General features: G+C 43.4%; 1 protein-coding gene across 4 annotated transcripts; it reads left to right on the plus strand.

Annotated features, from left to right (window-relative positions):
* Nucleotides 1–43712: 43712 nt before the first annotated feature.
* CLBA1 (clathrin binding box of aftiphilin containing 1) lies at nucleotides 43713–56164 on the plus strand. 4 transcript variants are annotated; one of them, XM_084520145.1, is made up of 7 exons: nucleotides 43713–44358; nucleotides 46473–46553; nucleotides 46875–47576; nucleotides 50865–51013; nucleotides 52555–52684; nucleotides 53950–54063; nucleotides 55379–56164. In XM_084520145.1, exons 3-7 carry the CDS (start codon nucleotides 47121–47123, stop codon nucleotides 55541–55543), a joined length of 1014 nt encoding a protein of 337 aa, XP_084376271.1. In that variant the 5' UTR covers nucleotides 43713–44358; nucleotides 46473–46553; nucleotides 46875–47120; the 3' UTR covers nucleotides 55544–56164. The 4 variants fall into 4 exon arrangements, with proteins under 4 accessions (XP_084376271.1, XP_084376269.1, XP_084376270.1 ...); XM_084520143.1 differs by lacking the exon at nucleotides 43713–44358 and adding an exon at nucleotides 45409–45769; XM_084520144.1 differs by lacking the exon at nucleotides 43713–44358 and adding an exon at nucleotides 45805–46112.
* The last annotated feature ends 4372 nt before the right edge of the window (nucleotides 56165–60536 follow it).

Genomic DNA, 60536 nt, shown 5'->3' on the forward strand with positions numbered 1-60536 from the left:
TGACCGAGACTTTTAGAGACTGTCCGTCTGTGGTTATTATTTGTAAAGACCTTGGCTTTTACTGCTAACAAAGATGGGCTGTCTGTGCCTCAATTTGGGGGAGATTTTCTATTATTGCATTCAATGGATTTGCAGGAGTTCTCTTTATGGTTTTAGCCTTAGCCTCCTGATAAGCCTCTAAGCAGAGATCAAGGCTTAGACAGAAAATATTTCACTGCCTTAAACCATGGAAAAAACCTAGGCCAAGTTTACTCTCCTGGACTGTCATCAAACTATAGTAACACAAATGTGCAATACTGATATTCTTTATAAAATATATTCATTTTCAGGCCTCTTTTTTATTTATTTATTTATTTATTTTTATTTTTTAGGCAACCCAGAAAGAGTCTTTTAGTTAGTATTCTAAGGTTCATTAAGATATATCTGAATGTTTCTGAGTGAAATCTATCAACCTCAAATATATGAAACCTTTCATTTTTATAAGAATATACGAGCACACTCTGACTTGTCCAGTTTTGAGCACAGCTCATTTTTCTCCTTCTGTCTCAGGTGTTTGAGTCCCAGAAAATCAATTACAGAAAATTCTTCCACACAGAGACATTTTTCATCATTATTTTCCTTGGGCTATGATGAGGTATTGTAAGCTTGAGAAAATGCCCATGGTAATCTAAAGCCTGCCAGTTTTCTCTAGATCTATTTCCCAATCTCCTCTTCCTAGCTGAAGAGAAAACATCAGTGCAGAAAGACCTCTTCCTCCAGAGTGGTTGAATCAATGCTGCTCCATTAGCCAGCCAAAAAGTAATGATCTGCTAGCTACCTGGGTGACATGCATTACCCTTACAGATAAAAAAGGTAGTAATGAAAAAGGATTTAGATGCTGCAGGGCTGAGTATTTCAGGGGTTTACCCCATGTGTTTCCCTATCCAGATCTGATCTGAGTCCTGTGCAGTGCCTAGGAAGAGCAAGACATGGAGAGTTGGATTCACCAAATCAAACAAGGTTCAGTCACGTAAGTTATGCTGCAGAAAACGGCAAAGGATTAACAGGGACCTGCAAAGAGATACAGGCACTTAGCTCTGAGCTGCAGAGGTACCGGCTTACACCTTAGTTTTGTAGACATTGAAAGTTCAACATGCAACCATGGGTGACATGGACATGAAACCCATGGAGATTGTGTCCAAGTCACCCTTTTGTCACAAAACACAGCTAGGGAGGTGCCCTTTTCTCTTTGCATGCAATGGCTCAGTGTTTGGAGGACTCTTCAGGTAGGCAAGAAGCTGAAGAGCAATTCCCTCCATTTCCTAGAAGAGGGCACCTGAAGGTGGCTTCTCCCACTGTACAAAAGCCTTTTGTAAGCGTTGGCTATGCCACAGAGAACTGCTACAGTAGAGAAGAGATGCATTGCCCTACATAAAACTGTTCAAACTAATCTCTTGCATATCTGGGAAAATTCATTAACTCGTGGGTGCCTCTTATTCTGTGTGTTGCCAGAGGCCCTGCTCCAGTGCTTGCTGGCTTGGAGGATGCTTGCTTTGTAAAACCCATCGTGACTCATCTCTGCAAACTCATCTGCCACATGAGAAAAGCCTTTTAACCCCAGGGTCTCGTGTGTTGCTGAAATCTGCCCAGTACATCTTTGCTAACAGGTCTTCTCTGTCTACTGCAGATTTATGTGTAACACTTGGCCTTTGTTGCATCTGCTCTTTCTTTCTCTCAGCCTCATCCATGCCAAGATCATTCCCCCAATTTCCTGAGGTTGGCTTTGTGGATAAAAGCCTTTTACTTTTATGGAGATGACTTCATAACAAGTGGCTGACAATCCTTCTGGCCATCTCCTTCCCCCATCATTTGGGTTCCCAAGGGGGCCACTCAGGAGGTGACAACGAATTAAGAGCCTTTGGAGTGTTAGCAGACTGATGTGCTCTGGTACTGGCTTGGCAAATGCACGTTTTGTGCAGCTGCAGACATTCCCCAGTAACCGGGCAGGGAAGGATGATGGCTTTGTTTGGCCATGTTTGCACTTTATGCTCAACCTGGACTATCAGGTGGCAAGAAGCACCCAGCAGGCCAGATAAAAAGTTCCCTAGTGAACAAAATGCTGTTGAAAGTTCATATTTGAGTTGGGCTGACACTAAATCCCCACTGGTGGCTGTACTGGGAGGGGACCTCGGGCAGGGCTGGGACCTTTACTTGTTGCTCTCTCTGCCAGCACCTAATATGTGGCATGGGCTAGGAGCTGCTCATGATTTCCACTCTTTGCCTCTGGACGGGAGTCTCACAGCTCTCCAGATGACGCTGCTTCATAAACAAAAACATTCGCTCAGTTCCTCTATCACTTCCTGAGCAGGCGCATTCGCCTCCATCCCACTTGTGGCTGACAGCCAGTGCCTGGATCCATGCAGGAAATCTGCCTTGAACAATACGTGAGAGCTGCCAAGAATGCATTGCTGTTCCCCACAGGCACCAGCAGACAACATTATAATTACTTATCCTCGGGAGATCGGCTTGCGCATGGTGTTTCTTCTCAAAAAAAGCCCAGCACTTTCATATTGCACAGTAGCTCTGGAAGAGAGGAGGAACAGTGTCTGGGGCTGTTATTAGACCCAGATAGCAGAGAGGTGCTGTGGGATTGTTTCGGTGTTGCAACCCTCATAGTGCCCAGCACTATGTTGTCCCATACCACCGGGGTGGGCACTGGCTGTGGGATTCTTGCCCCTCTTGGCCATAAGGAGTGAGGAGCAGAGAAAAAGTGATCCTGCTGCCTACCAGAGTTTTGCCTGGTCCCCAGTAATTTGGGAGCCTTTCATCAGGGCTGCTGTTGTTTATTTGTCTCCTACGTGCTTACCTCTGTGAAAGGAAAGCATGACAGTGACTCAGCCACCACAGCAAAGGCTCCAGGAGCTGCCGTGCTGCCAGCACACACACACACATCACCCGCTGCAGGCACTGCTCGTCACTGCTGTAAGAGCCTGGGACTGGATCCTGCACTGCTGGTAGCAGGAGCCATCACCCCCGCCCTGCACAGCACCGCCTCCAGGCACAAGCCAGCCAGGAAGGCTCGCAGAGATGGCTCGTTGCCTCCTTGGTTGGCCCGATGCTGTTTTCCAGAGAATAGAGACAAAAAATCGGACGTGATGCTCTTGTGCTGATCTCCCTGGGAGATCACTGTGTGTGTAAGCAAAACGGTGATCCCAAACACTAAAGTGGTCACGTAGCTGAAATATGTATGTGGCTGGAGGAGGGAGAGGGAAGGTAACTCCTGTACCCCAGGAGGTAACGGGGGATTTTCTGCCTTCCTAATTGTCTCTGCCCTATGCCCAGTACAGAACCATGGAATCATGGAATATCCTGAGCTGGACAGGACCCACAGGGATCATTGAGTCCAGTTTCTGAAGGCACAGGACTGTGCTTTGCAGAGATTTCTGAGTCTTTAGGACAGACTGTTGTCAACTGTGTGCTTGAGCAGAGCCATCTCCAGCAGCTGGCAAGATGATGCTGGCCACCTGCTCTTTGCCCTTCTGGCGTCCATCTGCAGTGTCCCATTAAGCACATTGGTTTCTTCACGTTGATCATCACTGGCTGACATTGCCATAATACTACCATCCAGCTTGAGTTTTGGGGTAGCTTGAGCTACCCCAAAACGTGCCCCTCTCTGGGACCAGCATCCTTCTCAGGATTGCAAGGAGACGCCTACACCCATCTGGGACACCTATACCACCCAGAAGGCTTGCTGAAGACGTGTAGACACAACATCTTTCACAGATCTCCTCAAATCTTCTTTTCTTTACAAGTGAAATCCCAGGACGCAGGTTGGGTGAGTGAAGAGACTCAAATCCCTGCTCGCTAACCAGTTAGCCCAGTGGGGGCTGGTGGGACTTCCCATCACTCCTGCTGAAGACAGGTCTGCTGTGCAGCAAAGAACTCAAACTCTGATCAGATAGAGCAAACATGACTATGACTTAGTGGTCGGGGTATGTGGATGGCTGCCAAACCTTGTTGTGCATTTTACATTAAATATTTAGCAGATAAAATAAAGAAATGGTTTTCTAGAGCAGGTTGCCCCTTCTCCTGGGTAAGCAATTTGACTGCTAAACCATCAAAGTCATCATTTTTTTCCCCTGCTGCAGATGCTCTGAGATTTCTTTGCATTCTGGAGTCAGAAGGAAACAGGAAAGTTGGGGGTGTCCTGACAGAGGCAACCTGCAAAATATTTCACTGGGGGACAACAGAATAGCAGGATTGTATCACTGCTGTCAGCGGGTTTACAGGACTCAGTCTGGCTCCAGCTTGCTGGCTGTCGAGTTATTTTACGACGCAAGTCTACTCTAAGACAAATGAGTGAAATGCTCTTTTTTCTAGGCTGCCCCACCCATGCGGAGAATGAAGGCGATAACGTGGCTTTTTTCCACTCCGCCTTTCTGCGTGGTTCCATGGTGACCTCTGAGCAGACAGCGGCACAAAGACACCCCGCGGCTCGATGCGAGAGGTGGGCACAGCCAGCAGCACAGGGCACTGTTCGACCATGGCTATAATTACCCAGAGGGGTCTTCTGAGAGAGACTGCGAAGGCTTCTTTGCTGCCTTAGACCTTTTAATGAAGACTGATGTCCTTAGGGATTCAGAAGATCGCCCTGCAGTTATCGCAGGGTAAGAGTCAACGCGTGGCCAAGGAGGCAGAGGACACAGGGAAGGTGGAGAGAAGGAGGGGTCACAGCAGTGAAGCCGTAGTTCAAGGAGGCAAGTGTACAGCCAACAGGAGGGGCTAGGGACAGGCTGCTCAGAAGGAACACTGCTTGGAAAATAACATAATTTGGCTTTTTTGTTGTTGTTTCAAAGAAAAATACAGCGTCCTCTGTGTAAGCCCGTGCTGGGGACGCCCTGTCCGACCCTGCTCTGAACCTGGGTGTGTGGCAGCCTTGGAGCCACTTGTTTTAGGTATTGTCTGCAGCAGCTGTTCCCACCCGAGAAGGAAGAGCTGTGCCGGGAGCAGGGGTGGGGACAAGGCCCCGGTGACAGTGGGACACAGCTGGGCAGCAGCAGGACCATGGCCACCCAGCTCCCGCACCTTCCCAGCCCGCTGCTGGCGGTTCTGCCATCCATCCGTCCTGCAGGGTTTGTTTGCCGTGATGCAAGCCTGTCCTTATGACTCAGCATGCCGAATATAAGCATCAAATGACCACGGAGTCATCTGATTTACAGGAGTCTCTCTTATAACAGCTCGTTACGGAGCCAGCCAAGTATCTGTGAGCCAGCCAGCGGAGGGCAGATTGGAGAGCTTAGAAAAGCAGATTTTGGGAAGATTTTCCTAAGCGGGCCAGTGAAACCATTGACTTTATGCTGATAAGCAAAACCATCCTGCCTTACTTTTTGTTTTTCCTTTCCAGTTGTCCAGGGAAAAGAGCTACCCTGATCCAGGCAGCTCAGGAAGCCAAGCTGCAGCAACCGAAGCCACCTAAGGAACGGTCTGGTGGCTGTTTAAAACCAAGTCAAAAAGAGAAATCTGGCTGAGAACTTGGCACCAGAAATAATTCTTTCCACCAACATAGTGTAAGAGCAAAGGATCTCCCAGAGCTTATGGCTCTGCCAAAAGCAGGATTTGTGTGCAGCATCCCTGCATCTGCTAGCTTGCCCTTTCAAAAGTCAGTTGGTGGCCAGAAGCTCCTGTTGGGTGTGAAGTGTATTGTTCACTCACAGGCTCTCAGTATTTGTTTTATTACATAAATAGAGACAGACCCAAACTTTTTTTTTTTTCTTAAAACATGCTACTGTACTTTACAGTTTACTCTTAAAAATGCTAGATATGGTCAGTGTCATGGTAAGGGCTGTGGGAAGTTCAGCCTAAGATACATTCCCTGAATTACAACAGCTAAAGCTACTCTCCTGGCAATATCCCACGCACTAGGCTTGTGTTATCTGGCTGCAAGGCACCTGTTTGGTATCACCTGTCTCTAAGCTAGAGTAATTAAGGAAATGGAGAATCTAACATTCAAAAGCACAATGCCACTGACATTCATCTGTCACCTAACCTGATCCCCATGGTCACATGCATTTCTTTTTGCAGTTGTGCAGGACTACTTGTGCTCAGAAAACAAGAAGTTAGGGTGATGGGTCCCCAGCTTGGAGTACATGCTTGGAGAGCATGTACTACTCATGGATATGGAGGGCACATGCCCAAATCCCTTCTCCTCATGGCACAACACAAACATCTCTAGCAGCGCATTTCCCTAACCCCCAGGCTACAAGATAGTTGGGATAAGGGTTTTCCAGGAGCAGAGAAGGGCATCCAGTCTCCCCACATCTAGCTGGATCTCACACCAGTCCCTTGGATCCACGGAGGAAAGGAACAGCAACAGGGTTTTATTCTAAGTGCTTGGCTGGGTCAGCACCAGAAACCCCACAGGCTCCATCCCTCATGATCTGGCACATTGTTCCCTAAATTAATTGATGCTGGTCCTTCTCTCTTGGTGGGTCAGGTAATAGCTGGGCTCTGCTTGCCTGAGTCACAGCCACTCCCACATAGTGGCTGCACTCCCCACCTGCACATCTCTTGCTAGTCGACAGCAGGTTGCCACAACTTAGAAAATGCATGTAAGGGACTGAATTTTTAAGGAAAATCAACACTGTCTGGGTGTATGGAAATCCATGGGTGTTATTCATAGCCTCTTACCATCTTTATGCAAATGTTGCATGGAAAACATGACAGCCAGAACCTCTTGGGGTTTCTCCATGTACGACAGTCATTTAAATTAAAAAAAAAAAAAAAAAAAATCTGTAAAAACTGGGCCCAGTTCCCTCAGCTTATTGCTTCAGGATCAGACTTTCTGGAATTCTGTGAGATCTTTCAGGATCAAAACAGCCTAGCAAAGGTAGGGTGCTGTTATCATCATGTCTTCAGTTGTCTTATTTTCCCCATAGGGAGAAGTAATTAGAGATGCAGTTTGTGTCTGGGGGCAGCATATTCTGCAGAAATGCTGCTTATTACTGCGTTGCATTTCATCTGCAGAGGGGAAAAGCGATGAGAATATGCCTGGAGGAGCAGAAAAGTGGTAATACGAATCTAATTCTACTCTGCCTAGGAGAACCTCATGCAGACAAGGACTTGATAAAAGAGTCAACACTGAATAAAAATTCCCAATTACAGCCCAATCAAAAGCAGCACTTATGCAGCAAGATGTGTTAGCTCTCGCTGTTTTTAGAGAAGCCTGTGTTACTGTGTGCTTACTTGGCTTTTTTATAATGTCTGTACGTCTCCTCTCCTGAAGTCATTGATTTCTTTCCACCAGCACACGGCTTTGAATAGCTGGGTGGCCTAAAGTGCTGGGCAGTTGGGTAAAGGTGCTGCAAAGTCATTTTGGAAATGGCTTTTTTTGGAAATTCCCAACCCCCTAATTAATGACTTACTGGGTGTGTCTCTGCTAAGAAATTACTCATTTTCATTCAGGGGAAAAGAAGCGATACTTTTTCCTCATTCTTTCAAATTTTATCACAGCATCATCAAATAAAAAAGGGCCAAAAGGGACATCTGAAAGTCATCCAGCCCTGGGACAGAGCCAGGACAGACCGAGCGTCTAAAATCCCTTTGGACTTTACTTGGCCCGGCTGTAGGGGCAGAGCCACACACAGCACTGTGGTGTAACAGCTGCTCTGTAGTAGGCGATTTGCAGGATCCTCCTCACCTAACATTCAAGCAGCCCCAGCACAGACCTCTTTCCCTCTGCACCCATGGAAGTTTAATTTTGAGGCTGAGGTGTGCCCGAGAGCAGATGCACCTCCCTCAAACATACTCCTAGTGGGGCTTTCACAAGAAATCAGTGTGTTGGCACCAGGCAGCACAAAGGAAACCACCAAAGCAACCACTTGGAACTGATGCAGAGCCCCGGCAGTCTCAGTGGTGAGGGACAGTGGGTGCAGCCAGCACAGAGGCTGCTGGAGGAGCAGAGGTGGTGCAGGGGAGGTCTCTCTGTGGATGTTCTCACCCCTTCATCACCATCAGCCCAGCAGGACTGCTGACTTTTTAGTATTGGAGATGCTGCTGCAAGGTTATACCACCAGCAAGAGGTACCAAGCAAGTCCATCAGGCAAAACTACAGGTCTTTGCAAAGGGTGTCAGCCTGCTGTGGGCAGCCAGGTCCTTGTGTCACCATTGGTGACCTCTCCAGAGAATTTGGGGTCCATGATGCCATGCTTCTGTGGCCAAAGCATAACCACTCCTTCCCAAAGTAGGGTAAAGGTGTTTAGAGCTGTGCTCTGATCAGATACCTATCTTCTTTACAGCCATCAGATTTCCAAGCAGATGTGTTTTGTAGTTTCTAAATCATCTGGGTGGGAAGCCATGCGCTGCTAGCATTACTGCTGCATGAACCCATGAAGAACCCATTTTTCATCTCTCTCTCTCTCTCTTTTTTTTTTTTTTTTTTTTTTGGTAGTGTCCTTAATGCATCCTTGCTATGGGCACAGCATGGTGCCAAAGAAAAATAAAATCAATAAATTTCATTGAGGGCATATGACCCTGTACTAGCTTCCAGGAAGAGTGAGCATTTTTCATCTGGTATTTGAATTTAAAAAGTACTCATGATTGACTCTTGTTTTTTTCTCTCTACAGCCCCACAGGCCTGCCCCACCAGCCCTGTATCTTTCCTCCTTCTTGAGGAGCTCTGGACCTGGGCTTTGAGAGGACAAGTGCTCTCACCAGGAGAGGGAACGTTGCCTTCCTCCAGCCACAGCCACTAGTTGGTGAGCCCAGGGACTGCTCCTTGGGCAGGACTTCCCCGAGCAGGGATCCACCCTTCTCTGAAGTCACACCTTACAAAGAAGTGGAGTCATAGGGAAGGTTGTGACAAGTGGGCACAGGGCGATCTGAAGCAGGTCAGCTGCTGAAGGCTGTTTGGTCTTCGCTTAATGCATGAAGCGAGCAGTTCAGCCACAGGCAAAAGGTGTTGTTAGTCTCACTTCTGCAGTTTCAGGATCCAGGACATTTGTTTTTCTGCAATTTGATATCAACACAGAGCACTCAGATCACATCGATCGATGTAGTTAGTGCTGGTAACATGCAGCTAAGAGAGGAATCTATGCAGTCCAAAGCAAATTTAGCAAAATATATAAATGTGGGGGGGGGGGAAAAACCTCTAAAGAGATCACTTGTGTAAATATGTACATAAAAATTTAAGCCACTTCAATACAGTACACACAAATAGTTTGCAGCCTGTCTTGAGCCCTAGCTGTTCTACTGTGATTTCTAAATAGAGTATGATTAATGTTCAAAATAATCCAATAGATGAATTCTGCCTTTTGGATTGTTTTACCAGGTCAAAGGCCATTATTGCAGTAATTGAATAATCCCACGGACCTTTGCTCCAGACATTCACTATGGAAACTAAGCAATGAGGATTGGCTATTCTATTTTCCGATCATCTAGACAGCATTTTAATGGGAGAGAAAAGTCTGATGCAGTTAAAAGCCCCTCTAAAAGCAGATTATGGGGAAAAAATAGATGCTGAGATGAGATGTAGGCTGGTGATTCACTTCAGAGTGCTGTAAATGTTAAAGACTCTGATAATCACTTTGGCAGGAATGCAAAGACATGTAAATGCTTTTTTCCCTTCCTTCTCTACCCCGAGAGGCAAGGGGGAGGGGTGTTTGCTCTCCACCAGACCAGAGAAAAGCTCAGATTTTTAAAGGAGAAATCAGTGTTGCTCTGAGAACACTTTGAGACTATCAGATGAAAAATACACTGTTGTTAGAAGCGTTGCGTGTCATATTAGATAACAATGAACACAGTGTTGCTTATTAATTATAGGGTAGGATCGTCTAATGACCCCAGCTGAGACTGTAACATGGTGTGCCAAGTGTTGTACACACATCACACAGGGAGCTGCAAGCACAGCCAGGGACACCTTACCTCAAAATGGACTCGTAAAAAAACACTGCTTGTTTCATCTGCTTTTACATTCTTGCAAATCCATTGACTCCTGTTAAGATGCTCCTGACTTTCCTCAACTTTGAATGCAGATAAGCCAGAGGAAAATGCTATTGTTGTCCTCACTTTATATGAGAATGGAGCAAGGAAAAGATAAGCTATTTGTCTAAAGCCACAGGAGTAATCTATGGAAAGATGGCATTGACTCCAGCTGCAATGTATTAATTGCATAGGCCTTTTTTCCTTCTGTCAGAAACTGTCTAAGCTCACTTCAGGATGAGTGAGAGTTTGCCAGAAACACTCAACTGTTGTTCGGTGTGGGGTCTCCAGCCCTTCTCCTCCCCACCCCTGGAGATTTTCCTGGCGTCCTGGTGGGTTCACATCCACAGCAGTCCTTTCGCAACCACCAAGAACGATGCTGTAGAACTTGGGAGATCCAGGGAAAGCAATTGCAAATTGAAATGCAGATGTGAGGCATGATCCAAGCCCTTGACCATGCACGGCTGCCAACACAGCGCTTCTCAGGCCGGTAACTGAGCCAGCCAGATTCAGATGATGTTGCTAAAATCTTAATGGAATTTGGTTGCAGGATTTAACCATGAGAAGTCCAGCAGCTTCCCCACAGGTCCTCCAAGAGGCTACGTAGTCAGCTTTGAAACATTGCAGATCCATTTCTTTATACATCTTCAATAGCCTAAAAAAAGCTAGGTCTGCTGAATAGGTATTGCTGCATTACCGGGAGGGAGCCATTTAAGATCTGGCACGGTGAAGAGCAAATGTTTAAAAGACATTAAAAGACAAAGACATAAAAGACCTATCAGTCTTTAATGAGGTTATGTGAGGACTGAGTGGTCATCGCATTATTGAGTAATCCTTAATGCAATGTGCACTGAATCTATAATTAAAGCAGCTTCCACCTTTATCTCGCATGCTGAATCTCTATTTCTTCCAGTTCTTTCAAAACCCCTTTCCATTTTAGAGGCGCACCTGATGTATCCATGTGCCTTGAAAGTATTCATTCCGATGAGCCTACTGGAACCATGAAGGGCTCACTCAGAGTTGTACAGGAAAAAGAGAAGCTCAGACCCACAGTCACATTTCCTAACTCTATTTTAACTAAATAAATTGGGTTTCAACAGAGTGAGGTGCCTTTCCCAACTCTTGTTACCCACCGTGTCTCGATGCAGTATGGCTCCTGGCTGCTCATGCTCTTTCCCTATGGAGAAAGTCTTCTCTGTACCTTCTTTAAAAGCTGCTCTTTCAGCCCAGAGGCCCTCAGGTCTCCCAGGAATCTTCTTGCCTTCTTTCTCCTCAGTCAAAAACTCTCCCAGCTGAGCCATTGTGAAACACTCCAACAGCACCTGTTGCTGACAAAAGCAACTCAGGGCAAAAATAATTACCTATATTTCTAGAAATTACAGCTGGGAAATGCTTACTCAGGCTTAATGGCTGCCAAGATACCCGCAGAGATAAGAAAATGAAAGAAGCTTATAGGTCCTAGAGGGCAAATTCTCACAAAGCAAAACCAGTGAGAGTGGAGTTATGCCTGACTGAGCCCTCTGCCTGTTTTTCTTGGGCAAATGTGTAATTGTTCTGAAAGCACAATGAAGAAGTATTTCTTTGTAGCCCAAGATATCAGATAAAGTCTTCATAGTCCAAGCACTGACCAACAATTTGGGGATTTCTTCCAGTTTGTAACTGTTCCTCAGCTTCCCTCTGTGACCACCAACAAGTCCCTTAGACCCAGCTCCCCCTCAAATACTGAGGTTCCCAGTTCCCACTGAGTTAAGCCAGCGTGCATGAAGGACCTCTACAGTGGTCAAGCTCTTCCTCAGAGCCTCACCAGTACAACTTTTCCTTTCTCCTGATGACACTTGCTGACTTAGACATGCTGGTTCCGGGTGGCAGAGCCTGTCTCCTCTGCAGCATCCACCATACGAGAGCTCCGGTTTCGATTTAGGCCTCCAATTACTCTTCAGCACCACAGCACGGTAGTCATAAAGTACAGATGGTGGCAATGCTTTCATGTCTAAGCAAGAAGTGCACAGAGCACTTTATCTTCCCGTAGCAGATAACCTAAATAAAGCCTGAGTTTTCCTCCAGATATTGAGCTAGAAGCGTGCGCCAGGCGTAGTTTCCACAAAACAGTAATTTATCTAATCATGTAGCCGTAGAGGAGAGCCATGTTGATAGCTGTTTCAGCACAAAGAGATAAACATGTCAAGAGTTTCTCCTCAAGTAGGAGCAACGTCTGGGCTGTGACTGTGGGAACCACGTTGCCATCCCCAAGAATTCAGAAGAACTGGCGCGATTTCACAGCACCACTTGTGTGTAAAACGAGAGGCTTTTGAAGGCAGGCGAGCAGAGGCCAGCTTTCTAAACACCCCAAGTGTGTTACAAACAGCTCCCAAGAGCTGCAGCCAAGTCCTGCTGAGCTCTTTCTGCTGCCTGCCGTCCGAGAGGGCTCTGCGTGCGCCGTGCCTGCTGCCCAGATCATTTGGGTAACACCCAACTGATGGGATGGGGTCGGCCCTGGGCTTTGGGTGGGCTGTGGCATACAGCATGGACTTCTCTTCCAAACCAAGACCTGTATGTGGTCATTCTTCTCCCATCTACTGTGCCCATTTTCCACAAACATCCCAGGCCTGTAAGATGGAGGGTACCTTGTTATGGCCTGACCAGCAGGGATGCTGGGGGACACCTCAGGGAGTCTCCCTGTCCCATGTAGGACATCTCTTTGGGGACAGATTTTCCTACCGGCCCTGATCCTCATCCCTGCCCTGCTGCTTGGTAAAAATCTGGGGAGCAGGAGGGCTGAAGGGAAGTTGCCCACCCTAGAGGACTGCAGGGGAGGGGATCAGGTGAATTTGCCTGAGCAATGCCGCAGAAGTGGAATTGAGCACTTTGAGCAAACGGTCACATTTTGTTCCCTGCTCCTCTAACATATAAAGCCACTGCAGCTAACTGCAAAGGGATCTATCTACAGAGATATTTTTGCAATTCACTTTTACCGAAATTAATGAGAATTAGGCATTAAGCAGCTAATGCATTTCTGGCTCTGGCCCTAATTCTGTAATGCGTCCAGTGCCCCATTAAGAAGACAAACTCTTTAAATGCCACGGAGCCTCTGAAGCAAAGGTGACTGATGAGTTGGTAAATTGGAAAAGCAATTCATTCCGTCTTCAGTTAGAGAACTGCGTCCTGCATCTGACATTGGTTGCATTATATCAATGTTTTTCTGTTTTTGGACGTTGTGCTCTTGGGGAATTTGAGCCATGTATAAATCAACCAGGTTTACATTTCAAATTTTTTATTGTTATTATTAAATTGAACAACTACTGGAAGTCAGAGTTTTAGAAGAGTGCTTTCAAATTAATGTGAAGCTTGAATTATTCTTCTTCTGCAAACCAGTGGGAAGGAGTAAAGTTCTTTCTGACTGGCAGCCAAAAGCCACTTAAATTAAGGAAGAATCAAACCTTTTGCCAGCTTTGAAAAAGTCAACACATCTGTCTGAGTTATGAATTAGGGATGCAAAGTTTAGACCAAAAATATGGACAGAACTATATCTGGATCTTAACTTGTGATGCAGAAGACTGGTATCTGTTACTCCTACTTTTATGTTCATCAAAACAATGTTGAAAATCACCTCTACCTAAGTAACTTAAATAATTAGTGGAATACTAACAGTCCTGGAATCCCTTGATACTTTTCTTTCATTTAGGCTTTCTTTTGTTGGTTTACTTATACTAAAACTCTGGTTTAAAATTAAGGGCAATTTTGCTCTGTACTGAAAGAACTTGGGATCTTCTGTTTCTTGGGGATCTGTTGTGTATGTTGTCTCAAGCTGTGCAAAAATTAAATTTTAATAGGAGTTTTAATTATAATTTCATGATGATGTATATACAAATTATATATATAATTTGATTATAATTTCATTATAATAGCCATTACCAGCCCTGTAGGTAACATTTACTATGAGTAGGCTTCAAAGCATTTCACAAAGGGAGTAAACATGTAATTAGCACCATTTTACAAATGGGGAAACTGAGTCAGGAGCTGACTTGTCCAGAAGAAGACAAACTGTTAGCACCAGGTACCAACCACATCTTAGTCCTCTGAGTGCAGCTCCTTGCTCAGAGCCAAGGGATGTTTGGATGCTCTTGCACCCTTCTGACAGGATAAGCTAGGTTGTGGATTTGGAACCTGCAGCCTTATTTTCCAAACGTTCTCCTCTGTGCTTCTACAATGGAAAGTCCTAAATATCACTCACCCTAAAATAAATAAATAAATAAATAAATAAATACAACTTTGGCGATGCGTGCTAATTATTATTGTGGCAAAACTTTCTATCTTCAGCAATCAGTCATGCAAGACATTGTAATGGAAGCCTTTAGTTACCTGCCTAGATGTTAAAAAACAACATCTTTGAAGTGACTAACCCTGTTTAGACATCTTGAGGCTTCCTCTGTACAAACCACTGTCCCACCTGTAAGCATTTTGCTACTGGGCCACCTCCCGTGCTCCCTGCAGCTACAGCAGCTGCTTATCCATGCAGACATGCCGAGAGCTGATGGTATTTTTTGCCAGGTCATCATACCAAAGAGATAAGCAGGTCTGTATTGGTGCAAGAAATGCATGGGCGAAGAATTCATCCTGGCTTAATTTGCTGTTGATAACCCACTTGCTGTGACATGGCTCTATGCCAAGCATTTGACTGAATACATTTTCAGATATTATGAAAGCAGAGCTACATAACTGATCCACAGTGGGATCCAAAAGGTATAAAAAGGTGTTTATTAAAGAAAATAAAGCTATAAAAGGATGTACAAGAACAGATAAGGATATATATATATATATATATAAAAAAAAAAAAAAGAGAAAAAGCAGAAATGAAGGGTTTGACTGTGGCAGTAACTGACCTTCATGACATCTGAGTGATTAATGATGATTTCTGTCAGCTCAATACTAGCAAAAGATTGAGCTATGATTCTTTTTCATTACTTTTTAACAATTTCTCTTTTTTTTCCTCTGCTCTGGTGAAATGACAGCACATTCTCTGGAAAAGAGAAGATAAAAACAGAGTTCAAATAAATTGAAAAGGAACAGGAAAAGTATGGAGTAAAAATATATCTGAATGAATCATGCATGCACTGCTGGGAAAGATGAATTTATACGGGAAGGTTGGCATGTTTTTAAATTTTCCTGCCTAGATTTTGACAGCAAAGCTCAAACGTGGCTTTTGCACCAACCCTTGTGTGTCCATGCTGGAGGCTTCTGTCCATGCAATATTCTCCTCTGCTGCTTTGAACAATCCTCCGGGTTCCAGCCCAGAGGGGAAGGCGAACACAGTCGTCACAGCAGGCAATGTGTGCAACATGACCTGTGTCCTCACAGTAACTTCCATTAGCCCCGGGAGGTGAGAAGGGAGGGAAAGGTGTTTTGTGCCATTTTGCTTGAAGACCTTCAACACAGAGCATTGCACTGAAGTGTAGGATCCCCTGCTCTCAATCCTGGCTCTTTATCAGCTTGCGGGGTGGCTTTGGACAATAAATAAATAAATAAATGGAATAATTAATTAATTAACCACTTGGTATCTCTGCTTCCTTCTCATAAAGAAGAGACTGTCCGGATGTTGTTTGTGGATCATTCCAAGATTTCTGTGTGTGCAACGGGTGGATAAAGTCCAGCAGATGTCAAGCTCTTATCCAAGAGGAATATATTTAAGTTATGACGTGGTAGCATAGCATGAGTAGTATGGGATGGGATGGGATAGGATGGGATGGGATGGGATGGGATGGGATAGGATAGGATAGGATAGGATAGCATAGGATAGGATAGGATAGGATAGGGAAAGAGGGGGAAAGGTGTGGGAGAAACAGAGCATAAAACATAGGACTGAGGAACAACAGGGGAACCTGTCATGGTGATGCTGCATTGAGGAGAAAGAAAGAGAAAGAGAGAGGGGGGGGGGAAGAGAGAGAGAAAGAGAGGGAGAAAGTGAGAGAGAAAGAAAGAAAACAACAACAAAGCCACCCAGTATTTCCCAGGTGTGACTTTCAGGGTCAGGACATGAGGTCAGGAACTCCTTGCCCAGCTCTTTCTCAGCTCTCTGCCCGTCCCCAGACCTGAATAGCAAATCTCCCAAGGGGTGTTCCACAGGTGTAAATGCCTTAATCCCCTGGTCTTGGGAGTGAAGGGGATCACTGATCTAAGCCATCTGAGGATCTGGCATCTACATGTATGAGCCCAGAATGGCTTGACCTGAGAAGGAAATGCCATCCCAAACTGGGTGTGCCAGGATGGTCAAAAAGAAACGAGCAGCCCAACAGGTGAAAGCTGTCTCAGAAAAGCTGATACTTCTGCAGAAGTTACATCATTTGCATTTGTTATTCTTCATTCATTCCTAAAATCTAGGTTCCGGGATGTCTCTGTGCTTTTGCTAGCTAATGGGAAGCCTGCGCATCTCGCTCAGACGTTATTAATTCCAAGCGAATACACTTGTTAGCTTTCCCTGCTTACCCTCCTCATGTTCTCACATAAAAATGACTCAAAAAAAAAAAAAAAAAAGTATTTCCTGGAACAGTCCTTGACAGCCTGTTTACCATCTCAAATTGATCACCCATCACAGATTCTTGCTCTGCCACTCAGTATTTCAGGGCTGGGCCAAGAGCTCCCATTAAGCAGGGAAGATTTGCACACCATGTCTCTAAGCCAGAGGAGCCCTTTGAAAGGTTAAATGCCGGGGTCTGTGGCTCTCTGCCTTGGCTGGAGGCTGACACGCTGCAGGCAGGAGCGAAAGGCAAAAACACTCTTCAGCAGGCGGATGCAGGCACAGGGACTGCACGCTCAGAGCTGAACGCTGGTGGAAACGGGAGCAGCTCTACTTCTGAAGGTGAACTGAGCAATTTCTGCTTCCCTTTTTTTATTTCCCCCCAATGGAATTTTTCAAAACTGCAATAAAAGTGCGATTTTCATTTTGCCTTGATGTGAATAAAAACACAAAATGGGTCACAGTTGTCATTCTTTTTTTTTTCCCTCCTTTTCCTTTCCCCCCCAGTTCCATTATTGCCAGATAGGAGAATGCGGGATGGAAGAGCAGAAAGGAAGGAGAAACAGCCACACGGGACCTAAATGAGTGAAAAATGCAAATGATCTTGAAACACAAGGAAAATTTTCATTTTACAAAATCAAAGCAAAATACAGTTTTGCTTAAAAACTATGAGTGCAGAACACATAGATAAATAGGAGCTCTCATGCTATTTTAAAAGTAATCTGTTATTTCAAGACCGCTGCTCACTGACAGTATTTCAGCTTCCACTCGAGTGCCTCTTATCCAAATTTCCATCCCGATTCCTGTGGCACAGAAGGTCCCTGGGGGTGGCTTGAGCCAAAGTGAGGGTGATGGGGGGATATGGGATATATGGAAATACACATTCCTGCTTCTAACAGAGTGTTACCTGGGGCCCCAGTCCCATTGCAGGTACTGACCCTTCAGTGTTGGTGGCCGAGCAGCAGCCAGGGGTGTGCATCCAAGAAATTAAGGGTCTGTGAGCCAGAGCTTGACCCGATGCTGCTTTCGGGTGCCAGGAACTGTGCTGAGTCAGTCTGGGGCCAGCACGTGATCTCGTTATTTCTTTAGAGCATTTACTTTCATTAAAACACACCGGAGAGCAGCAGGAGGCTCGGATCAGTCCATTTCTGGGTAGGCTTGTGCAGCCCTTTGTTTCCCGCAGCATTAATTATCCATGGCTAGCTGCGTGGGGGTGGTGTAAAAGCAAGCCCGGGGAGAAAGGGACCTGCGATGAGCAGCTTTTGGAGAGGAGATTTTGGGCTTTTGTGTGCAGTGAGATGTGAGCAAGCCTGGCAGGTGGGCAGCGCACAGCACATGCTGTGCAGAGAGCAGCAGGCAGCCCGGGCACACACACATCCATAGCCTGGGGCTGCTCCCCTTGGGGCAGCAGTGCTGGGACCCAGGTCCTGATCCCACAGAATGCAAACTTCTGCTGATGCAGGGTCTCTCTGTTGCATGGATGGATTTGCTCTTGGTCACTGCGTGGGTCTAGCAGAGCTGAGCCAGGCAGTGCCTGGTCTCCTCATGTTGCAGCTCCCCACTGGAAGCTGTGGGGCATCTACCCTGCAGGGAGTTTTGAGGATAAATCCATCAAAACTCTGGGTACTGCTCAAAGGAGGCCTTGTAAATCCCACCCATCGCTTCTGAATTATGTTTAATGCGATTCAGGCCTTGTGTACCCATGATGTTGTTTTCAGAGAAAAGCCAGCATGTTGTAAAACATTTCCTAGTGAGGACAAGCTCCTACCACTAACCCCTATGTATCCAGGTCCTGAGGACTGTTTTGTTCCAGCTCTACAAGCAATATAAACAGTGAGGTTAGCAGATTCATCCTGAAATCCATATGGACCCGTTGTAAAAGCAGAGGCAGACATCTCTGGTTGCTCAGCCATCCCTCACCTGGTGCTGAGCTGAGCCCTTTGCCAGAGGTCCTGGGTGAGCCCATCAGTGGTTTGCAGCCCCCTTATACCATGAACCAAGCACGGTTTGATCCAGCTCCTGCTGGACCTAGCTTGGCCATGCCACTGGTTTGTCCTGGAGCAGAGTCAGGCCATTCCGAGCACCAGTCCAGTCACCCCCACACTGCCCCTTAATCATCCCGCAGCCAGGCAGATTAATGCACTTCTCCCTTTCCCCCTCATCCTCTCCATGTTTCCCCACATGAATAGCTCCTGAGCAGCTGACTTTAGCATAATGCGGTGATCCAAACACACGCAGACACAGCAGGGCTTACTGGAAGACGTGGTCTCTCACAATCCATTATTTATAGCAGTCTTTTATGATTAAACCTGAAGCCATTAGGATGGTGAAAGCTCAGGCTGGAACAGTTCAGCTTGCTCAGAAACACATAGGCATGGCTGCTCCCCCAAAATACAATTGCATACACTGTCTGTGGGGTGTATGGGGAAAGGTTGAGCAAGAAAACAAGAGGAGGGTGTGAGGCTGAAGAGCCTGATTCTGATCTTGCGGGAAGGCAGGTGTCTCGTAGTGCTGGGGCCAGCCTGTCTGAGCAGCCCAGGCTGGAGATGTGGCCGTGTCCTACTTCTCCCCAACCTGGCCCCAATTGCAGGTGCTCTCCGTGGAGACACTGAGTCCCTCTGGGGCACCCACACCCTGGTGTCTCCCACAGACCTCAGTGGGGAGCTCTGCAACTCTCCATCCCTCTAGCAATTACCTATGGAGGTGTGCAAATCCCTAATGCTCGCTGCTGCTGGGCCCACAGGGAGCTTCTCGTCACACGTGGGTCTTCACACCTGTGAAGGTGTCATCCACAGCTGGCAGCTACAGCCCTACTGTATATTTATATTCATATATTCAGTCCTACTGGTAATATCTGGAGCACCCAGGATGCATCTAACTCCTGGAAGCTCTGAACCTGCAGCCCTCAAATCCACAGGTAGGCTGAGGACTGCCTGCTTGTTCACAACCCCACTGTGCTCACCAGGTTTCATGCTCAGGCCAGTGCAACCCCATGGTGGTCTGGGCATGGCTGCTGCTGGGAGACAGCACGAGGACAACCTGTGTTCACTCAGGAGATGCTGCCTGAGAGTGACCAGAAAGCAAAACTTGCCTCCGAGAGCACCTCTGAATAACCATCACGCTACAGTCCCTCCACGCCAACTTCCTCACTACAGATAGGTCCAGGTGCTTGTGGAGGGTCCAAAAACCCAACTGAGGTGCTCCTCAGCTGTACAGCAGCCTGTGCTGACCATTCGGGGCTGATTTGTCAAAGATTTCTCCTTTCAGAGAGCCCTTCTTCCCATGGCACCATCAGCAAGATTGCACGAGCGAGCAGCTGCTCACAAGCAAGAAATTACTCTCAGTGTAGATGGATGGAGGCTTTTCCACCCCACCTAGCTCAGCTCCCAGGTGAAGCAGGGCTTTCAGCCAGCATTTGAATTATTTAGATAAGAGCTGTGACGATCCCAGAGGAGACTTAAAAATAAGCCTCTCCAAGCCATCTTCTTCATGCAGGGTCGCTCACAGTCCCAGCAAGTCAGAGGCACAGGGCGCTCTCCCACCCCACCATGCTGCCGGGGGGGGTCCCTCTGGCATCGAGATGGAGATGCTGGGGCCTCCCAGAGGAGCTGCAGAAGGTGTGGGAGTGCAGGGGGAGGTGGGAGAGATTGCTGCTTTTCTCCAGCACTTAATCTCAGTGAATGAGGAGAGACAGCCCAGCAGAGCAGAAAGGGAGAAGCCTTTTTCTCTAAGAGCAAAAGGGCTTGTGTCAGTATAGCAGTTATCTGATGGCTCCCTGCCATACCCAGGGCTCTAGCAGACAGGAAAACTCATCTATCACTGGCTGCGGTGGCTCAACATGAGAGGTAGCAGGAATGGTTTTTCAGCATCCTTCAAAAATGCTTGCAGTGATGCTCTCCAGAGCCACCCTCCTGATATCCCTTGCCTTGACCCCTTCCTCACCCAGGAGCTGACTCTGAATGGCTCCGTGTGCAGCTGGAGGTCAAAGGCCAGAAATTTCCAAACTCAGGGAGGAGAAAAATAAAGCAGAGGGGAGAAAAATTTAAAAAATGCTGGCAGCTGTTTGCCAGAGCAGTGAAATAAGAAATTCTCTATGGCAAACACCAGCATGGCAGATTTCTCATCACCAGGTCTACAGCTCAAGCTGTGGAGTCAGTTTTTCTCTCTGCTGCCTCTAGTTCAGTGCAGAGCAGAGACTATTTCAGTCATCCTGCTTTTGTTGGACATACCTCGCTTGACAAACATTAACTCTGCTCCTCTGACTTTACCGGGAGCAAGATGGTGACCAATATGCTCAGGTCCCAGCACTGGGCAGAGTTTGATCTTGCTTTTTGGAAAACCAAAGAAGTTCCTCTCCCCAGAGCCACAGGCTGACAGTGCATAGAAAGGCTCTGAAAAACTAAGTCTAGACAGCATGAAGTGCAAAAATTACTGCGTTTCAGGGAGCAGCCTCACCATCCCATAGAAGAAACCACCTGAGCACTGCCCCTAGCTCCCCTCTCTACCCCCAGTTTCTCTGTTTCCCTCTGAGATGAAATCCTCCCTGTAGAGGATTTCAGCAGCAGCTTGCTGATTAAGGTAAAAACCACCTGCGGGTGTTAGCTGTGTGGTGGTGACAGCTCCTCAGAGATTGGGGCCAGGAGCTCGGGGACCAGGGCTGTGCCCAGGCTGTGCCGTGTCTGGGTCAGTGGCTCTCCACCACTATAACCCACCTTGTTTAGAGCTGGAGACCTGTGTGGGCACCACAGAGCCCTTCTGACCTTGTTCCCAACTTTCCCTCCTGGGGAACATCTGACCTAATAAAGGAGGAGCTCAGTGTTGACGTAGCTGGTGTGACACATCACATTTTATTTACACAGCCACTTGTGCATCAGAGAACTCCTTCAGCACACCGTTGCACTGGCTCAAATTAGGAGTAGCAACATGGCAACCCAGAGATTATGTCTGTGATGAGTAACAGATTCCCTGGTAGTTTGTTATCTCACTGTAACCTCGATCCATCATTTCTGGAGAACAAATTCCTATATCAAACTTCAGACCTGAAGTCTTTCTGTCACTGGCTATCAGGGTCAGTTATGCTGCTAGACCTCTAACACCACTTTAAGGGCTCATCTACAGCTATTCATAACTTGTTAATATTTTCATATTCTTATACATGTGCCTTAATCTGCCTGGCTGTAATATTAATAAATCTGAAAATATCCCAACTTGTGTTTTGCCTCATGGGGGCACATACATGGTGGACATAGGGGGCAGATGATTTTTTCGTACTTTCATATTCCTTTGGGATAACCTTTAACTTATACAAGTCCAGTGGGGTCAGTGCCATGACTCATACTCTTTTCAGATTTTGTCGTCAAACTGTTCTGTTCTTAGGAGCGTGGCATCTTGTTAGCCAGTCATGAGATGTCAACAAACAGGGCAAGCATTTGCTTGTTCTAAGGAGCAAATCCACTCCTTGTGTTGGATAATTGGCTAATTTTCTATAACTCTAAACAATTTCTGGTGTTTGAGGTTCATTCTGTTCTTTCAGCAGCCCCCCAAGCCAAAAGATGTTCCAGTTATAACCCAAAGGAAGTGTGGTTCCAATTGCATTTCCACTTTTTTAAACTTCCCCAAAAATGTACATTTGTGCAACTCAACTAAAAGCAGAGCCATTCCAGTGATAACTGGGCATCAGCGACCTCCTGCAAGTTCTTTTGAGCTGTACTTTGGACTGGTTTATCCAAGAATTCATTACTGAACAACAACAAGAAAAATTCAAGGTGGGTTTGGTTTTAACCAGGAGACACAATTCTGTACACGGTATTGGCGTGACTGGCCTGTTGAGCTTACTTTTGCTGATGTTAAATTTATTGCAGCAAAACAAAGTGCAAGAGCTGGTGAGGTTACAAGTAGATGAAGCATATCTCCCTGCATGTTGGGTCATCCTGAACTGACGTGCTGGGGTTTCTTGTACATCTCTTCATGGTATTTTTCCCTTTGAGTCATAAAGTGATTGATCCACTTCGTGAGGGTTATTATTGGTTCAGGCATCAGTGTCTGATCTTCAGCAAACACAAGACTGGAAGAGCAGGTCTAGCTTCAGGTCCAGCCAGAAAGCTCACAAAGCAGGCAAGGCCTTGTCCTTCTCAGCAGGAAAAAGGTGAGGTGGCTTCCTAAAAAAAAGGCACTATCAAATAAATCCTGTGTTCAACTCGGTGCCTATAGCAAGCACTCAGAGCAAGCTGGTATCTCCTGCCATAGCAGTCTAATTTAGCTGCCTCTGTATAATCCCAACTAAATTGGTGCTTATGGCTGATTCCTGGCTATTCTGCCCTGCAGAAAATATTGTGGGATTCTTGCGGGATTCTTGGTACCAGGGGGTAGAACAGCAATAAAAGGTAAGGACATGAGAAATGGTTGGAGGGGGTATGAAAGAAGGTTTTACAGTCACACGCAGTGTGGGGAAGGTGGCTGAGGAAGAGTTGTACATTATTTGTTGTACATGAGAACTGCAGGGTGCTGGGTGAAATGAGCAAGTAGCAGATCCATTTTTAAATAAACAAGGGGAAGTGCCTGTTCACACAATGCATAGCTGAACTGTGACTCATCACTGCAGGATGTTGTGGAGGCCAAAAGCCTACACAGGTTTAGACAAACTTGAGAAAAAAAAAGCCCAGGGAGAGATACTAAACATGATAGCACAGATGCTACCTATATTTCACAATTCCTAAATCACTGGTTGCTGGGAATTATTCTGGGATGGCATAAGCAGGGGATAGGTAACTCAATACCTGCCTTGTTTCCTACCTCTTCCCCCAGGAATCTGCTTCTTGTTGGTGTCAGGGAAGGCTGTGCTAGCTGGGCTTTCTGACTTAGCATGCATCTATGTTTTGCAACACCAGCTTATTTGTGAAACCAATTGTGGTCATGTTGATGACATGCCGATGGGCAGATTGCCAGGGGGGGTCTGCTGTGTGTGTGGGACACGCACAACATGCCTCTGGAGCTGGATAAGTGGATGGCCAATTACACATCTAAGGGTGGGAGTGCCTTTATTCATTTGCTTTGCTTCCAGGCTGTGATAGACTGTTGTGAGCAAAGTCTCCCCGGAGGAGTGCAGCTCTTGTCACTTACTTGGGGGTTTTACTGTGAAGGTGAAACTGGTGACAGCCCCACAAGGACCAGTTAGTTTTGCTGTCTGGGGTTCTTAGAGGTGAGTGAAGGAAGGGAAATGCAAAAGTCTATTTTGGCACTGAAGTCATTTATAACAGGCTGTATAAGCACGGGGGTGACATCTTGCTATTGGAAAGCCTTGGTCTGACAGCTTTGGCAGTAGGTGATGTGATCTGCTCCCACGCCTGCACCCATTGCTCTCAGGGCAATGAACAGCCTGGACTTGATGCTGAAAGTTTCTGCTTGCAGCTTGTAGCTGAAGTAAGCACATAACACCAGGGAATGGTGGCAGGGAAAGGGCAGGGTAAACGATATCATAATCACAGAGGACAGTGAGCCTCTAGCATTGCACAAAACACTGTGCAAACAAACATCCCTACAGAGCAGATGGGCCTTCAGCTGTGAAAAGTATTTTCTTCCTCACTTTCAGGTGGAGAGTGAGGTGGAGAGACCTGAATGCCAAGGAAAATATGAAGAGGTAAATCCCAAGGTCCAAGCTTGGGAAGACAAAAAAATACCACAGTGAAGTGTATTTTTTTGTTGTTTGTTTTGTTTTCTCAGAAGTAAATCTAGTGCCATTGTATTAGTGATCTGTAGTAAAATGTTTTCTCTTCTGTTTTTGCTTTGGCTCATTGAGATTAGCTGAAACATCCAGTTCTAAAAACATGGAAAATTCATGTTTTTTCCTGTCATTTACTCTCTCCTGGCCTAATGCACAGAAAAAAGGATATGCCCATGTTTGATCTGGCTTGGTTCTTATGTCGATTCTCTGAACATTTTATAGGTATTGGATCTGGTCACATTCCCCCCCTACAAGTCTGGAAGGGTTACTGGATCAGTCAGAGGAAAGCAGCTGTACAAATCAGTTATCAGCTGCTAAATGTTCGGAAATTGTAACTACCAGGATCAATCAAGTTAACAGTTTGGTGTTTTGCTCCTTCTGCTAAATTAATGGGAAAAAAAAAAAAAAAAAATATATATATATATATATATATATATATATCTGCTCATAAAGTAAACCACTAGAAGTCATCCTCTTACTGCTAGGATTGCTCTTCATGCACTAACATTTTGTTTGCCAACGCCGTGTTGTGGAATTAGAGTTTATCTCCCTGTGTTATTTGAGAATGTGATTTGTTGTGCAGTATTTTGGTGAGATGAAACAAATTGCAGGAAATTGAGCTTGGATGGGTGGCACCAGGTCCATACTGAATTCCTCAGGTTTTAACTAAGGGGCCTTTTTGATTTCATATTCATTTTCTCTGCTTTAAACCATATGGAATTAACTGTCCTTGGATGAGAAAGGGACGAGGTGCAGAAACTCGTCCAGCTTTGTTCTTTCCTTGTCCTGCCAGAGCTGACTCCTGAAAGAGAGCATGGATCTGAAGCAGTCCTCTTCTCCAGGCAGTATAAAGTGCTGCACTGAGTCCCAACCACTGCCTTTAAGTCCTTTGAGACAAGAAAATCATCAAAGAAAAACCGTCTCAACAACAAATAGAAGTACTACACTTTGGGAATAGAAGTACTATATCTTTGGGAATTCTTACCTCAAAAAGGAACCCCACTCCCTGTTAGCCATGAACTGAAGGCCGTGGCTGACCGTGGAGACTTGGTCTGCACACTGATGCTGCAATATTTGTTTCACACACCTCCTCTGACAGTTTGACACTACAGCAAGGTCACTGTCATCATCAGACAGCTCGGTGTACAAGGCCGTCAAAAGGGAGAGGATGCTGGAGAACTGATTTGGGGGAAACTAACATACCTTTAGCTTTATGTCCTTTCCTACATAAGAAATCCTGCTAATGCACCAGCTCTACAAGCTTTCTTTTTAATGCTGCTCCTTCCTGCAAGTGCGCAGAAAGCCTCTAACAAAATATACTCACTTATAGCTCCCAGTAGTTTTGTTTGAAGAGGTCTTGTTAAAAATGAAACTCCTTATTCCACACCCAAAGGGAGGTTTGAGTTAAAGACAAATGACTTAAGCCATCTGGGAAATACATATGTGCTTTGCTGTCTTGTTGAGCTCACAGCCACGCTGCTCAAAATGAGAGGATGGGGAGTCATGAGCTGCTCCTGTATCCCTCTTACAACTTGCAAACTCCAGAGCTTGCTCACTACAACATACTGAGCACAGAAAAAACACAAACAGTTTCAGCAACTGAAACATACACTGAGATGTGGGAACTGTACAAACCCTCAAAGATGCCCTCTCTGGCCACCTCTCGTTGCCTCCAACTGTCCCATGACAGCTCTGCACAGTGGGATGGGCATGGCATTTCATCCTGTGAAGTCTTCATGCTTGTCTCCTTCTTTTGTCTCATCCCAAGACCCCTTTAGACCGGATCTATGTAGCTGTTCTTTCATAATGGAGGAAAAAAGAAAAAATAATTTAAAAAAAGTCACTGTGTTTTTTATATTGCTATATCTCCAGGTTCACAGAGGAGATAATTTGTTCTGCTCAGCCATGCAAAATTTCACCAACCTGAACTGGCCTGATTACTTATCCAATTGAATAATTGTTTCAACTACAGAAAGCTAAATAGAGAGTTTCCAGAGGTTTGTTTTTGTGTGTGTGTGTGTGTGTTTGTTTGTTTTTTTTTTTTGGTGTGGGTGTTGGTGATGGGTTTTGTTGTTGTTGTTATTTTTTCCCTACATTTAAGTAGGTTTGAAGTATTAGCATTTAACTCAGCTTTGAAAAACAAAACAAAACAAAATAAAACTTTATACTTTGGAAGATGTTAACTTTGGCTCCTAAAAAGGATTAGCCATAATACTAAACACATGCTATCGTTACTCAGGAAATCAGATACACACAAACTCTTTTTTTCAGTGATTTTGTACATTGTCTCTGTGTGTAACTTTATACATAAATAATAATTCTTTCTCTCTCACCCCACCCACATATTTTTAATATTGTCTCTGGAAAGGCTTTTCTTAAACACATTAAGGAAGTTTCTTCTTTTTCAAAGATTCCTCCTGCCTCTCTCCTTAAATCAGGAACTTGGGTGGCCTCTTTTCTGATAAAAGGGCGTCAGCCTTGTGAGCTTTGGGGTTTCAGCTCTTTCCCCAAGCATCTGTCCTGGCTTATGCCTGCACATGTGGTGAATGAAGCAGGTGCTCTAGGAAGACTCCAGGAGAAAATGTTATGCCAGCAATGTTCCCGTAGCAATAACTGCAATGAGCAGAAATTTAGAACTACCTTGGCAACAACACCCATGAACACTTTTGATCCAGAGACTACCACATTTTAAGGATTAATGGTTTAAGGATGTTTTGGAGCCCAGATAGCCCTGACACCACCCCAAAAACCTCAGGCAGTTGCTCCTCATTGTAGTAGGACAGGAATCCAATAGTGGCTCCCGGTCCCTCCCATATCACTTGCTTATTCTTGATTCAAAAAGTTCTGAGAGGAGAGAGGATGTAGCATACAGGAAAGTTAGGGGTCTGGAGCAGGTGGTATGCAAGGAGGGACTGGGGAAACTAGCCTTGTACAGCCCTGAAGAGAGAAGGCTGAGGGGGATTTTACTGCATATCTTCAACCTCGTAGGAGAGGTTCTCCAGTCCCTTCAGCATCTTGGTGGCCTTGCATCGGACTACTTACAGTATGTCCAGGTCTCTCTTGTACTGAAGGACCCAGAACTGGACACAACACTCCGGGTATCACCTCACCAGTGCTGAGCAGAAGGGAAGCATCACCTCTCTTGACCTGCTGGCAAAACTTTGCCTTATGTAGCCAAGAATACCATTAGCCTTTTTAGCAGCAAGGGCACATTGCTGACTCACATTCAACTTTGTGTAGCCGTGCCTAGTCATTTGCTCTGAAACCTGCATAAGAAATAATTTTGGCTGGCCCAGATTTGAGGACTGACTATCTTCAAAACCATTTGGGGATCCAGGAAATGTGGTCATTCTTTCACCTTCATAGATGTCTCATTTATAAGTCATGGCTTGCTTGTTTCATTTGCCTTCCAGTCCCTAGACCCTCTATTCTGATCCTACAATAGCAAAAACAAATAAATAAATAAAATCCCTCTGGAGATGAGTGTTACATACACTGGTAAGAGAAAAGGAGACGGTGTCATGCACTAATAGAAGTGGAGCACTTTCATTAACTATGCCTTCATGCAGAGACTTATTTCTGTAGTAGTATAGTTCCTCCTCTTGATTACTCCAGCACACTGCCAAGTGTGAAGAGAAAGACCTTGAATAACCCTTGATTTCTCTTAACTTAAAACAGATTATCAAAAGCACTAAAAGGTAGACCTGAAGAGGAGCCTTTGTCTAACAGAAGTTAAAGAGAATAAACATGGACTACCAGTATTGCATCCAGCCAAGCAGGGAATGCCAGGTCCTTGCTGAAAAGAAGCTACATGAGATTCACTCACCTTTTCTGCTTTCATTGGTATGAAGTCACCAAATGTTCCTATTCCTTTTCTACATAAACATTTCCACTGAAGTCAAAATGACTATATAAGAACATGAATTAGCTCCATGCTTGCCAAGTCTTTGATATTCTTGGAAAACCAGTCTGTAGAGGTTTTAGCCATTATTTATTAACGTGAGTATTGATTCTTGTATAATACAGTCTGCTAAGAATACTGTCCTGTCACTGTTTAAGCGTTATGGTATTGCAACATGTACTTGCAATATAAGCCAGAACATGGGTTGTATTTGTCAGTCCAGGCATGTATGTGTACATCGCACCATCAGTACATGCTGGGGGCCACCCATCTGGAAAGCAGCTTTGCACAGAAGGACCTCGAGGTCCTGGTGGACACCACCTTGAACATGAGTCAGCAATGTGCCCTTGCTGCCAAGAAGGCTAATGGTATTCTTGGCTGCATGAGGTAAAGTATTGCAGCAAGCCAAGAGTGGTATCCTTCTGCTGTACTCAGCATTGGTGAGGCCGCGCCTGCAGTGCTGTGTCCAGTTCTGTGCCCCCAGTAAAAGAAAGGCCTGGACATACTGGAGAGAGTCCAGTAGAGGGCGACTGAAGTCCCGTGGGGTGTCTCTCCATCACATAGCAATGTGCTAATGTGCTCCCAGAGAAAACCACCATCACTGGTGCTCCTCAGGCTTCTTATGTGGGGAGCAGGCCCTCAACATGTAACGCAGGATCACCAGGTTGCTGGGGGAAGAGTAGAAAGACTTATTGTTAAAATCTCACCCATGTGCAGTGATGAGGCTCCCAAAACTTGCATCCCATCCCATTGGGATCCATATCCTGCACCCCATCAAGAAAGGGAGCTCAGAGCTTTTCTAAGTGCAAAATCTACTCTTTTCTCTCAAAACATGAACAAAAGCATTGTACTGAAGAATGTTTTGCAGGCAAAGTCTTCCATAAGGAGAGAGAATTTAAGACATGGGACATCCAGTGTCAGTCTCTGTGTAGTGTGTGGGACAATCTCTCAGACCTTCAACCTCTGTTTTCCTGGGACTGTCTGTGCACTACACATGAAAGTCATCTGCGTTAGTTCCAGGAAGAAAGGTTATACTAAAGTACTTATGATCCTCAAGTGATTACCTTGATCTTAACATTTGTTTTTGCTCTCTTTCTGACAAAATTTATCTTTAATTCCTCTCAAGTGAAAGCTGAGAGAGGCTTTCTCTTCGAGACCCAGAGGTTAGGGTTGTATCCTAAGGAATGTGTGACATAAGTGAGTAATGAACCTGGCTTTCCTGCAATCCCAGTGAGTGCTCTACTGAAGGGATTGGCACCTGTGGGAGCACAGACCTGGGTTTCCTGCCCTCAGGCAGCAGCAACCTGTATGTGGTGGGAGCCCCCTTCTGCTGGAGCCTCCTCTGTGTGCTCCTTTAACTGCCCTGTGAGATGCACATGAGGAGTGCCAGGTTTGTAGATCTGCAGGCCCAGAGCATGCTGGCCAGAAGTCAGAGGAGTGTTAAGGTCAGGAAGTGAAGGACCTTTAATGTTTAGATACTACAGACCTTGTCTGCTGAGGGAGGGTTGTCAGAGCCAGAGCTACTTGGTGGCTGACAATGTTCCCTATAGGAGAAATCCTTGGCCTCCCTAACCCCGAATGTGGGGAGAAAACCATGCCATGGTGCCCACCAGCAGCTTAGTGACAATGATGACTACAGACAGTGCTCAGATCCTGGCCTCAGCCTGTTTACTCAAAGACAATAAGCTTGTATCTTAAACTACATGGGTCCATACTTCTATTTAGGGAGGTTCTGGGTTTACTTCACAGTGTACCTGTGCCCCCTGGGAGATGTTCTGTTTCTGCTGAACTTCCTTCTGGGGAAACACTGTATTTCATTTTAGTATTTACACCTGATGGTGAGTAACAGGTATACCAATGCTGGCCCAACTATGAGCACATACAATCACCCACACAAAGGTAATTGCTATATCAGGTTATAAAGCCTTCGATGACAGACAGTATCTGCCTCATGGATAGAAAGGTACTTTCTAACAAAACCGGTCTGAACTCTTTCCAACTAAGTGCCATCTGTATGATCCCTCTGTCTTTATCTCTTTAAATAGGGTTTGCTAGGGAAGATTTTCATACCTGTGGTTCTACCTCCATTGCCAAAAAGTGGGTGGTTTGAACAAGTCTTTGCTACTTGAAATCCTGCTGAGGTACATCTCAGAGGAAAAAACAGATGAGTCCATCAGATAATGTTACAGCTGAAAGTGAAGAGAATCAACAGACATTATGCAATTTTTGAATGAGAAAAACTGCTATTTATTGTAATTATGAAGATGAGCAACTCTGAAAAATAATTAACACATTCAGCTAATGCATATATTTCAGTGTCAGCACTTAAACATGCCATAGCATGAATGTAGTGGAATATGTGCACACTATGGGTGCACCATACAAGTTACATCCAAACATTTCATTCATAAAATCCAGATTGTCCATTTTGCCAGTTCTGCAGGTAGAGAACAGCCCTCCTGGCATTCCTCTCTGCCCAGCCTTAGCACTTTTCTCCCCTGCAAGTCCTGGAAGCAAAACCTTTGGGCCCTGATCCATTGTGATGGTCAGTGGGGAGTCTGCACCTCCAGAGAGCTGTCACCTGAGCAGGAGTCTGCCTATGAGGAGATTTGGGGGCATCAGATCCTTGGTCAATACACGTCTGGAGCACAGACGTCAGCTGGGAATGACCGAGTCTGAAAATCACTAGAACTGTTTTCTAAACAACGTGGTGGATAATTAATGACTGCATTATAAAGAAATGGCTATGGTAACAACTTCAAATTGACTTTTGGCAGGCTTCTTTGGCAGAGTGGATCTGAAATAGCAGAGAGGATCTCCTGGGATCTGGATCTGTTTGCTGCACTCAACGTTTGCATCCATCAACTCCTGAGGATCTGTACTGATCACTACTGACACCCAAAGATGGATGGCTTTGGAAAGACTTCTTATTTAGTGTCCTTCCTCAAAAAGGACTAAACTTTTTGGCATCCTATGGAGGATGCCAAACTTACCCTTACTATAGGTAAAACTTGGGCTTGGACCTACAAATGAACATTTGTTCAGACTTCTGCTAACGGCCCACAGGGATCTGCACCATGTGCAGGGCACTGCTGGCACAGTTCTTGGACTTGGACTCTTTGGGCAAGTGAAAAATGCCAGACTAATCACAAACATTTTCAAGATTGGCAGAAGAAAGGAATGATACTCATAGGTCATAGTTACATTCAAGGCTTTATCAAATGAGTTAAGTTATTTAAAGTGCGAATGTCTTCTCTTCTTTCATTGTCATACTATCTCAGATGTGCTTTTGTAAGAAGATAAACTAAAATGGAAAGCAACAAAGCCATCAACAGAGCATTGGAAACACTGTTTTGGCCCATCAGATATGTGTCATACTGTTCAAATCTGTGATTATGCCACTAACTGATTTGATTTCCTGGAAGACAGTAAACAACGTGAAAAATATTCTCCAAAATCAGACCATTGAAACACTAATTTCTGGGAAGCCGGACGATCCCACAGATATGAACAAGTATTGCTTTTGTGTCTGCCAAGCACTTACTTGCTCTGCCTTAAAATCACTTCTCCTGAGGCCCCTTCCAGCCCCAGGCTCCACACCACATTTCCTTCCTAGGCCTCTGAAGCTCAGTTTCTTGACTTGCTTTATAGTCTCACTGACTGCTTTTTCCTTCTGTAATCTGAGGGCGACATTTTTAAAGTTACTTTTCATGTCAGGTGCCTCTTAGATGTTCTAAATATTCTAAAAGAAGACCCATTAAAAGAACACAGATCTTTCAAACTTCTCATTCTCAGTAGTCTTGGTCATGGTATGTAGCTTGCACAGCATGGTAGGTCCCAAATAATTTGCTATCACACAAAAATAATTAAAAAAATAAAATGAATAGAAGGGAAAATGATGTGTTGTGTGCCTACAGGAGGAAATGACATACATATGCCCCCATTTTCAGGCCAGCAAACACTCTGAGTGGTTGCTTGAGTCACAGCTGCCCGAAATGGCTATGAGTACTGAGCTCTGGACTCGCTAAGCCAGGAGCCAGAGAGATGCTGTCCTTTGTCAAAAATAGGGAGCAGAGCTGAATCAACAGCCAGTGTCAGTTTGGCCACATGAAGATACACATCAGTCTGTCACTTCATTCTGCATAAGCCCGCTGTTAAATACTGTACACAAAAGCCACTGCAGCCATAGCAACATTTTTTTTTTTAAACAAACTATTCCTCAGAATAGTTTTTATAGATTGATGTAACCCCTTCTTTGGCAAATTTTGGGGGATGTATCCTTCTATGTAAGTATTTAAATATGAATCTTTGCGTATTTAATATAAGTCTGTGTACATATGGGTACATATATGTGTGCATGTATAGTGAATGTACAGCCGTGGTGATGTGCTGTAAGGCGCAGAGCTCTCACAGTATGCTCAGTGTCTTGAAGTACTGCTCACAGCCTTGCGAGGGGAGCCCTTGCTCTTCAGGTCAGATCATCCTGTGTGCCAATTCAGCCACCAGCCTGGCAGCAACTACCTCGGTGGAAAATAACAGCATCCTTTTCTGCAATGTTAGAGAGCTGATGGGGCTGACGGGAAGCCCAGTGAGAACCAGAGCTGGCTGCAGAGAGCAGAAGGGCTGGAGGAAGGGACATTGCTCTTTCAGCATCTTCTCATGAGGTCAGTTCAGTGGATTTGCAGCCCCAGCTGTTCTCCTGGAAAAGCCTTTTTCTCTTTTCTGTGATTGTGGAAAGAGCCAAGGGAGAAGAATCTTCCTTGTATTAGCTTTACTAAGTACCCCTCACAGTGCCTACACTAGGATTTACAACAGCTTAACCAAGCAGGTCACAAAACTGATTAAAGTAAATCCACGGAATCCAAGACACATGAATTTCCACACTTTAACCACATCTGTTAGTTTTAACTTCTCATCTTTTCTTGTCCACTTTTGCAACAAGTCTAAGGCAGCATCACATGGCCCTGGAGATTAATGGCTCTTTGAGCTGTTTCTGTAATTTGAAGACAACTTGTAATGGGAGGGTTTCAGTGGGGAGCAGTGGAACAGCTCAGAAAGAATATTAACATACTTCAAAGTGGTATTGTATAGCTATGACAGCTAGAACAGCTTGGACATTTCACCTCATGCCTCTTGCAAGTCGAAAGATAAGAACACAGTCCCCCTAAGGCAAAATATTGTCATATTTCTTACTTAACACTCTGTATACATGAAAAATGCCTCTCAAAATTACTCAAATAATGGGAAAATAAGCATTAAGTGTTCATCAAGCATGTGTTTTCCTTAAGATGACTGTTTTGCAACTTTATATATACACCATGAATCATTTAATCTGATTATTTAAACCGCTGCATATACATTTACTCTTTTAGCACTATGAATCCACCTCTGAAATATAAAATTCTGGATGAAATCATTCAAAAGCTCAGCCTGCAAGTCCGTAAAATGACTCAATTCATTTTTATATTATGGAAAAATGGTTGTCATTAATTGAAGAAAGATGTTGGATCAATTGGAACAACCAAAGCTTGGCATGAATTTATCATATCATACAATTATTTCATATATGATGTTAGGGTAAATTGCTATTTAAGAGGAGATAAGGATCTTTTAGTATGGATTTTCTGAGCTTGGTTATTATAGAATTCTGATAAAGTTAATAGGAAAACTGGGCAAATGCAAGAATTATTTTTAGTGAAACACACAGACAGGTTTATTTCTCTGTACCAACAGCTGAGGCCTTAGGGAAGAGTTCTGTAGGATAAAATAAACTTGGTATAGACACTGCTATTGCATCTGGGATGGGCCAACCAGCCTTGCTAACTCATAGTTATGGTAGAGGTGTGGATGAACATCAAAAACTATTAAGGTGCCACAGCCTGGGTAGCAGTTCCTCCTGTTTGCTTTCCATCTGCTTCACCCAAGGAACAAAACATACTTGTTAATGCAGCAGCAAATGCATACAGGATGAGCAACTAGGGCTCAGCTGATGGGAGGTAGCTCCTTAAGCCATGAAGGTCCCCTTGCTCATGGAAGAGCTCTAAAAAAAAATGATGTTTTGCAATACTATCCATTGATGGCCAAAACTGTTTTAAATTACAATAGCATTTGCCAGTTACACATCACATAGTTTTACTCCTAGTGGTTCTAGAGTATACGACAGCTAAGAAGGTGACATGAAGAAAACTTAGGAAAATCATATCCCCAGGCTCTTCCTCATGCAAGATGCATGCTCCATTCAGACACACGGTCCTCATATTTCTTGCTGAGTCTTGTTACTTCGAGTGTCAAGGACTTTGGGAATCAAATAAAAAAATCAAAATCAAAAGTCAGCAAATGGTTTCTGGACTTTTTTTTTTCTTTCTCTTTTTACTGTTGTAAAATTAAAATTCCATATCATATTTAAAAAAAATAAAAAAAAAATAATTTCTTTTTAATTTCTTGGTTAAAGCATGAAGATGGAAAGGGGTATGGTGCTGGAGCCAATCCGCACTACTGCACACACGCCAGCTCTTCTAGATTTAATTGCTTCAAGACTCTATCCTATGCTATAGATCAGACATTTGAAATCAGTAATTTGGTCTGGCTGGTTGAATGTTGAAATTCTTGCTGTAAATGAAGCCAAATTAGCTAAGGCTCTTCAGATTTTTTGGAGATGTAGCAAAAGAAAAGGGTAAAAATAACAGCAAAACTGAGATAGAACAGACAGACAGCTCTCTTACATAAAGAGCACTCTGAATTGCAGACTGCTGGTGTGGCTGTCTGGTGAATGAGGTGTAAATCATCCATGTAGTCCTTTGGCTGAACCAAGTGATGGGTAATCATATATTTTCCTCATGCTCATGGGTGAGAAAGAGAAGAACACGAGCAGTGGCACCCGTAGCGTACCAAGGCAAGGGACACAGGGCATATTCAAGACAAGTGGCATCCTCACACACAGCTAGAGGAAACCTGGTAGCAGATTGCAGCTCCCTGCACAAGGCCAGCAGCCACATGATGCTTCCAAGCAGAGGAAGCCCAGCACTTCTCCAGGCCCACAGCTCACATGCTGCTCAGTTAGCCAAATCCCTGGCATGGGGGCTAAATCAGAGAGGCACACTGAAATTGAACAAAGCAGGATGCCAAGGTACCAACCCAAACCTTGGTCAGTCTATCAGGATGGAGGAATGGCTTTGTGGCACAGAGCGTGTGGCAAATTCTGGCATGTGGCATGGTTAGCCTCGCATCCCCCCTACCAGCTGAACACGGACCTCCACTTTCACTTCTGATCACACATGACCACTGTCTACAGTAGGTAGCTCAAATGTTGTCTTCACCAGCAAACATCTGGAGACTCACAGGGCGCACAGCTGGAGCCTCACCAGCTCTTTGGGTGCAAAGTGTGGTGTCAGGAGGGCCTGTCCCTCACCCCTGCTGCAAGAACATTGCCATGGAGCAGCAGTCAGCCTTGCCACCAGCTTTCATGGCTGTGGGACAAGGCATTCACAGCAATGTCACAGTGCAGACCAAGAGCTGCTAGAGTAGCAATGGCTAGAGCAGAGGCTCCCACTGCACTTGCATTTTGGCTAAGCTGACATTTCCCTTTCCAGCACTGTCTGAGGATCATCTTCAACCTGTAGAACAGACCTCAGATGTTTTTTCCCATGTTACAGGTTCTGCTTTGCTGCTTTTTACACTACACTAACAGCCTTTCATATACTCAGCAGTCCTGAAATGAGAACTTCTGGGCATAATTTGCCCCACTGGGGAAGTAGAATACAACATGCACCTCATTACACCAGCAGGCTCAGACCTAGGAAAATTATACCGCTGTCCTGCCCAAGGCTTCTGCCTGGAAAATGGCAGCTTGAGTCTGACCATGGCTCGAAAGGGTCCCTTGCAGCAAATGCTGTCACGATGTGCTGATCCAGATGTGCTGACCGTGTGCATTTTTACCCCCTGATGTCATTGTCTTCTAAGTCTCTGTTTGGGATGTTCTGCAAGAAGGTGCTTTGTGCTGTTAAGATCCCTCATAAAGATGCTGTCAAATGCATTCACGGCCCTTACTTACTTAGCATAGACTGCATTAACTGGCACTAAATATAGTCCAATATATCTATGCTGAAAGATGCTGTGTTCAAATGCAAAATTAATGCATTAAAAATTAAACAAGGCAAAGATATGAAATTCTTTATTATGAAAAGATATGAAATTCTATATGAAAAAATATGAAATTCTATATGAAATATGAAGTTACCCCACCAAACTCAATTCAGCCCTCTCTTTATTTGGAGTATTTTTGCCTAGCAGCCTTTCCATATTAAATGATTTAAATATAGAAACCTTGGTGTCATTATTTCAAAATAGAGGACCCAGTCTTTTTTCCAGTTACAGCTAATGGCCCAGTCTTGCTGACCATAGGGAGAACATCCAGGTGTTAGCTGTAAGTTAAAAATTGTAAGGCTCCCAGAAGCTTTCAAATCACCTCATTCTGCAGGTTTCTGCTCATAAACAGCATATAAAGCATTAATAGCTCATAAGTAGAAAGCAACTGGTGAACATTTAGATGGCTAGTACATGGTTAAGTATTTTATAAAATGTAATAGCTCAGTAAATTTGTTTTAAAAGACGGTTTTAGTTAGCAAAATGTATTTCCTTGACATGTTCATATCCAAGTAAATCATGTCTGTATTCAAGCTAACAATTAATTAGTGCCCTTTTATAAAATATTCAAAATATGGAAAATTAACATAAAATGTGACCAGACTTTTCAACAAGAGATTTTTTTTAAATACATTTTTTGGTGTGTCTATGCCTCTAAAGCTTATATTTTGCTGTATAAGTCATTTACATGATGTGCACACTTTGATGTTGCTTGAATTGAACATTGGCCTTTTACTACAACTGTTTTCTTTAATGTAAAATGTGTGTGGCATGGTTCTTAATGCTAATTGCAACCTTATGATAATACTCCATAGAGCACTGCTAACCTCATTTACAATAGCATAAGAAGCCTAGGCCAGCTGCTAATAGATGCGTTCTTTCTTTCTCTCTTTCTCTCTTTCTCTCTCTCTCTCTCTCTCTCTCTCTCCCATAAATGGAAATGAACACAATCTAAATCTTAAAATGCAAGTACTTGGGCATTTGGGGAGAGTTTGTATCTAGGTCAAGGCTCTGAAGTCCCAGGCCGGACCCAGCTGTGGCAGCAGAGGTTCCCTGAATTTACGGCTCATTTGTTTTGCTCTCAAAAATGTGACCTCAGCAGTGGAGCCAATAAACCATTAAACACAACACATGCTGCCCTCTTGCAGCTTTAGCCGTGATAGCATTGCTAGCACAGGAGGAAGGGGTTGTGTGCTCTCGCCTGCCCTCTTTTGATCTGTTCTGTGAATTGTCCAGCCTTGCAGTTACGGTGCTGAGCAGCCTCCTTTCCCCGTCCAGCTCCTCACAACCAGCTTTAACCTTGTAGGCTTGAGTTTTTCTTCTTACAGAAGCTGATACACTGAGCTGTAGTTAGTTTAGCACTTTGCAATCAAGGCAGAATGAAGTTAAAGACTGCCTTATTAACTGCACACTGCAAAGAGTAGCTGGAAACAAGGCTCATGGGGGTGGTTGAATCAGGCTTTAAAGCAGTCCCCATGCCATATGAATTCTAAAAATCGCTCTGTATCTGACTGAGTGTGGTACACACGGTATTTTTAGCAGTGACGAGAAGGAAGATGAGCTGGGAGCACTCTCAGGGAAGGCAGGAGGGAAGGGCTTGTTCCTGCAGCCCCGCGCTGACAGCCTGCCCTGCCTCGCTGGGCTCACTCGCAGCCAAATGCAATCGAGGGTTATTTTATTGCAGCTCCACGAGCTGCCATCTGTCCCCCGGGCTGCCAGAACTCCTTGTGCACATTTGTGGCTCCCCCAGCTATGAGACGCACGTGTCCGACCTTAAAGCTCAGTGAGAGGTCCCAGAGAGCACGTTCTCACCTGCCAGATGTAAAAGCAGGCATCACGAGAGCTTGAAAGCTCAGCTGGGAGTTCACCTCAGCTTAAAAACTTGTCAGCTATTTTGCCTGGTAGCTAAACCCTTGCCTGCTGTCTATACCACAGTCATGGTGCTCTACCTGGTGGTGGCACCATCTAGCAGGAAAGGTAGATGACTGCCTTACGCACGTATGCAAAACTCACACAAATTCTGCCTTTCTGCCATTTCATTCCATGTTTTTATTTTCTAGCGATGATGGCATGTATTTTTCATTCATACTGCAGTGATGCCCTCCAAGGAATAAAATGACATCTGTACTGATGAGTAATTAATTTTACTTCACAGAATTTGTGACAAGGAGACATCTACCAGCCTCAGTGCCTTCTTTCGGGGATGGATACCTTCAACCTCCTTTCATTCTTTGTGTCACAGGGCAGCAGGATGGTAGTGATTCTCCCTCTGCAAAGTGAAATGCTGACCATTGCTCCACCTGCCTTGGAACCCTTACGAAGCTCACCTGGGGAAAGAAGAGGCAAGGTTCTTGTAATCTCTTGCATCTTCTTCAGAGATGCTAATTATTGTAATTTGGTGTTCTTCCAAATGTTGCTTGAAGGGAGAGATTCAAGGTTTTTTTTTTTTTTAAAAAAAAAATCTTTGTGCTAATTGTTTTATTTTTTTCTGGATTTTTTTTTTTTTTTTTTTTTTTTTAAGTATCAAGTGCTCAGACTTAAAGTTGAAGCGCAGCAATCCTAATGGAGTGCCTGACCTTTCAGCAACCTCACTGAAGTGATGAAATTTCCAGGCAGGCTAATTAATACACTGGTATGGCACCAGTCAGGTGTACCTTTAGCAGCTTAGCGCTCAGCCGAGAGGATGAAATCCTCCTGCCCTCCACACACACACATCTCACTAACAATAATGGATTTGGGGCCTAATCGGGCATTAAAACAGAGGATTAGCGAGCTGCAAACCGCAGCGATCACAACTCAATTTACAGTGCGTGCAGGGCACTGGCAAAAACTACAAGGCGTGTTTTCTATAAATTAATGTCTAGATATCTAAAAAAAAATGCAGGTGGCAGAGACTGTTGGATTTATGGAGGTGCTCAGTGCAGTCTATGATGATTTGGAATGATCAGCAGAAAAGAGACACAGAATTGTAGCTTAATAGGAAATTATCAAAGAGCAAGGAGCAGGTGTAAGTTGGTGACACCGATTAGCACTGAATACAGCTTTGTTATGGTACCACGTGCTGCTGCCATACATTTAACAACCTCCTCTTTGAAGCTGTGGGATGTGTAGCATTTTTCTAGGAGCAAGTCCAGAGAGTGTAGGGCCCACTTTCAGCTGCATTCAGAAGGGAAACCATAAAAAGCTATGCTCCCAATTTTTCCAATTTGACTGCACTCAGGGCAAGGAGTGGAGCTTTAAGTAGGAGAAAACAGCAATAAGAGAAAAATAAGAACACTTTTGTGGGGCCATGCCACCTAACCAGACAGCCCTCAAGCTGTACTTACGAGAACTGGATGTTGTATGGGTTCTACAGCTACCCAAAGGGATTGTACAGAGAGGAGGTCATCAGCATTTTTTCTTGGGTGACAAGTGATAGGATGCGAGGGAATGGCCTCAAGCTGTACCAGGGAAGGTTTAGGTTGGATCAGGAGAATTTCTTCACAGAAAAAGTGGTTAGCCATTGGAATGGGATGGCTAGGGAAGTGGTAGAGTTGTCTTCCCTGGAGGTATTTGAGAGAGGTGTGGATGTGGTGCTTAGGGATATTATTTAGTGGTGAACTTTGCAGTGTTAGGTGATGGTTGGACTGGATGATCTTAAGGGTCTTTTCCAACCTAAATGATTCTATGATTGTATGACAATATTTGTTGCATGGGTGGGAGGCAAAGCCATCCATGCCAGGTCAGGATGGGGCAGGCAGTTCATGATGGCTGCTGATGGTTTCACATAGCTGCTGGGTGAATGATTTCCCCGTCAGCTCACAGGGGACTGCTTTTAATGGTGTGCCAGCCCTCCTGAGCTGCCTGGTGATATTTACTACTTCCCTGCAGAGCTGAGCTCAAAGCTGTAATTCCATTAGAAGCCTTGTGTCCCTCCTCACCAAGAAACAAGTACGGAAGAGCAGCACCCTTACTGTGTTGGAAACAGGAGCAGGCACACAGAGGGTGCCACTGCCAGTCGTGGTGGGGAGGAGGCCAAAAAACTATCTCACAGTGCAACCTCGGAGGGGTCTTCTGTGGGATCCAGGAATAGCAGCCCTGGAGCAATGCCAAAGCACTGACAGTTCTCCTGGTTTTCCACCAGGGTGATAAAGCCCACATGAGCAGCTGCTGACATGTGCTTGCTTACAAGGTGCGTGCCTGCCACGCTCTTGGTGAAGTGCAATGGGACCTCAAGACCACCTTTAATCTCCTGAAATTTATGGACTGTTGCTTGCCATACCAAGAGCAGGCATGAGGTTAGCAGCCTCCTGCTTCTGCCACCAAATTATTCTGCTACTCAGGAGACATTTTGCCCCATATAGCAAGAATTCATGAGTGCTACCTCTTCCTTAGGGCCCCAAGCTGTAGCTCCCTGAGTTTTAAGGAGACTAAAGGCAGAAGAGAGAACAGTTGGCAAACGGGGAGTAGAAAAGAAAATCTGATAAAAGAAATGAGGGGTTCAGCAAGTGGGATTGCCAACAGAAGGGAAAGCAGCTGAAGACAGGAAAGGATTTCAATCTAGAAGTGTCACTGGATGATGGAGTGGTGGCAAAGAGTTGGTGCCTCTAGCACCTGGCCCTTTATATATAGCACAAGAACCACCTCAGGATGTTGCAGGAACTCTGAAAGGTTCAAGTCTCCTTTTGGCACATGTGTTAGGTAACATGATGGGGGTTCTTCAAGTAGTGCAGCCCACATACATCTTTGGAAGACGGTGTTTCCATGAACCACCAGAGTGAAATGGCACTTCCCTGCCTTTCCCCAAAAGTCATTTAGTTTGGGCTTTTAAAATCACTCTGAAAAACAGAGTGATTTCACACTGGTTTTCAGACTATCCACAGAAGTAAATGTGAGCTTTGTTTTGCAATGACACTTCTGGGCTGGACAGAATTGCTGAGAACAGCCACTGAACCCAGGGCACATCCATCTCATGTGTGTATCTTCCACATCCCAGGGAAGACGAGAGGGACCTAAAATACATCTTACATCTCCTGGCAAAGGATGTTGACTTTATTGTAAGTAGGCCTTTCTACAGACAGACAGTGGAGGGGTCCTGTGAAATGGCTTTTCCGTGGTCAGCACATAAAGCAGGTGCTCCAATACCTCTTTAATGTAGTGCGTAGAGGGGATGAATTACTTGCCTCGCACAGAAGCATCAATATTGTTGCCTGCATGCAAGAGACACAAGGGAGAGCTGCCACCTGCTGTTGAAAATACACTGGTTGATCCTTTAGCCAAAATACTAACTGCTAGAGGTGCCACAGAGCAAATATTTCATAGGGGTTGCAGGAAATCCGGACCCACCTTGCAATGGGGAGAAGTGTCTGCCCTGAAGCAATGCCATTCTCATTTCTCAATCAGGAAAAAGACAAAGGATTTTACTGATATTTTGAAATATCTACACTGTGACACCAACAGCAATGTGAAGCTGGAAGGTATCTCAACATTGTTGTGCCAGGAGGGAGTTTAGTGGAATTATGAACCGTACTGTCAAATTTGAGCCACAGCTGATCAATTAAACCAGTGTTTAGAGATGATCTCTGCAATTTTTTTGTTGTTTTTGTTGTTGTTGTTGTTGTTTTTTTCAAAAAAATGAGCACTCCATACTGCTGTTGAAATGACTGCTGATGTCCTAAACATCTGAAAACCTGGGTATTTACAGTGAGAAAAGATTATTACTCATCTTCTGAAAAGACAGCTTATTTACTGAAAAGTTGGTTTTGAGTCACCCAAAATTGACCTTTATTTTTACTTGCTGAATGTCATCTTAAGCCAGTGTAGATAAATGTAACATATTCTTTTTTTCCAATAAAATAATATTTCTTTATATTAAAGAAATTATATTATATCCAATATTTAATATAAAGAAAATGTTCATCATTTAAATAGCAAGTTAATTTTGTTTAATGCTTCAATTAAAGGAAGAAAAAGAAATACTGAAAATACAAAGCTATTATTTGTTTGTGTTTTTACCAGGAGGGAAAATGAATGAACAAAGCAGTCATCAATATCACCTTAGTTGTTTACAGGGAACCACATAATTCAATAATTCAGGACCAGATCACTCCACAAATGAGTGAAAATTCATATTACAGTGGTGTGGTACTGATTTTCTGTGAAGGTAAATATTTTTCAGCTATTCTATTGAGCTTCTTTATTGCAAATTAGGTGGTTTTGTTTTGGTTTGTTTTTCCCTTTTCTTTTTTCTTTTTTTTCCCCATAAAAGACAAAATGAAAAAGAATAATTCTAGAGTATATGTGCTGAACTCAAACAATTTTCCAGGAGGAATGGTGGCAGGAGCAGCAATAGAAGCTGCAGGTTAGTGTTCAGTTAGATCAGTCATTTGTATCAGTGAGTAGTGAGGTTCTGCTCTACTACTTGTATACATTGAAGTGTATAAATATAAGCTTATAGTCCATGCTTGAAGCTTTTTGCAGACTGATTCTTTACATAAAGACTGGCTTTATTTATTTATTTATTTATTCGTTTTTAATAGAAATGATAGATGTCCTGGTTTCAGTTAGCACAGAATTAATTTTCTTCCTAGTAGCTGGTGGAATGCTGTGTTTTGGCTTAGAATGAGAAGAGTGCTGATAACACCCCGATGCTTTAATTGTTGCAGAGCAGTGCTTATACTAAGCCAAGGACATCTCAGCCTTTGCTCTGTCCTGCCAACGGGCAGGCTGGGGGGTGCAGTAAGAGCTGGGAGGGGACAGACCCAGGACAGGTGACCCAAACTAGCCAAAGGGGTATTCCATACCATCTGACGTCATGCTAAACAATATATAGGGGTGGCTAGCCGGGGGGAGGGGGCCGGACTGCTCGGGGTTAGGCTGGGCATCGGTCAGCGGGTGGTGAGCAATTGCATTGTGCATCACTTGTTTGTACATACTATTATTACTTTTGTATTATCACCATTGTATCATCATTATTATTATTGTTATTATTATTTTTGTTATTTTTTTTTTCCTGTCTTATTAAACTGTCTTTATCTCAACTCACGGGCTTCACTTTCCATTTCTCTCCCCCGTCCCAGAGAGGGAGGGGGGAGGGTGAGCGAACGGCTGCGTGGTGTTTAGCTGCCGGTCGGGTTAAACCACGACAATAGTTCAGAAAGAAATTACAGAACTAAAGCAGGAATTACAGGGTAAGTCTCAAACCCTGTTTTATGCCAGACAAAATCACAAGATTTACACACCAAACAAATAACAGGAATTTTGTCCCCAGTTCAGAACTCTCAGAGGGAAAAAACTGTTAATCCAGCTGCGATACTGCTTTCCATTTAAATTTTTGGCCTAGAAGAGGGTGTCATTTAAAACATGGATTTGCAGCTGCTGCACTCACAGCATTGTCTCTCAGCTGGGCTGAGTCAAGAGATGCTAATTCAGATGGGTCAGGTGGAATCCACTTTACCTCACGCTGATTCCCTCTGATTTTAAAACCTGCCCTAAATACCCAGAGGAGATATTTCTTGGGGTGATTTTGTGAGTTTTTAGCTGCCTTTGCCCGAGAGTGAGGCAGTAGTAGGTGCGTCCAGCAGGTGGTGCAGCCCGTGCTCCTGTGGCCTCTGGGGCACCATTGCTTCTCCTGTAGGGACTCAGTTAGCAACTGGTGATTTCCCAGGTAGAATTTTAAGGTGTGTTCCTGCTCTTACAGAGGAGTTTCTGAGACCTGGGGCAGCTCCTGACTCTCACCAGCTCTTCCACGGCTCTGCTTACACAACTGTAAAGGCAGCTTGAATTTGGCAGGGCAGACTCGGGTTTGCAAAACCCACGCGTCCCTTCCCCTCCGGATGCAACGCGTGGTATGAGGGGAGCGTCTCAGCCTTTGCACTGTCTGTCTGCTGCCTTTTGCTTTGAGGAGTGAAAATGTAAAGCCGTGCAAAACAATCTTGGCACTGAAAAAAAAAAAAAAAAATGAGCTCCCTTCAAAACTTAAGAGGGCCGCTGGAACCGCAGAGGTCCCTGAAGCGCAAACTTACTGCAGTGCAGGATGATGACTCTATCCTAAGAAGCTACCAAGTCAGAAGCTTTGGGGCTGAATCACAGTCTCGCTGAGCTGGTCGGGTTTCCTCAGAGCTGCAGGCTGCCACGGGATGGCCATGGAGGGTAAGAAATGGCTCCAAAGCAGAAAGAAAACAAACAAACAAAATCTTTCAGAGACCTGCCAATAAAGTTCTTTTGGCTCTGTGTCTGGGCGTTGTTCCCAAAGTCAGCCTCTCGCCTTCAGATAAAACACTACAGCCTGAAATGAGAGTCAGATGTGTGGGAGGGGAACGCACGTATCTGTGCCTGGGCTGAAAAACATATGTACTGTAATGCCTAGAAAATGCTTTTTATTTTGGGCCTTGCTCCAGAAAACCTTTTTCCTTGCTTTTACAACTGTCCTTTGTTGCTTGGGACTGCCCAGAGTTTAAACCCAGCCCCGAGGACAGGGAGTTACTGCCAACACCCTGAGGGGAGGCTGAGGAGTGTTCTTTGTGCTCTTCCCTCTGCCTCGCAGATGTGGAGCACAGCCTCGGGCACGCTGCCTCCAGCCCTTCTGCCACTCTCAAGAGATGGACAAGAAGGGACAGTCCCCTCAGGCTGGGGGGTGGCCTGTCCCCAGGGACCCACAGCTTCCAGCTTTATCTGACACAGCCAGGGGGTCGAGTCCCAGCCTCAGCAAAGACAGGAGAAAGGGGACAACCTAGTCCCTCACAGGGCAAAATGAGGGAGAGAGGAAAAGATCCAGAGAGGCTGTAGCTGGCTTGTTCCTAGCATTTTATCATGGGGTTATATTACTGGGTGGATTGAGGCTTTTTTCTTGTTGTTGTTGTTCTTTTTTGCTTTTTCGTTCAGTCTGTGTCCTGGAATTTTGTGATTATGTGAGAACGTTAGCTGTTCTCAAATTAAGAACAAGCATGAATCGCCACCATCAACCAGCATGTCCTTAGCTTGCCAGATTACAGAAACTAGAAAATATGAATACTTTTTTTTTTTTCTTTTCTTTCATGTCATGAGTTTAAAATCGATCTCATGGCTTTCTGGAGGGTGGGAGTTGACTTCTGCCTGCCAGACAGCCGGTGGGCCTGACCCAGGGAGATGAAGGTGAAGGCTATGGGAACGGCAGAGTCCCAGGGGTGCAGTGGATGAGAGAAGGACCTGTTGATCCAGAGAAGTGGGAGAGGATCACAGAGTGGTTTGGGCTGGAAGGGACCTTAAAGATGCCATGTGCGGGGCCACCTTCCACAGCCCAGGCTGCCCAAAGCCCCATCCAGCCTGGCCTTGAGCACCTCCAGGGATGGGGCACCCACAGCTCCTCTGCGCCCTCAGCGCGAAGCGTTTCCTCCCGACACTGAACTATGGAGGAGCGGGGACTTCACCAGGGCAACAGCCGAGAAAGCTGAGGAGGAGGTGGTGAAGGGGAAGGCGCAGATGTGCCGGGAGGAGGTCGGGCAGGGGAGGCAGGCACACCTCGTCCCGCCCATAGCGACCTGCGGCCGCCTCCCTCCTGGGCCCGGGCCGCTGGATCGGCGGGGTAAGGCTGCTCCCCCCTGCCCGACACGGGCCTGGAGGCCAGGGGCTGGGGGCTGAAGCGAGCTCGGCTGCTGGGGGAGCCGGGCTGGGCTCAGTGTGCCCCCGGGGGGAGCCCGGAGGGAGGCTGCGGGCAGCTCCCCCCCCTCCGCCGCCGCCCCTCGGAGCCACTCGTGGGGCTGGAGGCGCCCCGGGGGTGCCTCTGCTCGGGGGTGAAACGCCGGAGTCACGGAGCTCCGGGGAGGTTGGGGGGTCCTGGGGGGTTGTGAGGGGCTGTGAGGGGCTCCCGGTGCCCGGCCCGGCCTCCCCAGAGCCCCCCCGGTCCCTTGGAGCTGTCCCCAGCCCAGGTGGGTGTGCGCCGGGGGTAGTGCCTGGTTGCTCCATCGGGGTAAGCTCGGAGGGGGAAAAAACATTAAAGAAAAAATCAAGATTTGTTCTGTTTCTCTGCTGAGAATGTCTCATAGTGACCGGTCCCTATAAAACGTGGTGTTACTGCCGCTCTGAACGCCCCCATGCCTGCCAAAAGCAACCCCTTGGTGGGAAGGATGCTTGAGGAGTTGAGATGGATCTGAAACGACAAAGGCAGCATCGCATATGTAATTCACAGATGCCAAATTGATCTTATTAAATCACTCTTAATTGCTTAAATAGTTGGAGGCACTATTACTTTTCACAGCATTAAGCTGCTGGTTCCTGTGTTGCTGCAGGTCGTATTTGCCTCTTCGGTAATCTTTCGGACTGCGAAAGCCCAGGCAAACAAAAAGAGCCCTGTCTGCAAGCAGTCTGAGGTGGGTGAAACTGTTATAACGTTGGATATTGGCTGTAAGTATTTCTTCTTGTCTGCTGTGTGTATGCAGTAAGTACTCAGTTAAGATCCAACAACTTCTGTTAAATATTTTCCAAATGTTGTTATTAATTTCACGGTTTTCTTGTGATGTGGGCAAAATTACTTGAAATGTATACTGCAGTGCTGTGATTTTTCAGTTGCATAATACTGGAACACGTTTGTTTTAACTTGAGCATTCTTTCTACTACCTTATCGACTATCTTTTCTCATTCCTACACAGCCCTTATCACAGAAGTATTTATTTACAATTCTTTCATTTCAGGCTAATATCTTACACAGAAAGTGAGACTGAATAACATACACGTGTGGATTTCTGGAGGAGAGACTGAAGGACATCCTGTTTTGATTTAGCAATGTTATTACTCTTTGGGGATGAAATGAAGAATTTGGTTATGTTTTGGAAATATTCAAATTTCTAATACAACTGAAGTTAACTAGTGTTTGGTTGTTTTTCAGTACAGATTTCAACAAGTGATGTCTAAATGTGGGTTGTTCCTTTTAAACAAAGATGCAGAACCTGCCACTAGTAGAAAGTTGTAGTACTACAGACACATCACCCTGCATGTCTGCGAGAGATCTAGCAGTTGAAGCAGGTGGTATGTCTCTCGACGGGAGTGACTATAACATGAAAGAGAGGACAAATGATGAAGAAATTAGTAACCCTGGGGTAATGCAGCAAAGCCTCCCTGTAGTGAATAGCAGCAGAAGAAGTGAGGGGGATTCTGAGAGCAGTTATTGTACCTCAGAACCCAGAGGTTCCTGGGGTGATTTTGAAGGCTTCAGGGAGTCCTTAGGCAAATCAGAGAGATTCGACCATAATCCTGAAATTTCAGTGAAATCTACAAAAACTTCTGAAGGCGATACAGACTGGAACGGAGGACATTGCAGTACTTCTGCTGGTCACTTGTGTTCTGAGCCATCTCTACACAGTGGGATACAGGACGTTTCGAGCTCTTTAAATGAGGTAGGTGTTAATAGTAAACCAAAGACCAGAAATGTTTGCCTTACTGCTTCCTACATCTTAAGATCTGTATCTGAATGTCTGCTCTATGGAGGATAATGCTGTACAGGGAGAGAAACTGTCAAGCTACTTTGCAGTTAACTCAAGTGGAACAAAAGCAACTTCTTCACAGTGTTTGACAAATACTTAAGTTATCCTGGTAGAGAGCTTTAAAGAATGCAATGCGTTGCTTTGCTTCTGGAGACTAGGAATACATAAACCCTTCAAATACGATGATGAACCTTGCCCTGAAGCACGTGCAATTTAAAAGCTGGACAAAATGAACATAGGAAATAAAGAATTGGGAAGGCGGGTAGCAAAAATAGGGTGGACAAAAGTTCTCTGAATTTCCTGCAAGCTTATTCAAATAAACCAACAGAAATTTGAGTTAGAATTTGAATAAAACATTAATTTCTGTTATTTAATACACTTCTTTAATAATCCAACAGTCTTTCTGGAATTTTTGATTGGTTGTGGGTGGAAGTTAATGGAAAATGGATAAAAATAATTTAATACCATTCATTTTCTGGCATAGGGTGTCACAGTCTCTTATACAATGTTATAACTAAAATCTGAGTAAATACTAAGTTAAACAATGTGTCCTTTTAAAATAATTAAAAAGAAAAAAGCTTCAGTTTAAGGGTTATACCTTGTTGCAATTAAGGTGTTTTACTGTGTACCAGACAAAGTGAAGCAAACTAACAAAGGCTAAATAAGAACGTGCGAGTACAAAACAAAATGAAAAGCCTTCATTTTTTTCATGCTGATTTAAAACACTCGTAAAAGGAAGGGAGGGTGTTCAACTACAACTTTCACAGAGTTAATCAACAGCAGTAATACTTTACTGCTTATAGTCTGCTAAATGAGTTCTGATATGTGCAGGAACTGAGAGTTTTTGGGAGACAGGTTTTCTTGTCCTTGGCTGGGAACTTATTACAGACGTCTTACTTGGGAAAGCACAACAGTGCACGTGGGGTAAGCTGTCTAGCAGTGGTAGAATGGAGATCGCAATGTACCTGGTGATGAGCTGCTGGTATGCACAAACAAGATAAATTGTTTGTTGTGCTGGAAATTCAGATAAGAAGCCTTATGCTGAAAAAGGAGGGTGCGTAAGGACTGGAGCAGAAACAGAATATAACAGTTTCTTTCTAAAAGCTGTGCATCTTAATTGTACCAAACCCTTTCCTTTATTTTTGCATTTATCAGAGTCAAAAGAAAATACCTGGTATGAGCTGAAACGCTATGGAGGGTTAATATGTTTACATTTATTTTCTTTCATTTTTTTCAGGGTTGAGAAGCAGCTGTAGAGCAGTTGATATCTTTGGATGTAGAACATACATATAACTTGTCCTTCATTCATGAGCTTTTTGTATTGTTATTTTGAGATCATAAACTTGTCAGGTTGGGTCTGTCTTCTCTATGGTCAATGGAGAAGCACCTAGGGAGGTTAGAAGGGACTTGTAGAGATTGTCAGAAGTCTGCCCCTCATTATCTAATGCTTCAATTAATTAAATTATAACAGGCTGCAGCAGAGTTCTGTATTTTAAAATGAAAACATTCATGGATTTCTTTGCAGTAACAGGATACTTTGTCTACATGATTGAGCAACTTTAAGGGTTTTTCATGTTAATTAAATAGTGGCCATTGTGAGTGGGACTAGTGCACTCGCTTAAGCCCTAGAGTATTCTGGTATAATAGGATATAGAGGATTTATTCAGAAAGCACAGATCTGAAATTAGTGCATTCATATTTTTATAATCAGTACAAATCTCCAAGATAAAATTATACAGTAAATTCACAAGATTTTATGTATTATATTGAGCACTTCATCTGGCTTGACTAAACTGTAATCTAGTGACTTGTTTGTAATTTCTTCTTACAGCTGCTGATGTTACTCTGATACAAATACCAGGCAGGCCTGTGCTTTCCTCTATTTGCTCTTTAAGAAGTATGTTTTCATAGAATTTTGCCTTTCAAACATGTTTTTCCTCCATATATTATTATAAATCAACTAAAGTGATGTATAAATCAAAGTATTATGATACTTAGTGCAAGATTCAATGGATTTTATCCAGGAGTCTTTGAATGTTCCCACGGTCACCCATCATGAAGAGCAGTTTAGTAAGGTCTGTACTTCAGCGTGGGCACAAATTGTATTTCTGGAAGCATACTCAGAAGTACAGAAGCCCTCTACCTCTAGTTGATTATGCCTGCTATTTATACTTTAAATATTCACTGTATTTGCCTGAATTTAGTATGAAGAAACTGTGGAAATAATCTAAATTTATTTCAGTCGTTTGAATTCCAATTGGAGGAACCTGTCAAACTGTGAAGTATCCACGTTTATGTATTTTTTTCAGATTAAATTGATGATTGGTAGGCAGTGAAAGTGAGCTGTCTGGTTTCATTCTCTAGTTTTCACACAACATCGCTGCTCCTGGCTTGCAGTCCTCCTGCGGGGTGTTGAAGTCAATTAGCTGCTCTGATTTAGAAAACTGCAGCTATTCCTTCTTTGAAGGAATAAAAGGAAAAAGCTTCTGGACCAGATGGCAGAAGAACATCCCTTTAGGATAAGGTGTAAATGATGTGCATTTATCTTTGTATGCACATTTTCTGGTCTTCAGATCACCTTGTTACTTCCACTAGGCCTGTTCTCATGAGTCTGGATCACTCACCTGGCTATGTTCACACCTCCACACCTCCTCCATACTGCTGCTAGAGGAGGAGCAAGTATGTAAATCTGACCAAGCTTTTTAATATAGGATGGAAAAAGTTTGGTACAAACACGAGTATATAGAGACATGCTGACCCCAGCTTTGGTGGATTTGGACAGTGCAAGTATTGATTTGTAACCGTAACATTTAGTAGTTATGTTACCTTTGGCTGCATTAGCTGCGTTAGAAATGCTGTTGGCAAAATGAGCTTTAATTTGTTTTGACCTGGACTGAATTTCCTTGAGGAGAAGGAGTCTTGACTGCTAGTAGGCAAAGCAATGTGTAACTTTGTAGTTGTAAAGTTAAGAGAGCAAGGTTAATCAGAAACTCCTGGGCTCTTGCTTCTCCTGCTCTAATTCTAGGTAAATACTCAAAATGCTGAACGATGGAATCACTCCCTCTGCTCCATTAATATTAATACTAAATTTAAATACAGTTAATAATAAAATCTATGGAAACATTGTAGTCTTTGGACCAGGTCCTTCATGAACTGCGGGGCTGGCCTGTATAATATATGTAATAAGTCTGTTTTTTCTAGGCAAACCACAGCTATGAGGATATATTTAAGTTGGGCTTTCCAGAAGTCTTTGTATCGCAGTCCAGAGAGAACATAAGAAGCTTAGATCAAGTACTTCATACAAATAATGAAGATGTTGGGATTCTTGAGCTTATGAAGAATCAACTTTGGTAATGAGTTTAGATCAATAGTCACTGCCCTCCCCCCCCTCAAAACAAACAAACAAAACACTTCCTCAGCACTTAATTGCATTTCATAATTTAAAAATTTGTGGTACTTTATAACAAACTTATAAACTAAACCACTATGCTTTTTCAGAATACAGATCTTACCCTTTATGTATTGTGTTGTTAAAGGAAATGGATTGTTTTAGCTATGGGAAAGCAAGGAAGGGAATATAACAAAAGTACAAATTTCTGTTTAGAGTTTTTCCTGCTGTTGGTGTGACTTCGTATGACTAAGCTTCTGGAATGCCAGAACACCCAACAAGCAGCCTGTTCTTCCTGTTTGCTTCTCCTTTCTTCATAACACATCTGACTTAATTCCTCGTCATCTGAAGCAGGAGCATTGCTGCTGCTTCTCCTGACAACTCACCCTCATTTTTTTTTTTCCTCCCTTCCCCCTTTTGCCAGGTGGTGATTGCTCTTCATGTTAAACTAGATTTGCTTCAGAATCTGTGGTGCATCTGGCTTCTTTCCTGGGGTTGTGTTAATAGCAATTAGTATCACTTAGCTTACACTTAAGACAGCTGGAATGGTTTTGGATTTATTACATGTTTTTGAAGGATCAACAGCTTCTGAAGAGAACTGCAATTACTAAACAGTTTTGTAGTTATTCTTGCATACATTTGAGGCTTTGTATCTAGAAAGTTTTGTCATGCTTTGGAAATGTCATAAGAATTGCAAGAAATGTAATTAAAACATTTACTGTGGGCATCCCTTCAGCAAGTTCCTTGCATACGCATTAGATCTTATTCAGCCTCAAACTTGTGGAGAAATAAGAAATACATATTTAATATATATTTAAAAGGACTGCAGTATTATAGCAGAGTACCAACTAAAGATGAAAAAGCCTCGATATACTGTGATGAGTAACTACACAGGATCAGGAATACTTTTATGCTGCACTACATAAAAAGCATTTGGATTTATACAGGATTAATACAATGCAAGACCCCCAAGTAGTACGTAGAGGGAACTGTTTAATTCCCACTGTTTCAGTAGTGTGTGCCTTTGGCTTCGATTCTCTATCGTGTAGTACATCCATGTCCAGACCAGATACCAGCAAGTTGACCTGTAGCAGGCTGCTGGGACACCATATTGGTGATACAGAGGAGAAAGGTCTGAGAGACAGATAAAGCAGTGTACAAAATTAATAGGGCTGAACTCTGTACCCACGTCACAGAAGTGATTAATTAATGTGTGTTGCGGGCATGTAACAACTCTGAAGTATGCTTCTAATGCACTTCTTGTCTGAGAAGCCCAAACATACAGTTATGGTGACTGACTGTTTCCATTAATTGTCATGCAATTTTATTAGTGCATTCGGTTGATACTTTGGAAGAATGTAAAAGTTGTTTTAAGACAAATTGCTTTTTAGGTCGAGGGAAGCTAATATACAGTTCTCTGTAGTGAAAATAACTAAAAATTATACATGTTTCTACTGGAAACTTTGTACACCTTGTAACCTCAAACTGTGTTTTCTCTCCTAGCATTGATTCTGGAAACATATGGAGAACTCTTAGAGACTTAGATAATACCTCCAGATTAAGACATCCCTGGAGTAAATCTCATTGCCAAGAAAACCTCTTGAGTGTTCTTGGAATAGATGCAAATCAAACGGTAATTGAACAAAGGTTTCCTAGTATACTAGTAAAGACCTTTGATTACAAATCAATTTTGTATAAGGTATACAAGCAGATGAATGAGGTAATAGATCATGATTAGTCATAAGCTTAAAGAGAACCTTTCAAAATGATAGCCTGATGTTTTCCCATCCTTATATGTAAGTATGTGTGAAATTGTGCTGGGATCAAATTTTGATCCTCTTTACATTGAGGTCTTCATTATGTAGCAGCCTGTTGCATTAGATGGTACAGTCAACTTTAGGAATAAAATGTAGAATTAGGTTTCAGATGTGTGTATGGTTAAATAGTTTTCTTTTTTACTCAGAGTATGAGGAAAATGGTAGTCTAATATCTTTCTATTAAGTGAAAATTGGATCTGAATCAGTGAGGCTGTTAAAGTAATTACTGCAGTAAAAACATTAAGTTTTTACTGTATATGAACTGAAAGTGTGTTCCACTTCCCTTTTCCTTAGATTACTGTCTACTTTTGCAAGGCTTGAGGAGAGAAATGTATTTTAAATTGAATCGAGAACAACAAACAGTATTGAAAATCTGTAAAAGAAATGTCTCTGTTTAATCTCTTGTTTTGAGAAGATGAAGTCATCAGGGATGCTTGAGTATTCAACCTGGTTATTTAGGTGGCATGAAGCAGTTGCTTGTGCTTCTCAGAAGTAACTGTTCCAATCGATAATTTGATTGCTGTGGTGGGGTTGCTGTGTGCAGTTTTCATTTTATGGACATATTTGACCTTTCATGCAAGTTATATACAAACAGAGTCACAGTGCTGAAGGTATAGAACTTATACTGCACTTGACAGTCATTTTTATAGAAATGTTATCCAACAGGAGAGAATGGGAGACATTTCTCCAATGTAGTAATCTCCTCTTCTGCCCCTTGCACAAGCAGCTTAAACTGGTGTCATTACTTCTTTTTCTGTTACTGGAAAATTGTATTGCTTTTAACACTGATTTCTCAGGAATTTCCTAGTTCAGATGAATTTCTGAATTTTATTTGTAAATCTATTTTGAAATTGTCTTTTTTAATTTTAAGTCACAATTTGATTCACATTTGTAGAACTTGTTTTGACATAGGATTTTTTTTTAATGCAGAGGAGCACATGATAAATCTAAATACAGCTTTAGGACGTAAAATTTAGTGTTTGTTATTTGAGGGAAAACTTCTCTTTAGGTTATATGCCTAACCTATGTCTGGCTTTGTTTATAGTCATTAGTAAAGGAAATTTAACTTTTGCTTTATTAGGACTCTTCAAAGAGCCAGGATGATATTTTTGAGGAATCAAATGTTAAAGATAACGAGGACTCTGGATTTGATGGATTCAGTATTAATAACTGCAAAGCACTGATCCAGACCAAGGTAAGAATTGCTCTAAAAGTAAGTACTTTGGAAAAGCATACAGTGTATTTTACATGTTTGGGTCAGCTGTTCTGGGTCTGTCCCCTCCCAGCTCTTGCTGCACCCCCAGCCTGCCTGCTGGCAGGAGAAAGTGAGAAGCTGAAACGTCCTTGGCTTGGTGTAAGCACTGCTCTGCGACAATTAAAACATTAGCGTGTTATCAGCACTCTTCTCATCCTAAGCCAAAACATAGCACCCTACCAGCTACTAGGAAGAAAATTAACTCTGGCCTAACTGAAACCAGGACAGCAGCCTGGATTGGTCAAGCTGTTTACTGGTTGAGAGAGAGCAGCAATATGTAAAAGAGGCAGGATGCTCTGATGACAAAGGAAAACTGTCAGGTTAAAGGATCACTGAGGTCCTGATGTCGATCACTGAGAACAATCACTGCGACTCACTCTTTAAAAATACAGTAAGGGAGACATCAGAAGCAAAATTGGTAAAGGAAGAAACTTCATTCAAGTTTGCATTTCAGATGTTTGGAATGATTCACATTTGGTTTGTTCTCTATAGAAGACAGGAACTACCTAAGAGGAAGGTAGAATTGATGTTACAGTTACAAGGCCTTAGAACATTAATATTTTTAAGCTATGTTACCAAACACAAAGAGAATTCTTTCTTTTTACTGAAAGATTGATTTAGGATCAATATGCTAGTACAAGTTCCCTTCTTCAGTGGAGAATAAACTTGAGCAAGTGTTGCTGCTGTGGGGTCATGTAGTTTGAAGTACGTTTTCATTGCAATGTTTATTGTATTTGCAATGTTTATTACTATTTACTGTATTGGACACTAAAGTATACTGTTCTGGGAACCTTGTACTTAAGAGATGATAGGTTGGAGAACTCAGAAAGAAAATCAAGAGAGACTATTGAACATATTCCTTCCTAATTCAGTTCTGCTTGGATCATACTAGCTGACACATACTTGGAGCTTTGGAAGAAGTGATTCAAAGTGAATTAAGGAGGAGTAAAAGTAGAAAGAATCATGATACAAAGTTAAGGTAAATAGATAAATTTATTCTGGAGTAGCCTCTGAAGGGAAAGAACAAGCTCTGAAGCTTCGTATCTCAAACCAAAACTCGTTAGAAAATGTGTGTTGACACCCTAATTTGGAAGCAAGTTAAATCATATGATGGGATCTTTTCCATTTATCTTCCTGGTTATGTCCTTTTTTTATGCTGATTTTATGAAGTCTGTCTTAAAAATAAATGGAAACATGCTAAGTGATGAACTTACTGTAGTATGGAAAAAATTAACATTTTTATTTTTCCATTCAGCTTTCTGTATCACCAGATTCCAGACATGACCTTTTCACCTGCAACCTTTTTTTGAAAACCACATCATCAAATGGAAACAAGCAATATATAACAATCCCAAGAAAGAAGCACATTTTCACTACCCAAAACCTAAAAATGAAATTTTTCAATAATGATATTTGTTGAACCAAGTGCACTTTTTAATTATTTTTTTCGTTCTGTTTGAACTGAATGCAGTTCACCTTCATTTTCTTACTGGCTTGGTACTAAAGACTACATGTGTTCTTCAGGAAAGTGACAGGTACCTAAAGCCACGTTATTAGAAAGTATTTATCCTATCTAATTGTGAAGTCAAAGCTGTAATTTTGTCCTGCTGAGTTTTGCTGCTGAATCATGTCTCCTACAGTAAGTCCAGCTGCAATCACACTTTAAGAATTGTCTGGTGGACTACTGTTCTGAACTACTGATCTTTCAGGCCTGAATGCCTTTTTGATAATAAACCTGTTTTCCCTGCCAAAATCTAAACACACCTCACGTGTGTTGTGAAGTGTGCCTTGTTACCATCTCTTCTATTTGGTCCAGTCAGGATCAACTGAGATCTTGTACTTTGCCACTGCTTAGCACAACGAAAAGTGAGCCTTCTACATCCTGTGGCTTTTGTTGGGGTTTAGGAAGATAGAACTTCTATGTCTGATAGAGCCTGCTGCGGTAATACGGGTAGTGTCAGTGGCGTGACTGGATTCATGGTGTTTTGAGCTGGTGTTGGTTTCTAACTAAAATAAATCATACCTCTGAGGCTGATTGTAACCAGACTTTTGGATTCATTCAGCTACCAAACACTTGCACCATCCATAATCATGCTTGTTAAAGCTTAACAGCAGTGTAGTTCAGGAGTTGTACTGCACAGCACTGTAAGCTGTGGCCGTAAGCCTTTTACAATTTCACAGTAATTATCAACTGTTGCCCACCTTCCTGCACGTTGCTGACATTCATATAATTCATTTGTCCTTGTCCATTAGCAGCTTTATTTATTCACTGATAATACCTTTTATGCAAGTTATTTATTTACTGTTCTGGCCATTCTGAATATGGGAACTTTGTACAACTTCTTATTTTAAGGAAGTTGCTAAGCCTGATGGCTTTTTGAACAGAATGCTAAAGCACTACGACAGATACTCTATGTATTGAAAGCATGGAACAAACTTTGATATTCCAGAACAAAGTTAATTAATGATATGCCTCATATATTCTTAGAATTAAGAAACTGGCAGATTCCAACTCCTAATCTAGCAAACTGTTCAGCAGTGAAGTTATAACTGTTATAATTTACTGAACTTAAATAATGTTTATGATATCTCATTGCTATTACCATAACATGAACTGTGTATCAGTTACTTGGTGAACGGTAAGAGACCATTTGGAAAAGTGCTGTTTGAATGTAAGTGGCTCAGCAGTTTCCTTCTCAGAAGTTTTGCAGGGCTTGTGGATACAAGAGCAGGGTTAACTTTTTCACTTAACACTGGATTTGAATTTGTTTTCAAATTTCCCTTTTAAGTCTTTTTAAGTCTTTCAGAACACTTGAAGGAGTGTTAAATAGACTGTAGTAAGAAACTCACAAAATTGTAAATTGCTAGTAATTGATGATTGGAAATAAACACCTGAAATCAATTATAAGAATAAAATCCCTCTTATTCTTTCAGACAAGCAGGGCCCTGCAGAGGGGCTTGAAGTGGCAGTTTGTAGCATGTATTACCAGCAGCTGGTGCACAGTACCTCAGAGACCCCCCCCCCCTTTTTTTTTTTTTTTTTTAGACTTTAAAGTTTGCCTTTGCTTTCCCTAGCATTGGATGAATGTATCAAAGAATTTTTTGCACCATTACTCCAGGGGAAGGGCAAGTACATAATGTCTTTCGTAGTAGCAAGTCTTAGAGCCCTAAGATAATGAAAAAAGGGTTTTTAGTCATTTATGATTCAGTGAAGCAAAAACTACTGAGGATTTTAAAAGTGGTGAGCTCCACTTTTTCTTTTGGACAGATATTTTTTTTTTTTTTTTTTTTAACTACCTGAGTACCTTGATAAACACTGGCTGCACAAGACAGTTGAGAGACCTCTGACTGACTCCTGTCTTCAGTCTGAGTTCTTTTACTCAAGGAAAAAGACTCACAGATCTGAAATTACAAAGTAAATCAATTCAGCTTCAAGTTTGCGGAGTCCTGGCTGCCCTCATCGGAGCTGGGACACAATCTGTCCATTTGGGGTTATTCACAAAGACAAAATTATGCTCTGTTTCTCTTAAGCGACAACAAAGCATGCCCAGGGAGACAGGCCTCTCATTTTCAGGCATACTGCATAGTAGAGACTAGCCTTGCCTTCTATTCTTATCCTCAGAAATGAGTGGTGACGGAAAACCCTCTGATGTGTTTTGCACAAATACTCACTGTTCATTTCCTTTTGTCATTTCCTTGTTGCCTTCCTGGGCATCAAGCCAAGTGTGCTAACAATCGCTGCTCACCAACTCTTGAAATACATGGTTGTATTAAGTAGTAGCAGGTGTTTATTCTGTGAAAATGGTACAGGGAGGAAACAGAGCTTCTGTATCTTAGTATGTTTTAAGCTATGAATTTCGTTATTTTCAGTCTTAGTTGTGAGCTCTCAGCTGTGAAATACTTAGCTTTGATGAACTAGTTACTGTCCTCTGTGCTTGTGGAAAGTAAATACCCCAGACTTTTGGCATTTGCTTAGGATTTTAAAGAGAAAAACTAAACCAATTTAAGAGTTTTAAACAGCAGAGCTAGACAGAGATGCCTTTTTCTTCTGATTTTAAATGAGAGTGAAAAAGTACCCAAGGAACAAAGTTTCTAGAAGTTTAAATGAGAAGCATAGGTACTGAAATGTTCTCTTTATAGAAAGAAGGCTGTACCAGTTGTGGGAAAACAAACAAACAACCTTATATTGTGAAAGACTGAAAATATTTCAATGATACTCTGTAAATGTTATGCCTTAAGTAAACTTTTAGGGATCTTATTTCCAAAAACAAACAATCTTTGAAATTGAACAGAGTAAGAAGGTATAGTTATGGGACATTATTTTTTAAAAGTAAAAAAAAAAAAAAAGTAAATTTGGTAAAATAAACAGCAATCCAGACCCTAGTATGGGTATACCTCTAAGTATACTATCTGAGTATTTCTAAGTATACCATAGGCCCACCATTTTTTAGGTGTATGCAGAAGTCTTGGATTAAAATACAACAAAAAAATAAAATTGTGAAAGTTCCTTGGAATGCTGACTGTATTCATAACCAGATTTCATGGAGCAAAACAGAAAATATGAGAGAGCTAAAGTGAAAACTAGTTTCAAAATAAATCTTTTGTTCAAAAGGGAAGAGACTAGTATCAGTCTTTTCTGGCTTTCTAAAAATACATTTCTTGAGAATTGGCAGGACTGTCTGATTGGGCATCTTTTTCCTGAGAGTTCTCCAATGGCAAAAATTGCGGGCCCTCAACCTTATTTAAAAAAAAAAATTTTTTTTTTTTGGTCTGTGCTGTTCAGGAGATGAGACTGGAGAACTGTTCTTCACTTACAGCTTTAAGACGTATCAATGAATAATAATTTAAATCCTTTCAATATTCTGTTATTAAATATCTACACACATTTTTGTTCTATTCAGGAAAACTCTTCCTCACTTTTCAAACATTGTTAGCTATTAATATAGGAATGAGTAGATTGAGGGAAAATTAGGCCCTAAACATATCCAGAGGTTTTAATGTTAGATGAGTCTTTACTAACATCACAATGTTTTTAACTTACCAGAATATAATGAACATTTCTTCTTCGGCATGCTGACACCAATTTCTTATAGAAACAACAACCTCTCCTTCAAGGCTTCAATTAACTGTTTGTATCTAGCTCAAGAGCTGTACTTTGTCCATCCAGCTTAGATTCACCTGCAGAGTCTTTACACAACTTTGGATGATATTCACCCAGTGAGACACCACAAGCTGAGCCAGGATCAAATCCCCACACTGATTTAGCAAAGGAGAAGGTGTTTTACCCAGTGCTCAAGAGCACTATGCCTCAAGCTGTACTCACACTCAAGCAACACATAGTGTAGTCCGTTTGGCTCCACTCACTTTTTCCAGGTTTCCACGCATCGAGGTGTATGGTTTGTATGGCTTCTGGGACACTACAAGTATCCTCAAAGCACTGGGTCATTTACAAGCACGCTGGCATTCTGGTAGTGAACATGGGAGTGCTCCTGGAGTACTTACTCCTCCAGTTAAGATAGTAAAGGAAATCTGACTAAAACTGAGCTACAAATTGTTAAAACCCAAACTTCATTGGATTTGAGTTTAGCTTGCTGGATCCACTCTGCATGAGTCAGAGGAAAACAAGGGGTTGTTTTTTAAAAAAAGGAACTGCCTCCCAGCAGCTGTAACAGGCTTGCCTCAGTCATGTCTAATAGGAGTTCTCCATTTTACTGAAGCACAAATGTGAACCTCAAGAAATTGTCATCCCACAGCCCAGCTCCTGTGCTAAAGCACAGCCCATCCAGGATGCCTGTGAATAGTGGGTAAATACTCAAAAGCCAAAAACCTTCCAGCATTCCTGAATGTCTGGATTAATCTGTACTTCCACAGACGCACCACTGCGTTTTAATAACTTAACTCTTCACTTTTAATAGTAGTTTTTAATAGCTCAGAATTAGTTCTGCAACTAATTATAACTCATTTTCCTTGCAGCACTAATGCATAGGTTACTTTCTTGCATGTATTTCACTCCTGCCTGAGCTGGAAAGCAACTCCTTTGCGTATGCAGAATATTGAGCCAGGCAGAGTGCTTTGAGTACTGCCTACATGTCCTTGGCCAGCCACGTTTTAATCCAGCACAGCACCGAGCTGTGCTGCTCAGCATACTTTTGAAGTTCAAATCCTTCAGCGGCTAAAGCTGGGGAAAGCATATGAAACCTGACGTCACATTTAAAGTTTCAATGTGATCTGACTCCCTGATTTTCTGAAGAAGCTAAATTGCACTGTACCTTTATAAAGGCAGCTTTCCTCCCACTGGATGTCAGGACCCCTCCCAGGAGTGGGTGGGCGCTGCAGTGGCAGTAGCAGCCTGCTCCAGGAACGCAGACAAGTGTCACGCTGGGAGCCGCCTCACAGCCAAAGTGAGATTTCTG

This window comes from Aythya ferina, assembly GCF_964211825.1.
Source record: "Aythya ferina genome assembly, chromosome: 5".
NCBI lineage: Eukaryota > Metazoa > Chordata > Aves > Anseriformes > Anatidae > Aythya > Aythya ferina.

Bases quoted from the DNA above. Each gene is read 5' to 3' on its own strand.
- CLBA1 (XM_084520145.1), top strand. From the start codon at position 47,121: ATGCAGAACCTGCCACTAGTAGAAAGTTGTAGTACTACAGACACATCA. The intron at 47,577-50,864 runs GTAGGTGTTAAT...TGTTTTTTCTAG, and splicing joins TTTCGAGCTCTTTAAATGAG to GCAAACCACAGCTATGAGGA. The intron at 52,685-53,949 runs GTAATTGAACAA...TTGCTTTATTAG, and splicing joins GAATAGATGCAAATCAAACG to GACTCTTCAAAGAGCCAGGA.